We start from the raw sequence: 72,089 nt of genomic DNA on the forward strand, positions 1-72,089 counted from the left end.
ATGTATGATAAATTATGCATGGTGGCTTTGCCACAAATACGATGTCAACTACATGATCATGCAAGGCAATATGACAATGATGAAGCGTGTCATAAATGAAACAGTGGAAAGTTGCATGGCAATATATCTCGGAATGGCTATGGAAATGACATAAAAGGTAGGTATGGTGGCTGTTTTGAGGAAGATATAAGGGGGTTTATGTGTGACAGATCGTATCATATCACGGGGTTTGGATGCACCGGCGAAGTTTGCACCAACTCTCAAGGTGAGAAAGGGCAATGCACGGTACCGAAGAGGCTAGCAATGATGGAAAGGTGAGAGTGCGTATAATCCATGGACTCAACATTAGTCATAAAGAACTCACATACTTATTGCAAAAATCTACAAGTCATCAAAAACCAAGCATTACGCGCATGCTCCTCGGGGGGTAGATTGGTAGGAAAAGACCATCGCTCATCCCCGACCGCCAGTCATAAGTAAGACAATCAAAGAACACCTCATGTTTCAAATTTGTTACACAATGGTTACCATACGTGCATGCTACGGGACTTGCAATCTTCAACACAAGTATTTCTCAAATTCACAATTACTCAACTAGAACCACTATAATATCACCATCTTTATATCTCAAAACAATTATCAAGTATCAAACTTCTCATAGTATTCAATGCACTTTTTATGAAAGTTTTTATTATACCAATCTTGGATGCCTATCATATTAGGACCAATTTTATAGCCAAAGAAAATTACCATGCTATTCTAAAGGACTCTCAAAATAATATAAGTGAAGCATGAGAGATCAATAATTTCTATAAAATAAAACCACCATCGTCCTCTAAAAGATATAAGTGAAGCACAAGAGCAAAATTATCTAGCTTGAAAGATATAAGTGAAGCACATAGAGTATTCTAATAAATTCCGGTTCATGTGTGTCTCTCCCAAAAGGTGGTATACAGAAAGGATGATTGTGTTAAACTAAAAATCAAAGACTCAAATCATACAACATGCTCCAAGAAAAACACATATCATGTGGTGAATAAAATATAGCCTCGAGTAAAGTTACCGATGGACGAAGACGAAAGAGGGGATGCCTTCCGGGGCATCCCCAAGATCACGATTTTGGTTGTCCTTGAATTTTACCTTGGGGTGCCTTGGGAATCCCCAATATTAGGCTATTGCCACTCCTTATTCCATAATCCAACAAATCTTCACCCAAAACTTGAAAACTTCACAACACAAAACTCAACAGAAAATCTCATGAGCTCCGTTAGTATAAGAAAACAAACCACCACTTAAGGTACTGTAATGAACTCATTATTTATTTATGTTGGTGCTAAACCTACTTTATTCCAACTTCTCTATGGTTCATACCCTCCGATACTAGCCATAGATTCATCAAAATAAGCAAACAACACACGAAAAACAGAATCCGTGAAAAACAGAATAGTCTGTAGTAATTTGTAGGTTTCAAATACTTACGTAACCCCAAAAATTCTGAAATAAACTGTTGGACGTGAGGAATTTGTGTATTAATCATCTGCAAAAATAACCAACCTAATCGCACTCTCCAGTAAAAAATTTCAGCAAATCTCGTGAGCGCTAAAGTTTCTACTTTTTACAGCAAGATCGCACCCCCCCCCAAGTCTTTCCAAAGGTTCTACTTGGCATAAACACTTATTAAAAGCATAAAACCACATCTAAACAGAGGCTACATGAATTATTTATTACTAAACAGAACCAAAAAGGAAGAAACAAAAATAAAATTGGGTAGCCTCCCAACAAGCGCTATCGTTTAACGCCCCTAGCTAGGCATAAAAACAAGAATAGATCTAGGTATTGTCATCTTTGGTATGCAATCCATAAGTGGCTCTCATAAGATTCATAAGGTAATTTAATTTTCTTTCCATTAAAGTGTTCCATGCCTTTCCTTAATGGAAATTGGAATCTAATATTCCCTTCTTTCATATCAATAATTGCACCAATCGTTCTAAGGAAAGGTCTACCAAGAATAATGGGACATGTAGGATTGCAATCAATGTCAAGAACAATGAAATCTACGGACACATAATTCCTATTTGCAACAATAAGAACATCGTTAATCCTTCCCATAGGTTTCTTAATAGTGGAATCCGAGAGGTGCAAATTTAAAGAACAATCATCAAATTCACGGAAACCTAACACATCACACAAAGTCTTTGGAATCGTGGAAACGCTAGCACCCAAATCACATAAAGCATAGCATTCATGATCTTTAATTTTAATTTTAATAGTAGGTTCCCACTCATCATGAAGTTTTCTAGGGATAGAAACTTCCAATTCAAGCTTCTCTTCATAAGATTGCATTAAAGCATCAACGATATGTTTGGTAAAAGCTTTATTTTGACTATAAGCATGCGGAGAATTTAGCACGGATTGCAACAAGGAAATACAATCTATCAAAGAGCAATTATCATAATTAAATTCCTTGAAATCCAAAATAATGGGTTCATTGCTATGTAAAGTTTTGACCTTTCCAATCCCACTTTTACCAATTTTTGCATCAAGATGTAAAAACTCCGAATCATTGGGATGCCTTTTAACTAAAGTTGACCCATCTCCAGCCCCATCATTATCAAGATTCATATTGCAAAACAAAGATTTAATAGGAGACACATCAATCACTTTTAGATCTTCATCCTTATTATCATCAAGTTCCTCCGGTTTGGCGGCCATCTTATTAACTAAGGTGGCCTGCTTATTCGAAATTTGGGCTATTAAGTTTTCAAGATGAGCGAACTGAGATTTCAACCATAAAATTCTTTAAACATATCATCGAGCTCTTTATTCATGTAGACCATAAAACTGTTTTGTTCTTTAAGCTCCTTTCTGAAGAAATTATTATGCTCAAACTGCAAGGACATAAAACTTCTAATGTTGTTTTCAATTTCTTCCAACCTTCTAAGGTGAGGATCAACACTTTTTGGTAAAGCCATCGCGACAAACAATCCAAGACACAAGAACACAAGAAGCGAGCGAAAAAGAGGCGAACGGAAAAAGAGGGCGAATAAAACGGCAAGGGTGAAGTGGGGGAGAGGAAAACAAGAGGCAAATGGCAAATAATGTAATGCGAGGGATAAGTGTTTGTGATGGGTACTTGGTATGTCTTGACTTGTGCGTAGATATCCCCGGCAACGGTGCCAGAAATCCTTCTTGCTACCTCTTAAGCACTGCGTTGGTTTTCCCTTGAAGAGGAAAGGGTGATGCAGCAAAGTACCGTAAGTATTTCTCTCAGTTTTTGAGAACCAAGGTATCAATCCAGTAGGAGACTACACACAAGTCACCTCGAACCTACACAAACAAATAAGAACCTCGCAACCAACGCGATAAAGGGGTTGTCAATCCCTTCATGGTCACTTACGAGAGTGAGATCTGATAGAGATAATAAGATAAATACTTTTGGTATTTTTATGATATAGATTGAAAGTAAAGATTGCAAAGTAAAATAGATTGGAAACTTATATGATGGAAGATAGACCCGGGGGCCATAAGTTTCACTAGTGGCTTCTCTCAAGATGGCATAAGTATTACGGTGGGTAAACAAATTACTGTCGAGCAATTGATAGAAAAGTGCATAATTATGAGAATATCTAGGCATGATCATGTATATAGGCATCACGTCCGCGACAAGTAGACCGAAACGATTCTGCGTCTACTACTATTACTCCACACATCGATCGCTATCCAGCATGCATGTAGAGTATTAAGTTCATAAGAACAGAGTAACGCATTAGGCAAGATGACATGATGTACAGGGATAAACTCAAACAATATGATATAAACCCCATCTTTTTATCCTCGATGGCAACAATACAATACGTGTCTTGCTGCCCCTGCTATCACTGGGAAAGGACACCACAAGATTGAACTCAAAGCTAAGCACTTCTCCCATTGCAAGAAAGATCAATCTAGTAGGCCAAACCAAACTGATAATTCGAAGAGACTTGCAAAGATAACAAATCATACATAAAAGATTTCAGAGAAGAATAAAATATTATTCATAGATAAACTTGATCATAAACCCACAATTCATCAGATCTCGACAAACACACCGCAAAAAGAAAAACATCGAATAGATCTCCAAGAAGATCGAGGAGAACTTTGTATTGAGATCCAAAGAGAGAGAAGAAGCCATCTAGGTAATAAGTATGGACCCGAAGGTCTGTGGTAAGCTACTCACACATCATCGGAGAGGCTATGGTGTTGATGTAGAAGCCCTCCATGATCGATTCCCCCTCTGGCGGAGCTCTGGAAAAGGCCTCAAGATGGGATCTCTTGGGTACAGAAGGTTGCAGCGGTGGAAATAGGGTTTCGTGGTGCTCCTAGATGTTTTCGGGGTATTGGATATATATATATAGGAGGAAGAAGTAAGTCGGTGGAGCTGCGAGGGGCCCACGAAGGTGGGGGCGCGCCCAGGGGGCGCAGGCGCGCCTCCCTGCCTCATGGCCTCCTCGCTCCTTTCTTGACATCTACTCCAAGTACCCGGGATCACGTTTGTTCCAAAAATAACTCTCCCGAAGGTTTTATTCCATTTGGATTCCATTTGATATTCCTTTTCTGCGAAACACTGAAATAGGCAAAAAACAACAATTTGCACTAGGCCTTGGGTTAGTAGGTTAGTCCCAAAAATATTATAAAAGTGTATAATAAAGCCCATTAAACATCCAAACCAGATAATATAATAGTATGGAACAATCAAAAAATATAGATAGTTGGAGACGTATCAATCGTGAAACTTCAGATCAAGTTACTACCGAACCTCGTAGGTCAACCAGAGTACGTTTCACACCAGAGTGGTTAGGTAATCCTGTTCTGGAAGTCATGTTACTAGCCCATGACGAACCTACGAACTATGAGTGAGCGATGATGAGCCCAGATTTCGCGAAATGGCTTGAGGCCATGAAATCTGAGATGGGATTGATACATCCATTTTGCATCGTGCTTTTATATCGATATTTATTGCATTATGGTCTGTTATTACACATTATGGCACAATACTTATGCCTTTTCCCTCTTATTTTACAAGGTTTACATGAAGAGGGAGAATGCTGGCAGCTGGAATTCTGGGCTAGAAAAGGAGCAAATATTAGAGACCTATTCTGCATAACTCCAAAAGTCCTAAAACTCCACAAAAGTCAGTTTTGAAATATATAAAAAAATATTGGGCAAAGAAAGCACCAGAGGGGGGCCACCCACCGTCCATGAAGTTGGGGGGCGCGCCCTACCCCCAGGGCACGCCGCCCTGCCTCGTGGGCCCCCTGGCAGGCCTCCGATGCCCATATTTTGCTATATGAAGTCTTTCGCCCTAGAAAAAATAAGAACGAAGCTTTTGGGATGAAGCGCTGCCGTCTCGAGGCGGAACCTTGGCAGAACCAATCTAGGGCTCCGACGGAGCTGCTCTGCCAGGGAAACATCCCTCCGGGAGGGGGAAATCGTCACCATCATCATCACCATCAATCCTCTCATCGGGAGGGGGTCAATCTCCATCAACATCTTCACCAGCACCATCTCCTCTCAAATCCCAGTTCATCTCTTGTATCCGATCTTTGTCTGAAAACCTCAGATTGGTACCTGTGGGTTGCTAGTAGTGTTGATTACTCCTTGTAGTTGATGCTAGTTGGTTTATTCGATGGAAGATCATATGTTCAGATCCTTCATGCATATTAATACCCCTCTAATTATGAACATGAATATGAATTTTGAGTAGTTACGTTTGTTCCTGAGGACATGTGAGAAGTCTTGCTATAAGTAGTCATGTGAATTTGGTATTCGTTCGATATTTTGATGAGATATATGTTGTCTTTCCTCTAGTGGTGTCATGTGAACGTCGACTACATGACACTTCACCATTGTGTGGGCCTGGGGGAAGGCATTGGGAAGTAATAAGTAGATGATGGGTTGCTAGAGTGACAGAAGCTTAAACCCTAGTTTATGCGTTGCATCGTAAGGGGCTGATTTGGATCCACATGTTTCATGCTATGGTTAGGTTTACCTTAATACTTCTTTTGTAGTTGCGGATGCTTGCAAGAGGGGTTAATCATAAGTGGGATGCTAGTCCAAGGAAGGGCAGTACCCAAGCACCGGTCCACCCACATATCAAATTATCAAAGTAACGAACGCGCATCATATGAGCATGATGAAAACTAGCTCGACGATAATTCCCATGTGTCCTCAGGAGCGCTTTCCTTTATATAAGAGTTTTTCTAGGCTTGTCCTTTGCTACAAAAAAAATTGGGCCACCTTGCTGCACCTTGTTTACTTTTATTACTTGTTACCCATTACGAATTACCTTATCACAAAACTATCTGTTACCGGTAATTTCAGTGCTTGCAGAGAATACCTTACTAAAAACCGCTTGTCATTTCCTTTTGCTCCTCGTTGGGTTCGACACTCTTACTTATCGAAAGGACTACGATAGATCTCCTATACTTGTGGGTCATCAGGGATCCATGTATGAGAACAAAGTATGGACTTTGGTTGACTTGCCCGATGATCGGCAAGCCATAGAAAATAAATGGATCTTCAAGAAGAAGAATGGCGCTGATGGTAATGTTACTATCTACAAAGCTCGAGTTGTCGCCAAAGGTTTTCGACAAGTTCAAGGAGTTGACTACAATGAGACCTTCACACATGTAGCGATGCTTAAGTCTATCCGAATCATGTTAGCAATTGCTGCATTTTATGATTATGAAATTTGGCAAATCGATGTCAAAATTGCATTCCTTAATGGATTTCTTAAAGAAGAGTTGTATATGATGCAACCCGAAGGTCTCGTCGATCCTAAAGGTGCTAACAAAGTGTGCAAGCTCTAGCAATCCATTTATGGACTGGTGCATGCCACTCGGAGTTGGAATATACGCTTTAATAGTGTGATCAAAGCATATGGTTTTATATAGACTTTTGGAGAAGCCTGTATTTACAACAAAGTGAGTGGGAGCTCTGTAGCATTTCTTATATTATATGTGGATGACATATTGTTGATTGGAAATGATATAGAATTTCTAGATAGCATAAAAGGATACTTGAATAATAATTTTTCAATGAAAGACTTCGGTGAAGCTGCTTATATATTGGGCATCAAGATCTATAGAGATAGATCAAGACGCTTAATTGGACTTTCACAAAGCACATACCTTGATAAAGTGTAACATCCCAAAATTCTAAATTTTGGAATGTTATAATAAATAGATAGTTTTGATTGCTCTATGATTGATTGACTGAAAGTGAGTGAATTCGAAACTTTTGAAAGTTAAATGAGAGGGAATAAAAGGACTTTCCCAAACTTTCATTCTACATTTTGATCTCCGTGAATTCAAATTCTCTTCACCACAAAAACCCTGGAGAGAAGATGACATGACTTCTTCCATTTATTTAAATGAAAAGGGGTGTTGAAAATATTTGAATTTCATTCGAAAATATTTCCAATTCTGAAACTTTATGCAACTCAATGATTTTCATGAGAGAAGATAAAATGACTTCTTCAAATTATATGAAATATGAGTTGGGAGTTTAAAAGGATCAAATTCAAGGTCCTTTTGGAAATTATTTTCAATTTGGAGTTATTTGGGTTTTATTCAAATTATTTTTCTCCAAAATAAAATATATAGAAAATAGGGTAACATGATTCCCTGCAATAGAAAATTGGAGAGAAATAAATTTGAAATCATTTTGGTATTTTTAAAATGATTTTTATTGGATTTTAATAGAGCAGTAGCACTCTTTGAATTATTTGATTTTTTCTGGATTTTATTTGACCTTATAAAAATATTCACGTTGTAGATATTCTTTTTCTGAAAATTTTGATATATTATATGCCTATATAATATTTTCGTTTATTTTGTTTTTTTATTTTTGTTTGTCTAGTCAAATGTTTAAAAAACAAATCTTCACCGACTCGGCCGGCCCAGCACCCAGCCAGGCCGCGGCCCAGCCAGCGCACCCCCGCTTGTCCCTGAGCTCCGCTCGGTCTGCCGAGCCAACACGGGAGCGCCGCCGCCGCCATGGACGCTGTGCGCCGCCCGACCTCCTCCTGCCCCCTTCTCCACGCAAGCCCTCACCCCCCTCTATATAAGCTAGCGCCGCCGCCGCCCACTCTCTCCTCACGCCGCCGCCGCACTTCTCATTCGCCGCGCCATGGCTTCATCTCGCCGGAGCCGCCGCCTCGCTTGCTCTCGCCGCTGCTCTGCCCGCACCGCTGCCCTGCGCCACCTCGCCTGCTCCCGCCGTTGTCGCCTTGCCCCACCGTCAGCAGCGCCGCCCGCGCCGCGCAGCCCCATCACCGGACTCACCGCCGCCGCCGCCGCCGCCGCCCGCTGTTCGCCATCCCGCCTGCGGTTTTCTCTGCCTAAACCGTCGAGCCGGCCGAACCGGTAAAACCACCAAAACCCTAGATCCGCTTTATTTTCTCTTTAGGTTTTCTTCGGTTTTTCTTTTAGCTGGTTTTATTATTTTAGTTAGGATATTTAGAGAACGTTCGCTAGGTTAGGTCTTACCAGCGAAAAGTTTCGTTCGTTAGGTTATGTTAGCGAGCGTTCGCTCGATAGGATTTTTTCTTTTTCTTTTTAGTTTTCGGTCAGGGACTTATCTGTGATGAATTTTCTTACATATTAGTCCATCTGCTTCAAATGATCACTACTTTTTACCCGTTTATCCAAATCCAATGAAACCAAGGCTCACGTCTTCGTAATGATCTCCTCTATCTAGTAAAACAACTTAAACATGTTTTTGAAAGTTTTAAATTTTTAATTACATCAGATTTGAATTCAAACTTCATTTGATCATAACTTGAGTTTCCTAGCTCCGTTTGAGTTGATTCTTTTTGCAAATCAAAGCTCTTGACCTAAACTTTCTGATAAGGCCAAATTCATATGATTTTGGTACTGTTAGAAATTGTTTTATGTTGCAAGAGTTATTTGCTTGGTTTTGGTGTTTTCCGAATCGTCTTCTTCGTTCTTTCTGATTTGTTGAGTGATTGCTTATGTGTGGTTCTATTGCTTGCGTACGATAGATTGACCGGAGTGTGACGAGTAGAACTATCAAGAGTTATGAGTGCGAATCATCTTCATCAACATTGCAGGCAAGTTCACACTTTGATCATATCCCTTTCATACCTAGTTTTTATGCATTAGTTTCACCCTCAAACATTGCATGGTTAGGACTTGTTAACATGTGGGTTGGGAAGTAGTTGATGAGGTAGAACCTATTGCCCTGTTACATTCAAACCCTTGGGAGTTACTTCGACGCGTTGCTTATATTGCTATGCTATGCTCGTAGATGTGGTTTGGGTGAGTGAAATCCATGATAGATGTGAGATTGTTAATTAATGGTTCAACTTAAGGTGGCAACTTAAATACACATCTGGGTGGATTGAGGCACCTGGAGTACCCAGTGTTGCCTGTATTTTTGGAAATCTCGGAGTACCCATGTGATCTTCCTATGGACCACCACCCAGGCTCAAAGGGATCATAAGATTATTCATGCTAGAAACTTCCGTGTGCAGCCACAAGCTATTATGGGCTCTAGCATAGTTGAGTAAGTTACGTGAAGCTCTCGAAGATGTAGATCATCAGGTAGTGGGTTGTAGGTTTGGTATGGTTTGCCCGGAGTAGAGAGTTAATGTTTCTGAAAGACTGTGTCTCGGTCATCCGTTTCTCAAACACCATGTAGTGCGAGAAATTCAACAAAGGCGATCGAGTCTTGTGGGGAAAAGTGCGCAAACCTCTGCAGAGTGTACAAACTAATCATGGTTAGCCGTGTCCCCGGTTATGGACATCTTGAGTATATGGTTCTTGGATTATCATATTGATCTCATCACGTTACTTAAATAATTTGTTGGGTTAATGATTATTATTTTGGGATTGAGTTGGAGGAACCTTCTCAATATTTTCAACCAACTTTGTAGTTAAATAAAATATATTCCTTTGCTGTAGGGAAAAATCGGCTTTTTGCAAAAACATTATAACCATAGAGCCTTTCCACTAGCCAAATATGCATGTAGTGATAGCCTTTATTCATCATTATCCTATGGTGTGAATTTGCCAGTACATTCAATGTACTGACCCTTTGTGGCTGCAATGTCTCATGTTGCAGGAATCTTACTAAGAGTAAGTGATACGTTGGGGTTACGATTTCTACACTCAACTTTGCCATTGGTGTTGATGGGAATCCACAACCTTTGTTACTTCCGCTATATGGATTGAGGTAATAGTATTTACGATACTTTATACATGTGATTTACCTATGTTATAAATCCTTGAGTACTGTGTGTGTCAGCATACCGATCCAGGGATGACACGTAAGCACGGAAACTTGACCGTCTGAGGTCGGGTCGCTACAAGATGGTATCAGAGCACATGTTGACTGTAGGATGTGACCCCTAGAAACTGACAAACCCATAGGGAAGATTTTCTCTACAGCTTCATTTTCAAAAGATCTTTTACCTCTCTTCTCTTCTGAGCTTATTCAAATATTCCCCTTTTAGTGGGACTATACCCCTTTTCCCTTTTGACCACATGAAGATTCGACTGATGAGACCACTCCAAGAAGTACAAGATATTGGACAACTGAGACCATTCGGAATGAAGAGGATTTTACCATACATTATAATAATGGAAACTGCAACGGTTGAAGACTCCGAAGACTAGGAGCATTTGAAGGCCCTGTAGAATTTCTAGATTTGTATGACCTAGGAAGGCACCCCTTATGGAACTTGGCAGACTATGGAAGTTGTCAATACCTGAGATCAAGGTGTATCGGAGAAAGACTGAAACAAGGAGCATGAGAATTCAAAGTTTTGAAAACCCTAAGGCAGGAGATATCAATTATGGAAGATAGCTCATGTCAATGACAAGGGCAGAAACACAGTTATCCATGGTGTTATCGCTCGTTTATGCTATTGTCACCGTGCTGAGTTAAGCATGCATATGCATGGAAGGATTGGATGGTAGAAGGCTGATGGAGCACCTATCAACAAGACAAAGTTTTAACCTTAGCTGATGTATCGTCAGGATCTGGAGTGTTACATCAAGAAGTTAAGATGGATTTGCAGAAAGTTGTATTTGGCAAGGAAGCATTTTCGTGAAGAACTTAGGACCAAGAAGCTAAAGTAGCCAAGCTAGAGGAGCAAAACCTCGTGATACAGGAGATTCATCAGTAACTGAAAGACAGTAGTACCATCGTTCATGCCAAGGATGTTGAAACCCAGAAGTTAGGAATGCAGCTCCAGAATACTAAAGGACGTCCCGAGAGACTTCGTGTCAACAGGAATGACCTGGCAAAAAGGATTTGAGAAATACAAGCACGATCGGAAGTAGCCATCAGAGACATGAACAAGACTTGAATAGTTTGACGACTTTGAAGATTCATTGACCTTTAGAAGACCAAGCCCCTGTTATATACCGACGTTAGATGCGACGTTTGTGAGCTGTCATTTGTTTGATGTTTTTCCGACAGCCACAAGATAAAATCCATCTTTTCAAAACTATTGTTTGCATTGTGTGTATCCCTCTCTATCTCTATTATCCCACCCAAACCCATGGACCCAATAGAGGATGAATGGATATGAACCCATATTTTTCTGGAACAATAAGTCAATTGGAGACAGACCGATGGATCCAGAACATGGAGGATCACATGGAGAATAACCCTATAGTTGGAAATGATATGACCCAACATGCTCTTCAGTGCTTTGAAGGAGGTGCTGTTACTTGGTAGAGGATGTACCAAACCATCAATGGATGGCAAGGAGTAATCAGTTGGAAGGAATTTAAGTTGACTTTGCTAAAGTCTCGGTTTGTTTCCCAGAAATTGAAGCCTTCTGGAAAGGATATGAAGAAACCCTGTGCATGCAAGCTTTGTGGGGAAATAGGACACAACCATAAAGAAAACAAGGACGAATACCCTCATAGGTGGGGAATTACCAAAGGAGTTAACCAAGGATCTCAGGGAACTTCGCTTGGAGATTGTTCCCAAATGTTTTGTTGTAGCAATGGAAGTTCAGTCTACATTGTTGGGAAAGATCCGTGAAGACTCAGAAGGATGACAAATTGCTGAAATAAAAGAGAGGACGAGCAAAGGAAAGGCCAAAGGTTTTCATAAGGATGAGCACAACACCTTAAGGTTCGAGGGCCGTGTATATGTGCCCAATAATGCAAAGATTGGGAATAAAATACTTCAGGAGGCTCATGACTCACCATACTTGATTCACCCTGGAAACACCAAGATGTATTTGGATTTGAAGGAGCGTTTCTGGTGGACTGGTATGAAGAAGGATATTGCGGAGTATGTAGTCGTAGGTGATGTATGCTAGAGAGAGTAAAAGCAGAGCATCAGAAACCAGCAGGATTACTACAGCCTATGTCGATACCCGAATGGAAGTGGGATAAGCTTGGCATGGATTTCATCACCGGATTTCCCAGAACCCGATCAGGATATGATTCTATCTGGGTAGTAGTTGATTCGCTTGACCAAAGTGGCTCACTTTATCCCAGTGAAAACCACCTATACAAGTGCGAAGTTGGCCAAGATATATTTGACCAGGATCGTATGTCTGCATAGAGTTCCGAGGACCATCATATCAGATAAAGGAACACAGTTTACCTCAAAGTTTTGGAATCAGCTGCACCAGACTTTGGGTACTAGGCTAGAGTTCAGTATAGCCTTTCATCCGCAGACAAATGGATAGACCGAGAGAGTCAATCAGATTCTGGAGGACATGTTGAGAGCGTGTGCGCTAGATTATGGATCTAGTATGGATGATAATCTACCTTACGCGGAGTTCTCATACAACAACAGCTACCAAGCCAGTTTGAAGATGGCCCCTTTTGAAGTTTTGTATGGGAGAAGGAGCCAGACACATTGATGTGGGATGAAGTTGGAGACCGTCAGCTGTTGGGACCATATGTGATCAAGGAGTCAGAGGAGAATGTTAAGTTGATTCGAGATAGACTAGAGGTAGCTTAGTCCAGGAAGAAGAGTTATGCAGACTCAAAAATGCAAGAAGGTAGTCTATGAAATTGGAGACAGAGCATGTCTTCGTGTGTCCCCTCTTCGAGGAGTTAAACGATTTGGAGTTAAGCAAAAGTTAGCCCCGAGATTTGTAGGACCATACCGAGTTTTGGAGTGTATGGGAAAGTGGCCAACAAGTTGGAGTCACCCGAAGGACTGTCAGGAGTTCATGATGTGTTTCACGTTTCCCAGTTGAGAAAGTGCCATGCAAAGATGGCTAATATTCCCCTGTAAGGACGCTTGACCCTGGAAAGGATAATGATGTTCCACGAAGTGGAGTATGGACTTCATAAGTATACGTTTTTTATCTCGGTATGTGGGATATTCCACGAGGATGAAGAGATAAATTACTATTGGATATAAAGGAGGTATGATGTCGGAAATATGGATCAATGGAAACTCCATGATGAGTCTGAGTAATCATGTCCTAGTTTGGTGCCAATAGAAGGAAGGAAGACAGTACAATTGGATGGATTTAAGAATACTAGGAAGTTGGAAGTTGGAATAATGATCAGTTGCCCAATGATAAGTTCAAGGACTACAAGTGATGAGATGGGCCATAACCCACAGGCCCCAGGACCTGCTAAGAAGCAAGAACATTCTTGCTGAAGGAAAAACCCTGGAAGAGATTACGACCTTACCCACCGACGATTTTATAGGAGTAACGCAAAACCTGAGAGATGTGAAGGAACGATAGATGTTTGTTTGGCTTATAGAATCGATGGATTTATCCGAACCTTGGTTTGTCGACAAGAGAAATTCCGCAATGCTTGTGAGGATGACCGAGTGTTAGAATGCGAGATTCACTAAACCGTATATAGGGCAATGATTTGGGTGCGGGATGGATTGATCACCATACCGACTTACTCTTATTGTTCACCTTGCTATATGGGATGGTAAATCTGAGTGACTTACCTATAGAAGAGAGACGACGATCAAACCTCGTTTAAACCCTAGAATGGTATAAGAATTTTTCCCTTGTACACAGCAGCTTTTGCCAACCGTAGGTTATTCGGTGAGGATCAACCCAGACCCATTTCCTGCAGGAGAAACCATAAATGGTTGACCACCATGAGATATCGATAGTTGATTAGTATTGGCGCCAGACCCGTCAGCTAAGAAGACCCAGTCTCGGAATAACCTTACCAAGATAAAAGGATAGAAGAATTGCGGTAAAGGTTATGCCACTACCGAAAGAGCCCATATAAGGAATTATCCTGAAGATTTGAGAAGACCGACATTGTTAACAATATGGATGAAGTATATGAGTTTTGATGGAACCGTAACCATGCTTCTAAGGGTGGTAGCACCCCAGACCCCTCGTGTGATGATTGATGGATTTTGAGGAGACCCCCAAACCCAAACCTTTTTCTTGCTAGCCTCTCCGAATCTCGAAGATGAGATTCATTTTAAGGGTGGTAGGTTTGTAACATCCCAAAATTCTAAATTTTGGAATGTTATAATAAATAGATAGTTTTGATTGCTCTGTGATTGATTCACTGAAAGTGAGTGAATTCGAAACTTCTAAAAGTTAAATGAGAGGGAATAAAAGGACTTTCCCAAACTTTCATTCTACATTTTGATCTCCGTGAATTCAAATTCTTTTCACCACAAAAACCCTGGAGAGAAGATGACATGACTTCTTCCATTTATTTAAATGAAAAGGGGTGTTGAAAATATTTGAATTTCATTTGAAAATATTTCCAATTCTGAAACTTTATGCAACTCAATGATTTTCACGAGAGAAGATAAAATGACTTCTTCAAATTATATGAAATATGAGTTGGGAGTTTAAAAGGATCAAATTCAAGGTCCTTTTGGAAATTATTTTCAATTTGGAGTTATTTGGGTTTTATTCAAATTATTTTTCTCCAAAAGTAAAATATATGGAAAATAGGGTAACATGATTCCCTACGATAGAAAATTGGAGAGAAATAAATTTGAAATCATTTTGGTATTTTTAAAATGCTTTTTATTGGATTTTAATAGAGCAGTAGCACTCTTTGAATTATTTGAATTTTTCTGGATTTTATTTGACCTTACAAAAATGTTCACGTTGTGGATATTCTTTTTCTGAAAATTTGGATATATTATATGCCTATATAGTATTTTCGTTTATTTTGTTTTTTTAATTTTAGTTTGTCTGGTCAAATGTTAAAAAAAACAAATCTTCGCCGACTGGGCCGGCCCAGCACCCAGCCAGGCTGCGGCCCAGCCAGCCCACCCCCGCTCGTCCCCGAGCGCCGCTCGGTCTCCAGAGCCAGCACAGGAGCGCCGCCGCCGCCATGGACGCCGTGCGCCGCCCGGGCTCCTCATGCCCCCTTCTCCACGCAACCCCTCGCCCCCCCTCTATATAAGCTAGTGCCGCCGCCCGCTCTCTCCTCACGCCGCCGCCGCACTTCTCATTCGCCGCGCCGCGACTGCATCTCGCCGGAGCCACCGCCTCGCCTGCTCCCGCCGCTGCTCCGCCAGAACCGCTGCCCCGTGCCGCCTCGCCTGCTCCCGCCGCTGTCGCCTTGCCCCGCCGTCTGCAGCGCCGCCCGTGCCGCGCAGCCCCATCACCGAACTCGTTGGAGCCGCCGCCGCCGTCCGCTGTTCGCCGTCCTGCCGGCGGTTTTCTCCGCCTAAACCGCCAAGCCGGCCGAACCGGTAAAACCACCAAAACCCTAGATCCGGATTATTTTCTCTTTAGTTTTTCTTCGGTTTTTCTTTTAGCTGGTTTTATTATTTTAGTTAGGATATTTAGAGAACGTTCGCTAGGTTAGGTCTTAGCAGCGAACGGTTTCGTTCGTTAGGTTATGTTAGCGAGCGTTCGCTCGATATGATTTTTTCTTTTTTCTTTTTAGTTTTCGGTCAGGGAGCTATTCATGATGAATTTTCTTACAGATTAGTCCCTCTGCTTCAAACAATCACTACTTTTTACAAATCCAACGAAACCAACGCTCACGTCTTCGTTATGATCTCCTCTATCCAGTAAAACAACTTAAACATGTTTTTGAAAGTTTTAAATTTTTAATTAGACCAGATTTGAATTCAATCTTCGTTTGATCATAACTTGAGTTTCGTAGCTCCATTTGAGTTGATTCTTTTTGCAAATCGAAGCTCTTGACCTAAACTTTCTGATAAGGCCAAATTCATATAATTTTGGTACTGTTAGAAATTGTTTTATGTTCCAAGAGTTATTTGCTTGGTTTTGGTGTTTTCCAAATCGTCTTCTTCGTTCTTTCTGATCCGTTGAGTGATTGCTTATGTGTGGTTCTATTGCTTGGGTACGATAGATTGACCGGAGTGTGATGAGTAGAACTATCAAGAGTTATGAGTGTGAATCATCTTCATCAACATTGCAGGCAAGTTCACACTTTGATCATATCCCTTTCATACCCAGTTTTTATGCATTAGTTTCACCCTCAAACATTGCATGGTTAGGACTTGTTAACATGTGGGTTGGGAAGTAGTTGATGAGGTAGAACATATTGCCCTGTTACATTCAAACCCTTGGGAGTTACTTCTACGCGTTGCTTATATTTCTATGCTATGCTCGTAGACATAGTTTGGGTGAGTGAAATCCGTGACAGATGTGAGATTGTTAATTAATGGTTCAACTTAAGGTGGCAACTTAAATACACATCTGGGTGGATTAAGGCACCTGGAGTACCCAGTGTTGCCTATATTTTTGGAAATTCCGGAGTACCCGTGTGATCTTCCTATGGACCACCACCCACGCTCAAAGGGATCATAAGATTATTCATGCTAGAAACTTCCGTGTGCAGCCACAAGCTATTATGGGCTCTAGCATAGTTCAGTAAGTTACGTGAAGCTCTCGAAGAGGTAGATCAGCAGGTAGTGGGTTGTAGGTTTGCTATGGTCTGCCCGGAGTAGAGAGTTAATGTTTCTGAAAGACTGTGTCTCGGTCATCCGTTTCTCAAACACCATGTAATGCGAGAAATTCAACGGAGGCGATCGAGTCTTGTGGGGAAAAGTGTGCAAACCTCTAAAGAGTGTACAAACTAATCATGGTTAGCCGTGTCCCCGGTTATGGACATCTTGAGTATCTGGTGCTTGGATTATCATATTGATCTCGTCACGTTACTTAAATAATTTGTTGGGTTAATGATTATTATTTTGGGATTGAGTTGGAGGAACATTCTCAATATTTTCAACCAACTTTGTAGTTAAATAAAATATATACCTTTGCTGTAGGGAAAAATTGGCTTTTTGCAAAAACATTATAACCATAGAGCCTTTCCACCAGCCAAATATGCATGTAGTGATAGCCTTTATTCATCATTATCCTATGGTGTGAATTTGCCAGTACATTCAATGTACCGACCCTTTGTGGCTGCAATGTCTCATGTTGTAGGAATCTTATGACAAGTAAGTGATACGTTAGGGTTACGATTTCTACACTCAACTTTGCCGTTGGTGTTGATGGGAATCCACAACCTTTGTTACTTCCGCTATATGGATTGAGGTAATAGTATTTACGATACTTTATACATGTGATTTACCTCTGTTATAAATCCTCGAGTACTGTTTGTGTTAGCATACCGATCCAGGGATGACACGTAAGCACGGAGACTTGACCGTCTGAGGTCGGGTCGCTACATAAAGTTTTGAAGAATTTCAAAATGGATCAATCAAATAAAGGGTTCTTGCCTGTGTTGCAAGGTGTGAAGTTGAGTCAGACTCAATGCTCGACCACTTCAGAAGATAGAGAGAAAATGAAAGTCATTCCCTATGCCTTAGCCATAGGTTCTATCATGTATGCAATGTTGTGTACCAGACCTGATGTGTGCCTTGCTATAAGTTTAGCAGGGAGGTATCAAAGTAATCCAGGAGTGGATCATTGGACAGCGGTCAAGAACATCCTGAAATACCTGAAAAGGACTAAGTATATGCTTCTCGTTTATGGAGGTGACAAAGAGCTTGTCGTAAATGGTTACGTCGATGCTAGCTTTGACACTGATCCGGATGACTATAAGTCACAAACCGGATACGTATTTATATTGAATGGTGGAGCTGTCAGTTGGTGCAGTTCCAAGCAAAGCGTCGTGGTGGGATCTACATGTGAAGCAGAGTACATAGCTGCTTCGGAAGCAGCAAATGAAGGGGTCTGGATGAAGGAGTTCATATCCGATCTAGGTGCAATACCTAGTGCATCGGGTCCAATGAAAATCTTTTGTGACAATACTGGAGCAATTGCCTTAGCGAAGGAATCCAGATTTCACAAGAGAACCAAACACATCAAGAGATGCTTCAACTCCATCTGCGATCAAGTGAAGGAGGGCGACATAGAGATTTGCAAAATACATACGGATCTAAATGTTGCAGACCGTTGCTTAAGCCTCTTCCATGAGAAATACATGATCAACACCAAGACTCCATGGGTGTTAGAATCATTACAATGTAATCTAGATTATTGACTCTAGTGCAAGTGGGAGGCTGAAGGAAATATGCCCTAGAGGCAATAATAAAGTGGTTATTTATATTTCCTTATATCATGATAAATGTTTATTATTCATGCTAGAATTGTATTGACCAGAAACTTGATACATGTGTGAATACATAGACGAAACAAAGTGTCCCTAGTATGCCTCTACTTGACTAGCTCGTTAATTAAAGATGGTTAAGTTTCCTAACCATAGACATGTGTTGTCATTTGATGAACGAGATCACATCATTAGGAGAATGATGTGATGGACAAGACCCATCCGTTAGCTTAGCATAATGATCGTTAAGTTTTATTGCTATTGCTTTCTTCATGACTTATACATATTCCTTTGACTATGAGATTATGCAACTCCGAATACCGGAGGAACACCTTGTGTGCTATCAAACGTCACAACATAACTGGGTGATTATAAAGATGCTCTATAGGTGTCTTAGAAGGTGTTTGTTGGGTTGTCATAGATCGAGATTAGGATTTGTCACTCCGAGTATCGGAGAGGTATCTCTGGGCCCTCTCCGTAATGCACATCATGATAATCCTTGCAAGCAATGTGACTAATTAGTTAGTTACGGGATGATGCATTATAGAACGAGTAAAGAGACTTGCCGGTAACGAGATTGAACTAGCTATGAGGATACCGACAATCGAATCTCGGGCAAGTAACATACCGATGACAAAGGGAATAACGTATGTTGTCATTGCGGTTTGACCGACAAAGATCTTCGTAGAATATGTAGGAACCAATATAGCATCCAATTTCTGATGTTGGTTATTGATTGGAGATGTGTCTCGGTCATGTCTACATAGTTCTCAAACCCGTAGGGTCCGCCGCTTAACATTCGATGACAATTTTTATTATGAGTTCTGTGGTTTGGTGACCGAAGATTGTTCGGAGTCCCAGATGAGATCACGGACATGACGAGGAGTCTCGAAATGGTCGAGAGGTAAAGATTGATATATTGGATGATGGTATTCGGACACCGAAATGGTTTCAGAGTGGTTTGGATATTTATCGGAGTACCGAGGGGTTACCGGAACCCCTCGGGGAAAGTAATGGGCCAACATGGGCCATAGGGGAGAGAGAGGGCAGCCCACAAGGGGTGGTGCACCCCCATGGGCAGTTCGAATTGGACAAGGGGAGGGGCGCGCCCCCTTTCCTACTCCCTCTCCCTCTCCTTCCCCTTTCCCCCTCCGAAAGAAAGGAAGGGGGCGACTAGGACTAGGAGTCCTAGTGGGTTTCCCCCCACTTGGCGCGCCCCCTAGGGCCGGCCTCCTCCCTCTCCTCCTTTATATACGTTGGCAGGGGGCACCCCAAAGCACATCAATTGTTCTCTTAGCCGTGTGCGGTGCCCCCCTCCACAGTTTACTCCTCCGGTCATATTGTCGTAGTGCTTAGGCGAAGCCCTGCGTGAATCACATCACCATCACTGCCACCACTCCGTCATGCTGATGAAACTCTCCCTCTACACTTTGCTGGATCAAGAGTTCGAAGGACATCATCGAGCTAAACGTGTGCTGAACTCGGAGGTGTCGTACGTTCGGTGCTTGATCGGTTGGATCGCGAAGACGTTCGACTACATCAACCGCATTAAGCTAACGCTTCCTCTTTCGGTCTACGAGGGTACGTGGACACACTCTCCCCCTCTCGTTGCTATGCATCTCCTAGATAGATCTTGTGTGATCATAGGTAATTTTTTGAAATTGCATGCTACGTTCCCCAACAACAACGTGTTGTCATCAATTACCAGAAATAGGGAGATTGAAAGTGCAATTATGCCATTAATCATATTTTGGTATTAGTGACATATACTTGCAAGGGACCAACATGCTTTCTAAGTAAACACTGGTATGCGTCGGTGCTATACAAATGGTTTTTAACCCCTTTCTGCGATGACATTTGGAACCGTCGCCAAGTGAGTGTGCGCGATAGGGGGGTCCTTCCCACACGACCCAGAAACCATCGGGGATAGGCCATCCTGGGACACAAGCTGGGGCAAAATGAGCTCGTGTGCAATCAGGCAAGGCATCGAAACCCAATCATTTCCGTTCATATGTACATCGCACACGGTGAATCCCAGAAAAACATTTCCGTTCGTATGTATATCACACACAGTCAATCCAAGGAATACGTTTCCGTTCGTATGTATATCACACACAGTCAATCCAGGGAAAACGTTTTTGTTCGTCTGCACATCCCACATAGGTTTATTTATAGGCTTGTGTGATAGGTGTAACTATCACACACGCTCTGCCTTGGTTAACACTTTGCTTTTATCAACTACATCACACACGACTTGATAAAGAAAACTATGTGGCATTGGGCTATCCATCACAAGCGCTTTTACTGCTAGAACCGTTTGCAAAGTTCCATGACACATTTAGCAGGTTTATTAGTTTACAATTAATAATTCCAGTATTACGCAAATTCACATTTCATATTGAATAGTTGTTTGCCAATTTCATATCAGGCACATAAATATATTTTAACATCATAGTACGATAGCTACCTGAAAACATCACAGTACAACATATAGCTAGTTCAACTTCATAAGAACAATATATTCATTTCCCTAATCGAGATCATCCAGGCTCGTCTTATATATCTAGCTCTGCTTTCAGTTCAGTAAGAACCTGTTTTGCACTGGCCAACTGGGAAAGTGCCTCCTCATTTGCCAACACCATCTTAGCAAAGTCTAATTTAAAAAATCTGAGCTCATTCTCCACCTTCCTCTTTTTATCCCGCATCTTCAAATATTCTTCAGCGTTGAAAATACTTTCTCTAAGCCTACCTATGTTCTCTTACTCATACATGCTCCAAAGCTTTGCTAGGCACATCTTCAAAGACTGTGGCCACTCTTGATCAACCCACTCCAAGTAAGAACACTTCTGTTCATCCTATACTATTTAAAACTAGATCAGTAACAATTGTAGGGGAAATGGGTTTATAGCAACATAGAAAATCACCAATGCTTATTTTGAAAAACTGAAGAAACATGTTAATTATGACATATCTTCTCAAAAAGATCAATGTGCAAATAAATTAATTGCTACTGAGACAACAACCAAATTCAGAAACATCAGAAGCTATAATTAACTACAACAATGCTACAAGTTCGTACTCATGTACAATAAATAACAAATTGAACATTTTATGAGGAAGGTAAATATAACTACAACAGCATAGCGACAGTGTTTGGATGACTGAAAATGATACTAACAGGTGTGTACATGCACAAATTTATTAACATAAAACTAATAGCACTAAGGCCGTCCACTATGTATGCCAAAACTGGTGTAAAGACAACTGTTGCTACATCTCGCACGAGTGCCCTGCACTGGCGAGCTGATGCAGCGGAAAAAAATCAGGGACCCGGACTCCGAAGCACCTAGTTGCTCCAATGCCCAGTTCCTTCGTACCATACAGATTTAGTATTTTACTGCTTGGGTGGTCGGATGTGTGGACCAAAGTTGGCTGCACAAACTGCTTAAGTGGTGCCAAATATTTTTCTAATGGCACCACTAATGAGATAGCAACAATTTTAGATACTAGGTACAAATTGTGACATTGTCTTAGGATGCGTTTGGTTGAAGGTGTGGTATGAATGGGTTGGGACCGTGACAGTGTCTGAATCACATCTAACAAATGATTTGTAACAACAAAAGAGGGTCTAACCTTCTCTACACTTGCCAGAAACTTCCTCCCACTATCCACAGATTCAAACACAACTAGCTTCACGCATGGAGATTGATGGTGACAACGAGCAGATAGATCTTTAGCTACCCCGCTCCATTCGTTGCCACTGATGGTCCTAGGGAGCTACAAGAGGAAGAAATGACTCAAATTGACCGTCGGGTAAAAATCCTTCATTCCAAGTCATAGCCTGTGAGAGAGAAGAGAGGCATACCCGGGTGGTGAAGGAGTCGTTGGAGGAGGAGGAACCACTGGAGAGGTCTTTGAAGAAGGCCATGGCGACCCCGGCGGTAGGATGCGAGATGGCGAGAGCGAGGAAGCAAGCGAGGAAGCGACTATAGCTTAGGGAGGAAGGAAGGAAGGGGGAAACAGGGGAAATGTGACTTGTGGTCAGGGAGAAAAGGGGGTGGGGAAGGGGAGGGGGTATATATTTTGGTGATAGGCCAAAATTTTGGAAATGTGGAGGGAAACTTTGCGTGCGGTGCCGCTGGACCATTCACTTTGAACGATTGTGTGCATCGCAAATGATTCTTCTGCTTTACGTGCATGGGGTGAGTTTGATAATTCAAATTTTGGTGGAAATTTCCCCGGGTGCATCATTGCATAATTTAACATTGCTTGCTAATTTGGGCACACAAAAGAGCGTACAGCAGACATACCACACTTACTGAATCGAGCAAGTTTAGTAATTAAACAGAGCTAGTTGACCTAAACATTGCTCTAACAAAAGGCCAGCATTAAAAACAAAGCCTAACTACGCATAATTTTAACAAATCCGACGCATCGCCGGCCTATGCATCGCCGGTGTGAGATGAGACGTCGATGACTTGTCCCGGTGACATGTCGTCATTGGTGGACTCCGCGTCCCCCCTACTGATGTCGACCGCGTCCTCGTGCTCGTCCTCGTCCTCGGCGCTGCCCTCAAGGTTGTAGTACTCATAGTAGTGGCTGCGCCAGAGCTCGTGTTGGTACTCCACCACCGATTCCTCGATGGACAGACTCTTCTCTACCTCAACCTCGGCCACGCGCAACTCCTCCCGGTGCTCCTCAATCTCCGCCGCCTCCTGCATCTCCAGCTCCCGCTCGGCGACCTTATGAGGAAGCAGGTGCTCCCTGGCCACCGCCGCCTTTTCGGACGTGGGTTCCATGCTGGATTCCGAGGTGGCCTGGAATATCTTGGTGTGTGCATCCTCGATCTTGGCGTGGATGGCCTCGACCCGGACCAGGGCGACATCGGTGGCACGGACGGCAGCTCGAGCGCTCTCGGCGTTTGCAGCCGCCGTCGCAGCAGCTGCTGCAGCCGTCTCGGCTACTGCAGCTTCCCTGTCGGCTGCCGCAGCCGCCCTCTCAGCGAAGTGGCTGCGCTTAATGCGGATGCAGCATCACTCTTGGCGTAGGCGGTGGCGCTCTCGGTGCAGGCGGCAGCGCTCGAGGGGGACGCGACCATCGTACGGGCCTTCATGTGACGCCCCGAGACTGATGCGCCAGGTGTCTTCCGGTTATTCGTTGTTGTTGCCTTGTCATTTGCTTGCGTGTCGCATCTTGTCATGTCGTCATGTGCATTGCATCATCATGTTTTCAAAACTTGCATCCGTCCCAGTCTCCTCATTCTGTCCGTTGTCCATTCTGAGCCCAGACACACTTGCACACGCCCGCGGCACGTCCGAAATATTATTTTATAAGTGACTGGAAAATGTTCTCGGAATGCGTTGAAAGTTGGCGTGTGGAGTAGTTTTGTTGTCAGTAGACCGCCTACCAAGCTTCATCGCATTCGGAGTCCGTTTAATGCCTCAACGGATAACTATAGCGGCATTATAGCCGGTCTAACGTCGGACGTTTTTGGTCTCCGGAAACTGCTGTCGGGCCTCTCTCTCTCCTCTCTTCTCAGCCATTTGCCTTCTGCACAGCCCACCGGCAGCCCACCTACCCCTTCTCCCGTCCGGAGCCGCCCGATGGTGATCGCACGGTCCGAAAACCCCACTTGACCCCTCAAACCCTAGCCCTAGCTATAAAAGGAAGCATCCCCTTCCATTTTTGGTAGCAGACAACTCCTTCCTCGAAATCCGCATGCCGCCAGCCTCTTCCCACCTTTCTCCTCATTTTCCCCGCCGGCCTAAGCCCTCTCCACCACTTGTCGCCGCCAGCACCACCCAGCGTCGCCACCACGTCAGCAGCATCGCCACGCTCAGCCAACCACACCCCGCCACTTGTCCTCTTCACACCCCACTTCACCGCGGCCCTCAGGGCCCATCTGAGGCCCGCCCAAGCCCATCTGGGTCCGAGCCTCCGCCGCCGCTCGAGTGTTCCCGTTCCCGATCTGGATCGAGGGAGGAGCCCTCGATCCCGAGCTCCTCCGCATCGCACCTTCAACCGCCGGCCACCGCGGCATCGCCGGACCTCACCGCCTCGACGCCGGTGTCCTGCAGGTCGGGCGCTTCCCCGTCCTCCCTTACTACTTCTTCTCCTTTCTCTCTTCCTCCCTCACCCGAATCTCTCACCTCTCTCTGCCCGTGGACAGGCACCACCGCCGGAGTGCCGCACCTCGCCGTCCCGTCGCCGGCCAACCTCGTCGTTGCTGGAAACGGGTCGGCCGCCCACGGATCCGGTTGCCCCTTCGCCCCGCCACCGTCTCTGACCTTCCCCATCGTCCTGCGACATCACCAGACCACCACGGCAACGCCGCACGCCGGCGTTGATCGCTGCCTTGCTCGTGGCCCAGATCCACTACAGGCCAGCACGTCCAAGCTGCCCCATCACCCTAGTGGGCCTCGTGTTGACCTCGCTCAGCGCCAAGGCCCAGTCGCTCGTGCCCTGCTGCAGCCTTAGCCCACCAGATCCGCTGGCCCAAGGCCCACGAGGTGAGCACAAGCCAGCCCATACATGTTTGCTTATGTGACGCCTGGGTACTGAATCAACATCGGATGGCTCCCTGACTTAGGAGCCCCTGGTAATCATTTGATAATCAGAGCCTTCCCCGACTTAGGAGCCCCCTGCTTGATCGAATCACCGACGTTGTTAAGTCTAGAAAAATGTTTTGAGTCTTATAGGATTATATATATCGGAGAGTAGGATTCTTTTTACTCCTCAGTCCCTTCGTCGCTCTGGTGAGGCCTCCTGACGTAGAGTTTTGACTCCTCTCTTCTCAAATTTCACAATTTTTTTAGGATCACGCGGGTATCTTGGAATCGTTCCGATGGTTTTGTGATGAGAAAATTGTTCTTGGTGCCTCCTGACATTTAGGGGTTGTGGCAGTGTCCCGGGGAGTTGAGCTCCGAGGTGTTGTCGTCACAGTTTTATCGTTGTAGTTCTGGAATACCTGAGTTCGCCGACATCGAAAATCTCTTTTATGCAGTTGTTGGTGAAATAACCTCGACGCCACCCAGTACTGGGGTGGGAGTTCGGGAGTATTTCCATAACTCGTATAACAGATACTTTTCAAAGGTTGAGGTAAATGATTTCCGAAGGTTTCTTGGTTATGTGTTGAAGGATGGATACAGCTGGACGTAGTATTTGCTAGTTTTAGGTGAGATATTATGCTTCCCCTGTATCCCCAACACCTGATTGCATAACCAGAAATTTTCGGGAGTTTATAAGTGGGAATTCAAGTAGCTCCTAGGATATCTTTCCAACAGATGTATGATATGAAATTGGGTTCGACGTCTAGTGGTCCGCCTATCCACGACTGGTTTTAAAGTGATCTCGTTGTGTTTTAAAGAGTCCTTGGCTATGCTGACTCGGGGACGCTTTGTATGTCATGTGCACTGCCGTGTACATGATGGTGCTGTACGATCGAGCCCGTGTGGGCCCCACCACGAAAACTTCGGACAAAATCTCTATCATCTGTTTCTTCCAGCTTATTCTGCAAGCCAATCCTTTGTTTTTGTTTTGATTTTGGTATTCGAGTTGCTTCGAAGTCAAATGTTGATTCCATACCTTTCCTAAGCGGTGTTCTCATATTTCTATGTGAATACTAATCTTTCATGATAATCGAGATTGTCATGTCAATCCTTTTCAACCGGCATGTTTCTCTTCAAGTGGATCCGATCATTTCAACATCCACAAGATCAACTCAAAGTCTTCTCAACGTTATTTGTTTCACCCGTCCCAAGTCGCCTTTGTTTTCCCGCCCTCCCACCCTTTTTCCTCAAGGACGCAGATTTCTTAATCAAGTATCCTTTTATTGATTGGAAGTCTCTCCATTCTTTTCCGTGAATATTCTTACGGTGGTTCTCATGAAGATGCTCTACAAGTTCATCATTCTTCACTCTTTTCTTATCCGGTGGATCCAACTCAAGCTATCAGTGTTGATTGTATTCCTTTCCTCCTTTCAAGGTTTTCTCATGCCGACGCACCTCTTAATCATCCACCTCTTGCTATTTTTGTATCCGGAGTGCAGAAGATATCTTAGAAGATTTGTGTCTCCATTATCAATCCGTTCAAGATATCTCGAGGTTGTTATCTCATTCAAGTCATTTAATTCAATCGGTGCAATCTCTCTTTTCAAGTAATCTTTTCAACGGAGTTTCTCTTGAGTGGGCCCTAACCCACAGGTCTTTTCCCAGGATCTTACCTGACTCTTCTAATTTTCCCGGAGTTATTTTCAAATTCATTTCAAAGTTCGACGTAAGAATGAATTATCATTAGTCAAATGTCTTTCTCCAAGATCTTTCAAATTTTTTTCATCGTTGGCTCAACCTTTTCGCTTTTGATTCTCCCAGAGTGTCTAAACAATTCACGGTGGTGTATATCATCATCATTCTCAACATTTGAAGACCGAAGAAGAGTTTCTCTCAAATCTTGGTCCATTCTCTCAGAGATACGTGGTTCTAGATTGATGCCATCCTCTCATAATTGTTTTCGATTGTGAGAATTCTTTTCACCTGTCCGGAGCAATTCAAGATTCTTTTCAGTTTGATTCTCCAGAGCCCATCATCTCAGCATTATTCGTTCCAGCTTTCATCTCTCGTTCTCCAAATCTTACCGGAGCATCATTCAAGTATTATCTAATAAGTTCGCGATCTCTTCGTTCTCTTGTATCAAGTTCCCTCAAGTATCTTCATTCGTTCTCAAACTCTTCCCGGTGTTTCCTTATTTTTTTCTTTGTTCATGGTTAATGCTTACGGCGGTTCATTCAAGATTCCTTTTCCTTTGTTAACATATCAATTCATTCGTTATTTCCAAATCCCACCGGCGGATCCATCAAGACCTTACCAAGTTTTTCTATATCTCTTCAATGTTTTCAGGAAGAATAAGTAGTATGACAATTCCGTTGCTTGTCATCAATTTAATTGATGAAGGATTTCCTAATGTAATTCTTTTTCTTGCTTCACCCAAGTGATTAATTCCTTATTTCGGAGATTCATCAAATTATCGGTTTCAATTGGTTCATCTTTTCTTTTCCTGGAGTTACAAGCTCTCATCATCACAAAGATCCATCTAATCATTGCAAGGCTTCAACCTTATACTTTTCATCCTTCATTTCGTTTGATCATTCTTTTATTACCAGAGTTCTTCATGGAGGCTCAACATGGTGGTTCGTCAAGGATTCTTTTCATTCTTCTATTGTTCTTCAAGATTTCTATCAGAGTTATGATACGCCAAGCTATACTCTAAAATAAACATGGTGTTCAAAACATGTCTTGTTTTGAAGAGTTCAAGCATTCTTCATCTTGCATTCCGAAGTGCATTTCTTTCTACCTTATCTTTTGAGGTGGTGTTATGTCATTCTTGACAATTTCCCTTCATGTTTCATGATTCAAAAGTTGTCAGGAATGAGATAGCTAAACACATCAATTTCTTCGAGCATGAACTCTTCTCAATCCATCAATCTCTTCATTGGAGTTATCTTGAGTTATATTTCACCTAAAGCCTATCCTAAGGATGGTTGCGATTTAGGTGCTTATCAATGATCCAATCTTCTCCTTCCCATCTTGGTGAAGAAGTTCATCATCTCTTCATTGTCCTCTATCAATCACTTTTTTCGGTGGCAGAATTTTAGCTCAGTTTTGAGATGTTTTCCATAAGCTCACAACAAGCTTACTCTTTCTGTTGTTAGTTTTCGAACAACTCCATTCGACCCTTCTCCTGAAAGGTGTTTTCCAAGCTCATTTGTGGCAGAAGTTGTCATTTTCTTCTCATTTATTTCCTTGCCAACGTTTCAACTTCTATTCTTTCGTTCCAGAGGCATGGTGATGTTGCTCTCTTCGTCCTATCATCTCGTTTTTCCAAGTTCATATTCTATTCCTTCCATGTCGAACCGGAGTGTTGTCATAATTGATCCCTATCATTCCTTGGACATCTCGTTTCTACCAGAGTGCTTGAATGTGCTTTTTGTCCATTGCAGCCCTTTTTCTTATGTCTTTAAACCTACAAGGTTCTAGTAATGTTCCTTGTTCCTCTTTTCTAACGGAGTGTTTTCAACTTTGTTCATCTTTGTTGTTTTCTTCTTTAAATTGGTTCAACCTCTCAAGGTTCATGGTTTCACTTGTTTGTCAAAGAAGCAACTTAGTTTTAACTCCTCTCTTTCCTCTATCGTTTCTCTCCGGTGCCATCCTAGATCTCGGGACGAGATCCTCTCGTAGTAGTGGAGTGTTGTGACGCCCCCAGACCGACGCGCCAGGTGTCTTCCAGTTATTTGTTGTTGTTGCCTTGTCCTTTGCTTGTGTGTCGCATCTTGTCATGTCGTCATGTGCATTGCATCATCATGTTTTCAAAACTTGCATCCGTCCCAGTCTCCTCGTTCTCTCCGTTGTCCATTGTGAGCCCAGACACACTTGCACGCGCTCGCGGCACGTCCGAAATATTATTTTATAAGTGGCCGAAAAATGTTCTCGGAATGGGTTGAAAGATGGTGTGCGGTGTTGTTTTGTTGTCAGTAGACCGCCTGCCAAGTTTCATTGCATTCGGAGTCCGTTTGGCGCCTGAACGGATAACTATAGCGGCATTATAGCCGGTCTGACGTCGGACGTTTTCGGTCTCCGAAACTGCTGTCGGGCCTCTCTCTCTCTCCTCTCTTCTCAGCCATTTGCCTTGTGCACAGCCCACCGACAGCCCACCTACCCCTTCTCGCATTCGGAGCTGTCCGATGGTGATCGCACGGTCCGAAAACCCCACTTGACCTCTCAAACCCTACCCTAGCTATAAAAGGAAGCCTCCCCTTCCATTTTTGGCAGCAGACAATGCCTTCCTCGAAATCCGCGTGTCGCCAGCCTGTTCCCACCTTTCTCCTCGTTTTCCCCGCTGGCCGAAGCCTCTCCGCCACTTGTTGCCGCCAGCACCACCCAGCGCCACCGCCACGTCAGCAGCGTCGCCGCGCGCAGCCAACCACACCCCGCCACTTGTCCTCTTCACGCCCCACTTTGCCGTGGCCCTTAGGGCCCATCTGAGGCCCGCCCGAGCCCATCTGGGTCCAAGCCTCCGCCGCCGCTCAAGTGTTCCCGTTCCCGATCTGGATCGAGGGAGGAGCCCCTCGATCCCGAGCTCCTCCGCGTCGCACCTTCAACCGCCGTCCGCCGCGGCATCGCCGGACCTCACCGCCTCGACGCCGGCATCCTGCAGGTCGGGCGCTGCCCCGTCCTTCTTTACCGCTTCTTCTCCTTTCTCCCTTCCTCCTTCACCCGAATCTCTCAACTCTCTCCGCCCGTGGACAGGCAACGCCGCCGGAGTATCGCACCTTGCCATCCCATCGCCGGCCAGCCTCGTTGTTGCTGGAAATGGGCCGGCCGCCCCCGGAACCGGTTGCTCCTTCGCCCCGCCACCGTCTCTGACCTTCCCTGCCGTCCTGCGACATCACCGGACCACCACGGGAATGCCGCACGCCGGCGTTGACCGCTTCCATGCTCGTGGTTCAGATCCACTGCAGTCCAGCACGTAAAGGCCGCCCCATCGCCCTGGTGGGCCTCGCATTGACCTCACTCAGCGCCAAGACCCAGTCGCCTGTGCCCTACTGCAGCCTTAGACCACCAGATCCGCTGGCCCAAGGCCCGCGAGGTGAGCACAAGCTAGCCCATCCATGTTTGCTTATGTGACGCCCTGGGCGCTGAATATTATCTTGTGCTCACCCAGTTTCCGCCCGTGTATGTTTTTTACAGCGCCTGGGAATTTGCTAATTAGTCTAGTAAAACAGATTTGCAGAAAAGTCCCTCTAGATCATGCATTTAACAACTCACAAACGATGCATCATATTAAAACAAATTATATATGAAATATTCTTAGAATTTTGTCTAGTTTCATAATATCCAACTTTCATCTATGTTTAAAATGTTTAAAATGTTGTTTGGTTAAATTTGCTCCTATGCCGTGTTAAAATAATTTATTTCATAACTAATTCACCGTAGCTCCGAATTTAATAAACTTTATATGTAAATGGGGTAGAAAAATGCCTAGTTTAACATGGTGGCTTTACTTTGCATGTTTAACAACTCTAAAATATGGTTTCGGGCAGAACAGTACCAAACCTAAAATATGCATATGGGGATTTACCGGAATTGTTGTTCGTTGTTTCCGGCCTCATTTAAACTTGCCTAGATAGGTAGTTCTGTTGTGCTTCACCCCTTGTATTGTTAATCAACATTTAGTATTGTTGGGTACATAAACGAGATCGAACTAAATAACTTGAATGTGGTGTTCCGTCAATATGCAACTCGTTGCATATTGAGCTCCACTTAACTTGTAGTGTTATTTGTGCACTTTGCCATGCCATGCTTCATTAAACCGGACATGCATCATACTTGGTTGTGCATCATGCCATGTTTATGTGATGGTTGTTTACTATGTTGTTTGCTTCTTTCCGGGCTGCTTCTCGCGTTAGCTTCGGTTTTGTTTCGGGGTTGTGAGGATCCGTCCGACTACGTCTGTTTGCCTTCTTCATGGACTCGTTCTTCTTCCTCGCGGGATCTCAGGCAAGATGACCATACCCTCGAAATCACTTCTATCTTTGCTGGCTAGTTGTTTGCTCTATTGCTATGCCGCGATACCTACCACTTGCTTTATCATGCCTCCCATATTGCCATGTCAAGCCTCTAACCCACCTTTCCTAGCAAACCATTGTTTGGCTATGTTACCGCTTTGCTCAGCCCCTCTTATAGCGTTGTTAGTTGCAGGTGAAACTGAAGTTTTGTTCCATGTTGGAACATGGATATGTTGGGATATCACAATATCTCTTATTTAATTAATGCATCTATATACTTGGTAAAGGGTGGAAGGCTCGACCTTATGCCTGGTGTTTTGTTACACTCTTGCCGCCCTAGTTTCCCTCATACCGGTGTTATGTTCCTTGATTTTGTGTTCCTTAAACGGTTGGGTGTTATGGGGACCCCCTGACAGTTTGCTTTGAATAAAACTCCTCCAGCAAGGCCCAACCTTGGTTTTACCATTTGCCTCACCACCACCTACCCTTCACTCGGGTCGGCCAACCCGAGGGTCATCTTTATTTTAAGCCCCCCGGGCCAGTGCTTGTCTAAGTGTTGGTCCGAATCGAGTAGACTGCGGGGCCACCTCAGGGAAACTTGAGGTTTGGTTTTACTCGTAGGATGTCTCATCCGGTGTTGCCCTGAGAACGAGATATGTGCAGCTCCTATCAGGATGTCGGCGCATCGGGCGGTCTTGCTGGTCTTGTTTTACTATTGTTGAAATGTCTTGTAACCAGGATTCCAGTCTGATCGGGTCTTCCTGGGAGAAGGAATATCCTTCGTTGACCGTGAGAGCTTGTGATGGGCTAAGTTGGGACACCCTTGCAGGGTTTTGAACTTTCGAAAGCCATGCCCGCGGTTATGGGAAGATGGGAATTTGTTAATATCCGGTTGTAGAGAACTTGCCACTTAACTTAATTAAAATGAATCAACCGCGTGTGTAGCCGTGATGGTCTCCTTTCGGCGGAGTCTGGGAAGTGAATACGGTTCTCGTGTTATGGTTGAACGTAAGTAGTTTCAGGATCACTTCTTGATCACTTATAGTTCACGACCGTGCTTTGCTTCTCTTCTCGCTCTCATTTGCGTAAGTTAGCCACCATATATGCTAGTGCTTGCTGCAGCTCCACCTCACTACCTTTTCCAACACATTAAGCTTAAATAGTCTTGATCGCGAGGGTGTGAGATTGCTGAGTCCCCGTGACTCACAGATTACTTCCAAAACCAGATGCAGGTGCCAATGATGCCAGTGCAGGGGACGCGACCGAACTCAAGTGGGAGTTTGACGAGGATTCTGGACGTTACTATGTTTCCTTTCCAGACGATCAGTAGTGGAGCCCAGTTGGGACGATAGGGGATCTATTGTATTAGGGGTTGTCTTCTTTTATTTTGGTTCCATAGTCGGACCTTGATTGTATCTGGATGATGTAATGCTATATTTATGTATTGTGTGAAGTGGCGATTGTAAGCCAACTCTTTATCCCTTTCTTATTCAGTACATGGGATGTGTGAAGATTACCCCTCTTGCGACATGCCTACTATGCGGTTATGCCTCTAAGTCGTGCTCCGACACATGGGAGATATAGCCGCATAGTGGGTGTTACAAGTTGGTAATCAGAGCCTTCCCCGACTCAGGAGCCCCATGCTTGATCGAATCGCTGACATTGTTGAGTCTAGAAAAATGTTTTGAGTCTTATAGGATTATATATATCGGAGAGTAGGATTCGTTTTACTCCTTAGTCCCTTCGTCGCTCTGGTGAGGCCTCCTGGCGTAGAGTTTTGACTCATCTCTTCTCAAATTTCACAAATTTTTTAGGATCACGCGGGTATCTTGGAATCGTTCCGATGGTTTTGTGATGAGAAAATTGTTCTTGGTGCCTCCTGACATTTAGGGGTTATGGCAGTGTCCCGGGGAGTTGAGCTCCGAGGTGTTGTCGTCACAATTTTATCATTGCAGTTCTGGAATTCCTGAGTTCACCGACATCGAAAATCTTTATTATGTAGTTGTTGGTGAGATAACCTCGATGCCACCCAGTACTGGGGCGGGAGTTCGGGAGTATTGCCATAACTCGTATAACGGATGCTTTTCGAAGGTTGAGGTAAATGATTTCCGAAGGTTTCTTGGTTATGTGTTGAAGGATGGATATAGCTGGATGTTGGATTTGCTAGTTTTGGGTGAGATATTATGCTTCCCCTGTATCCCCAACACCTGATTGCATAACCAGAAAGTTTCGGGAGTTTATAAGTGGGAATTCAAGTAGCTCCTAGGATATCTTTCCGACAGATGTATGATATGAAATTGGGGTTCGACGTCTAGTCGTCCGCCTATCCACGGTTGGTTTTACAGTGGTCTCGTTGTGTTTTAAAGAGTCCTTGGTTATGCTGACTCGGGGACGCTTTGTATGTCATGTGCACTACCGTGTACATGATGGTGTTGTACGATCGAGCCCGTGTGGGCCCCACCACGAAAACTTCAGACAAAATCTCTATCATCTGTTTGTTCCGGCTTATTCTGCAAGCCAATCCTTTGTTTTTGTTTTGATTGTGGTATTTGAGTTGCTTCGAAGTCAAATGTTGATTCCATACCTTTCCTAAGCGGTGTTCTCATATTTCTATGTGAATACTAATCCTTCATGATAATCGAGATTGTCACGTCAATCCTTTTCAACCGGCGTGTTTCTCTTCAAGTGGATCCGATCATTTCAACATCGGCAAGATCAACACAAAGTCTTCTCAATGTTATTTATTTCACCCGTCCCAAGTCGCCTTTGTTTTCCCGCCCTCCCACCCTTTTTCTTCAAGGACTCATATTTCTTAATCAAGTATCCTTTTATTGATTGGAAGTCTCTCCATTCTTTTCTGTCAATATTCTTACGGTGGTTCTCATGAAGATGCTCTACAAGTTCATCATTCTTCACTCTTTTCTTATCCGGTGGATCCAACTCAAGCTATCAGTGTTGATCGTATTCCTTTCGTCGTTTCAAGGTTTTCTCATGCCAACGCACCTCTTAATCATCCACCTCTTTCTATTTTCGTATCCGAAGTGTTGAAGATATCTCAGAAGATTTGTGTCTCCATTATTAATACGTTCAAGATATCTCAAGCTCATTATCTCATTCAAGTCATTTAATTCAACCGGTGCAATCTCTCTTTTCAAGTAATCTTTTCAACGGAGTTTCTCTTGAGTGGGCCCTAACCCACAAGTCTTTTCCCGGGATCTTACCTGACTCTTCTAATTTTCCGGAAGTTATTTTCAAATTCATTTCAAAGTTCGACGTAAGAATGAATTATCATCAGTCAAATGTCTTTCTCCAAGATCTTTCAAATTCTTTTCATCGTTGGCTCAACCTTTTCGCTTTTGATTCTTCCGGAGTGTCTAAACAATTCACGGTTGTGTATATCATCATCATTCTCAACATTTGAAGACTGAAGAAGAGTTTATCTGAAATCTTGGCCCGTTCTCTCAGAGATATGTGGTTCTAGCTTGATGCCATCCTCTCATAATTGTTTTCGATTGTGAGAATTCTTTTCACCTATCCGGAGCAATTCAAGATTCTTTTCAGTTTGATTCTCCGGAGCCCATCATCTCAGAATTATTCGTTCCAGCTTTCAGCGCTCGTTCTCCAAATCTTACCGATGCATCATTCAAGTATTCTCTAATAAGTTCGCGATCTCTTCGTTCTATTGTATCAAATTCCCTCAAGTATCTTCATTCATTCTCAAACTCTTCCCGGTGTTTCCTTATTTTTTTCTTTGTTCATGGTCAACACTTACGGCGGTTCATTCAAGATTCCTTTTCCATTGTTAACATATCAATTCATTCTTTATTTCCAAATCCCACCGGTGGATCCATCAAGACCTTACAAGTTTTTCTATATCTCTTCAATGTTCTCAAGAATAATAAGTAGTATGACACTTCCATTGCTTGTCATCAATTTAATTGATGAAGGATTTGCATAATGTAATTCTTATTGTTGCTTCACCCAAGTTATTAATTCCTTATTCCGGAGGTTCATCAAATTCTGGGTTTCAATTGGTTCATCTTTTCTTTTCCTGGAGTTACAAGCTCTCATCATCACGAAGATCCATCTAATCATTGCAAGGCTTCAACCTTATTATTTTCATCCTTCATTTCGTTTGATCATTCTTTTATTACCGGAGTTCTTCATGGAGGCTCAACATGGTGGTTTGTCAAGGATTCTTTTCATTCTTCAATTGTTATTGAAGATTTCTATCGGACTTATGATACACCAAGCTATACTCTAAAATAAACATGGTGTTCAACACATGTCTTGTTTTGAAGAGTTCAAGCATTCTTCATCTTGCATTCTGAAGTGCAATTCTGTCTACCTTATCTTTTGAGGTGGTGTTATGTCATTCTTGAAAATTTCCCTTCATGTTTCATGATTCAAAAGTTGTCAGGAATGAGATAGCTAAACACATCAATTTCTTCGAGCATGAACTCTTCTCAATCCATCAATCTCTTCGTTGGATTTATCTTGAGTTATATTTCACCTCAAGCCTATCCTAAGGATGGTTGCGATTTAGGTGCTTATGAATGATCCAACCTTCTCCTTCCCATCTTGGTGAAGAAGTTCATCATATCTTCATTGTCCTCTATCAATCATTGTTTTCGGTGGCAGAATTTCACCTCAGTTTTGAGTTGTTTCCCATAAGCCCACAAATAGCTTACTCTTTCCGTTGTTGGTTTTCCAAAAACTCCGTTCGACCCTTCTCCTGAAAGGTGTTTTCCAAGATCATTTGTGGTAGAAGTTGTCATTTTATTCTCATTTCTTTCCTTGCCAATGTTTCAACTTCTATTCTTTCGTTCCAGAGGCATGGTGATGTTTCTCTCTTCATCCTATCATCTCGTTTTGCCAAGTTCATATTCTATTCCTTCCATGTCCAACTGGAGTGTTGTCGTAATTGATCCCTATCATTCTTTGGACATCTCGTTTCTACCAAAGTGCTTGAATGTACTTTTTGTCCATTGCAACCCTTTTTCTTATGTCTTTCAACCTACAAGGTTCTAGTAATGTTCCTTGTTCCTCTTTTCTAACGGAGTGTTTTCAACTTTGTTCATCTTCGTTGTTTTCTTCTTTAAATTGGTTCAACCTCTCAAGGTTCATGGTTTCACTCGTTTGTCAAAGAAGCAACTTAGTTTTACCTCTTCTCTTTCCTCTTCCGTTTATCTCCGGTGCCATCCTAGATCTCGGGATGAGATCCTCTCATAGTGGTGGAGTGTTGTGAAGCCCCGAGACCGACGCGCCAGGTGTCTTCCAGTTATTTGTTGTTGCTGCCTTGTTATTTGCTTGCGTGTCGCATCTTGTCATGTCGTCATGTGCATTGCATCATCATGTTTTCAAAACTTGCATCCGTCCCAGTCTCCTCATTCTCTCCGTTGTCGGTTCTGAGCCCAAACACACTTGCACGCACCCGCGGCACGTCCGAAATATTATTTTTTAAGTGGCGGAAAATGTTCTCAGAATGGGTTGAAAGTTGGCGTGCGGTGTTGTTTTGTTGTCAGTAGACCGCCTGCCAAGTTTCATCGCATTCGGAGTTCGTTTGACGCCTCAACGGATAACTATAGCGACATTATAGCCGGTCTAACGTCGGACATTTTCGGTCTCCGGAAACTGCTATCGGGCCTCCCTCTCTCCTCTCTTCTCAGCCATTTGCCTTCTACATAGCCCACCGGCAGACCACCTACCCCTTCTCGCGTCCGGAGCCGTATGATGGTGATCGCACGGTCCGAAAACCCCACTTGACCCCTCAAACCCTAGCCCTAGCTATAAAAGGAAGCCTCCCCTTCCATTTTTGGCAGCAGACAACTCCTTCCTCGAAATCCGCGCACCGCCAGCCCCATTCCCACATTTCTCCTCATTTTCCCCGCCGGCCGAAGCCCTCTCCACCACTTGTCGCCGCCAGCACCACCCAGCGCCGCTGCCACGTCAGCAGCGTCGCCGCGCGCAGCCAACCACACCCCGCCACTTGTCCTCTTTGCACCCCACTTTGCCGCGGCCCTCAAGGCCCATCTGAGGCCCGCCCGAGCCCATCTGGGTCCGAGCCTCCGCTGCCGCTCCGGTCGAGGGAGGAGCCCCTCGATCCCGAGCTCCTCCGCATCGCACCTTCAACCGCCGGCCACCGCGGCATCGCCGGACCTCACCGCCTCGACGCCGGCGTCCTGCTGGTCGGGCGCTGCCCCGTTCTCCCTTACTACTTCTTCTCCTTTCTCTCTTCCTCCCTCACCCGAATCTCTCACCTCTCTCTGCCCGTGGACAGGCACCACCGCCGGAGTGTCGCACCTCGCCGTCCCATCGCCGGCCAGCCTCGTCGTTGCTGGAAACGGGCCGGCCGCCCCCGGATTCGGTTTCCTCTTCGCCCCGCCATCGTCTCTGACCTTCCCCGCTGTCATGCGACATCACTGGACCACCACGGCAATGCCGCACGCCGGCGTTGACCGCTGCCTTGCTCGTGGCCCAGATGTTTGGTTAAATTTGCTCCTATGCCATGTTAAAATGATTTATTTCATAACTAATTAACAGTAGCTCCAAATTTAATAAACTATATATGTAAATGGGGTAGAAAAATGCCTAGTTTAACATGGTGGCTTTACTTTGCATGTTTAACAACTATAAAATATGGTTTCGGGCAGAACAGTACCAAACCTAAAATATGCATATGGGGATTTACCGGAATTGTTGTTCGTTGTTTCCGGCCTCATGTAAACTTGCCTAGATAGGTAGTTTTGTTGTGCTTCACCCCTTGTCTTGTTAATCAACATTTAATATTGTTGGGTACATAAACGAGATCGAACTAAATAACTTGAATGTGGTGTTCCATCAATATGCAACTCGTTGCATATTGAGCTCCACTTAACTTGTAGTGTTGTTTGTGCACTTTGCCATGCCATGCTTCATTAAACCGGACATGCATCATACTTGGTTTTGCATCATGCCATGTTTATGTGATGGTTATTTACTATGTTGTTTGCTTCTTTCCGGGTTGCTTCTTGTGTTAGCTTTGGTTTCGTTCCGGGGTTTTCTTCCATGTTGGAACATGGATATGTTGGCATATCACAATATCTCTTATTTAATTAATGCATCTATATACTTGGTAAAGGGTGGAAGGCTTGGCCTTATGCCTGGTGTTTTGTTCCACTCTTGCCGCCCTAGTTTCCGTCATACCGGTGTTATGTTCCTTGATTTTGCGTTCCTTAAACAGTTGGGTGTTATGGGGACCCCTTGACAGTTCGCTTTGAATAAAACTCCTCCAGCAAGGCCCAACCTTGGTTTTACCATTTGCCTCACCACCACCTACCCTTCCCTCGGGTCGGCCAACCCGAGGGTCATCTTTATTTTAAGCCCCCCAGGCTAGTGCTTGTCTAAGTGTTGGTCCAAACCGAGTAGACTGTGGGGCCACCTCAGGGAAACTTGAGGTTTGGTTTTACTCGTAGGATGTCTCATCCGGTGTTGCCCTGAGAACGAGATATGTGCAGCTCCTATCGGGATGTCGGCACATCGGGCGGTCTTGCTGGTCTTGTTTTACCATTGTTGAAATGTCTTGTAACCGAGATTCCGAGTCTGATCGGGTCTTCCTGGGAGAAGGAATATCCTTCGTTGACCGCGAGAGCTTGTGATGGGCTAAGTTGGGACACCCCTGTAGGGTTTTGAACTTTCAAAAGTCGTGCCCGCGGTTATGGGCAGATGAGAATTTGTTAATATCCGATTGTAGAGAACTTGACACTTAACTTAATTAAAATGAATCAACCGCGTGTGTAGCCGTGAAGGTCTCTTTTCGGTGGAGTCCGGGAAGTGAACACGGTTCTCGTGTTATGCTTGAACGTAAGTAGTTTCAGGATCACTTCTTGATCACTTCTAGTTCACGACCGTGCTTTGCTTCTCTTCTCGCTCTCATTTGCGTAAGTTAGCCACCATATATGCTAGTGCTTACTGCAGCTCCACCTCACTACCTTTTCCTACCCATTAAGCTTAAATAGTCTTGATCGCGAGGGTGTGAGATTGCTGAGTCCCCGTGACTCACAGATTACCTCCAAAACTAGATGCAGGTGCCGATGATGCTAGTGCAGGGGACGCGACCGAACTCAAGTGGTAGTTCGACGAGGATTCTGGATGTTACTATGTTTCCTTTCCAGACGATCAGTAGTGGAGCCTAGTTGGGGCGATCGGGGATCTATTGCATTAGGGGTTATCTTCTTTTATTTTGGTTCCGTAGTCGGACCTTGATTGTATCTAGATGATGTAATGCTATATTTATGTATTGTGTGAAGTGGCGAATGTAAGCCAACTCTTTATCCCTTTCTTATTCAGTACATGGGATGTATAAAGATTACCCCTCTTGCGACATGCCTACTATGCGGTTATGCCTCTAAGTCGTGCTCCGACACGTGGGAGATATAGCCACATCGTGGGTGTTACACTTCATGAAGCATTTCCATGGTGTCATCTTTGCAAGAAGGGGGTGCTGGAATGGGGATCGGGATTCGTGGATTTGGGGGTTGCCGGCACTGGAGCAGATGAGCCGGTGAAGCTTAAGGAGGAAGACTTAAATAGACCCCGAAATTTTCATCGCAAACAGTTCGTACAAAACAACTGTGTGTGATATTAGATATTTTTTATTAGCTGTGAAAGACGAATTTGGAGTAAAGTGGCAACGGTGGTGTTCTAAATGTATGAGAAAATTTGTAGTACTAATACATTTAAGTGATTTTCTAGCCATTTGATGACTGTAATTTAAATTAGAACTAGATGTACATGCAATGGCAACCATAACAGTTTGAAAAAAAAATCATATTTGTGTACTTGTGTGCGATTTAATTCCATGTGCAGTAAATTTGAAGGAATTTTCAAACATATTGGTCCAATGGCTATGACACAATTAAGCATGGAATGCCACGACATTTAAGTTACAAAATATAAAAAAAAATCAGAAAAACATGAAACCTTGGTTGATGTAATGTCATGCCACCAAGATGATGTGGTAAAAATTTGGCATGTTTGACAAAAGTTTGGACACATACCCCTCACAAACAGGAGCAACTCACTAGAAGGCTCGTGGTTCCGAGAGGGAACAATGCATGTTTGATGACAAACGGAAGATAGCTTCATCTTACGGCCTTCAAATTTTTTCGACGTGTAACGTGCACTAATACAATTGTCATGTGAAAATTTGGAAAATTTCAGGGGTCATTTGACCTTTTGAAGACATTTAAGTGATTTTCTAGCCATTTAATGACCGTAATTCAAATTTGAACTACATCTACATGCAAGGGCTAACCATAACGGTTTGAAAAATCATATTTGCGTACTTGTGTGTGAGTTAATTCAATGTGTACTAAATTAGAATGAATTTTCAAACATATTGGTCTCACGACATGGACACATGCATATGTATGCATGGAGTGCCATGGCATTTTAATTCCAAAAAATTAAAAAATGATCAGAAAAATATGAAACCTTGCTTGATGTAATGTCATGCCAAGAAGATGATGTGGTAAAAAAATTGGCATGTTTGACGAAAGTTTGGACACACACCCCTCACAAATCGGAGCAACTCACTAGAAGGCTAGTGGTTCCAAAAGGGAATAATGCATGTTTGATGATGAACGGGAGATAGCTTCCCCTTACGGCCTTCAATTTTTTTCTATGTTTACCATGCACTAATACAACTGTCATGTGAAAATTTGGAAAATTTCAGGGGTCATTTTACCTTTCAAAGACATTTAAGTGATTTTCTAGCCATTTAATTATCGTAATTCAAATTTGAACTATATGTACATACAATGGCTAACCATAACGGTTTGAAAAAACATATTTCTGTACTTGTGTGTGAGTTAATTCCATGTGCAATAAATTAGAAGGAATTTTCAAACATATTGGTCTCACGGCATGGACACATGCATGGAGTGCCATGGCATTTTAATTCCAAAAAATTAAAAAATGATCAGAAAAACATGAAACCTTGCTTGATGTAATGTCATGCCACCAAGATGATGTGGTAAAATTTCTGGCCTATTTGACGAAAGTTTGGACACACACCCCTCACAAACCGGAGCAACTCACTAGAAGGCTCGTGGTTCCGAGAGGGAACAATGCATGTTTGATGACGAACAGGAGATAGCTTCCTGTTACGGCCTTCAAATTTTTTCTACATTTAACGTGCACTACTACAACTGTTATGTGAAATTGGAAAATTCTAGGGGTCATTTGACCTTTTATGGACATTTAAGTGATTTTCTAGTCATTTAATAACCGTAATTAAAATTTGAACTACATCTACATGCAATGGCTAACCATAACGGTTTGAAAAATCATATTTTTGTGTACTTGTATGCAAGTTAAAAAATCATTAGACGATGTAAATATCTGGTGTTCAAAAAACAAAATGTAAAGATCTGGCAAGACAACCGACCCCCACACGATTGGCACTCTATTTCGCGGCTCGAGGTTTGGTAGCTGAGTGGCGGGGGTCATTAATCAGACATGGTTCTGTATTGGAAACCGTCAGCTATTATGCATGGATTTTGCTGCGGGAATCGTGTGTAATTCAAACTACAGTACTCGTAAATTCTGGCGACCGGCGTGTGTATTGTTCCCGTCGATCTAGATTCTGGCCGCCAATAAATACTACCATGTTCATGTCGTTCCGCCTGCATTCTCATCTACATCCTCCCCTTGCTCGCCCTCTCTCTCAAACCTCTTCCATGGCGCCGCCAGTCTGCCCATGCGCCAACGAGGACTCACCGCCCCCCAAGGACGCTCACTCGAATAGCAGCGACGAGGACCCCTACGCGCCGCCGGATGAGGTCGCGCCGGATCCCTAACTTTGGATTGGTTTTGGGGCCAATACAATCTTTGTCTATGGAAGTCGCTGCCGCCAGCTGAGAAAGCCAGTCAAGTGGCATTCACGAAGGAGATGGCGGAGGAGGAAGCTAAGTACCAGGCAGTCTGTGAAGCCCATGATGCCGCATGGAAAAAGGAGGCGGCAGAGCCTTGGGGACGGGCGCATCATCGTGCGGATGAGGTGTACGAAGACGGGTACTTCGTGAGGAAGGTCAAAGGCATTGGGCGCCTCATTGCTACGTGGAGGTGGGTCGATAAGCTCCAGTGTGCCACTGACGAGGAGCTCCGGTGGGCGCCCAACAAAATGGCAACATCGTTCGCGATCATCCACCAGCAAGGGGCAGATCGGTACGTCAAGCGCCACGAGGCGTAGGAGGCGGAGTACTGCCTCCGCACTGGGAAGAAGCCACGCACCAGGGAGCTGTTGGCGAGGGGCTACCGGAATACTGACCCTAGGAGGGATTATTAGTTTTAGTATTGTTCGTTTTCAATTTTATGCATTGTACCTAGTAGTTAAGTATCATCATGTATATGTGATGATATTATATATATATATATTCTATGATGAACTAATGAATAATATATATATATATTATGAATTCCATTTTCTATCTGTTTTTGTATGCTAATTTAAATTTAGTTGTTATCATCCACATATACAGAATGGAAAGCGTATATACACACATTGAAATAGAACATATAAGAACTGAAAATAGAGTACACACATTGAAACAGAGCAATAAATAGAGCAATACTATGATTGCTGTGAATACATAGCTATCCATGTCGAAATGACTCAACAAAATAAAATGCGTCCATGAGACCATGACCAGCAGCCCTTGCCTATGGTAGCCCTTGGCTCTGCCTGAACTCGTGAAGGCGTTCGTCCAAGCGGTCGACACGCTCGCGGTACATCTGGAGCGCGATCTCGAGCTCCAAGTTGGCTATTTCATCGGAGATCACCAGCTCGAGGATGCGACGGCCATGTTCCTCTACTGCGCCCAGGTGGACACCTGGGCCAAGGAGGCGGCCGGGCCTACCGACCAGCGCGTTGGCATTGAGCGGGACGCGGACAAGGCGAATAGCGCGGCATGCATCCGGTGCAAGTACGTTGTTGGGCCTCCAAATGTAGAGTTTTGTAGGACAGTAGCAAATTTCCCTCAAGTGGATGACCTAAGGTTTATCAATCTGTGGGAGGCATAGGATGAAGATGGTCTCTCTCAAACAACCTTGCAACCAAATAACAAAGAGTCTCTTGTATCCCCAACACACCCAATACAATGGTAAATTGTATAGGTGCACTAGTTCGGCGAAGAGATGGTGATACAAGTGCAATATGGATAGTAGATATAGGTTTTTGTAATCTGAAAATATATAAACAGCAAGGTAACAAGTGGTAAAAGTGAGCGAAAACGGTATTGCAATGCTTAGAAACAAGGCCTAAGGTTCATACGTTCACCAGTGCAAGTTCTCTCAACAATGATAACATAATTAGATCATATAACAGTGCCTCAACATGCAACAAAGAGTCACTCCAAATTCACTAATAGTGGAGAACAAATGAAGAGATTATTGTAGGGTACGAAACCACCTCAAAGTTATTCTTTCTGATCGATCTATTGGGCTATTCCTGTAAGTGTCACAAACAGCCCTAGAGTTCGTACTAAAATAACACCTTAAGATACACATCAACCAAAACCCTAATGTCACCTAGATACTCCAATGTCACCACAAGTATTTGTAAGTGCATCTAATGCCACCCCTAGTTGGTTTTGGATTATTGATGACAAACCTGGTTGAGGGACTAACGTGTTTGTGAGAATTGCAGGATAACACAGGTAGTAGTCCCTCATTGATTCGGTTTACCTACCGGAGATGACCCCTAAAAATGTATGAAGACATTGAAGACAATGGTGGTCTGTGAAGAGTTTCACATTGAAGACTATGACATAAGAAGACATCATATGAAGACTATGGATTGCGAAGACATAGTTGTTTTGTAGTTTCCTTTTCTTCTTTGTTGAGTCATAGGAACCACCGTACTGTTAAGTGGGGTCCAAGTGAACATAGTCAGAATGACTAAACTGATGCTCAACCAAATCCTAAGTCTTCGAGCAAAGAAAATGAGAGCAAATCTTATCCAGAGCTGGATAAGTCAGCTTTACTTGTAGCCCAAGTCAAGTTGTCGCATGTGTTTGAAAACTGACCGTTGGAACACGTATCAGTTCCTTAGTGACCCAGGGTCATTTCGGACATATCAGGTCGGGTTGCCTAGTGGCTTTAAATAGCCCACCCCTACACCACAAATTGGTGGCTTCTCAGAGTTAGTGCATGGCTTTTGTCGTTTGAGAGCAACCCACCTCCGAAGCCTTTGAGAGAGAAATCCTTGCGAGGACAAAGCCCTAAAGACCCAGAGCCAAAGAGTGTTAGGCATCACTGAAGTCTTCCTCTCTGTGTGATCTGAAGACTTGTTACACTTGAGGACTGTGAATCCTCCAGCCGGTTAGGCGCCGCGTTCTGAGCATCCAAGAGTCATTGTGGATCGCCGGTGAATGAAGTCTGGGAAGGTTTGGAAGTCTACCTTGAAGACTTACCTGAGTGATTGAGCGAGGACTGTGTGTCCTTAGCTTAAGGGGAATAAGGTGAAGACATGGTCTTTTGAGTTAAATCTCAGCCTCCCTAACCAGACGTACAGTTGTCACAGCAACTGGAACTGGTCCAACAAATCCCTTGTCTTCACCAAGCAACCGGTTCTATCCTTTCCTTCTCTTTATTTACAGTTGGTCCTTGTGAACTCATTGCCTGCTTGCATTATCTGTTTGTCTTCACTGTGTGACTGTTTGTTCTGATTGGCTTCATACTATCTTCCATCCTGATCCATACTGCCTAGCTGCTATTAGTCTTCGTGCTTTCACTTCATTGTATACTTGACTATGGCTTGCCTAGTGTAGTCTACCTTCTGCTGCATGTTAATAGGTTCATTTCTATCGTCTATCTTCCAAACTTCCATGTTTTGAAGACTTTCATAAAAATCGCCTATTCACCCCCCTCTAGTCGATAACTAGCACTTTCAATTGGTATGAGAGCAAGGTACTCCCTTGTTCTGTGTGATTCAGTTTAACCACCTAAAGTTTTAGCTATGTCCACTGCAAGGATAATCAAAGTCTCCGATGCATGCCCCATATTCGATGGAACTGAATATCCCTACTGGAAGAATAAGATGCGCATGCATCTTGAAGCCATTGATGTCGACCTCTGGTATGTTGTCAAGAATGGCGTTCCCAAGACTGGTGAAGGTGTCACCCTGCTAAAGTCAAGAAGTTCATTCAACTGGATTCTACTGCCAAGAACATCATCTGTGGTCATCTGACCAAAGGACAGTATGGCTGTGTGAGTGCTTTGGAAACATCGAAGCTAGTCTTGGACTGGCTCTCTAAGGTCAACGAAGGCGTCTTAACCCAGAGAGATCAAAGGATCAGTGTCCTTCGCAACCTCTTCAACCGCTTCAAGAGAAACGACAATGAGAATGTTCAGCTCAAATTTGATCGCCTCACTGACATCACAAATGAGCTTCAAGCTCTCGGCGCTACTGAGATCACCAAGCATGAAATCATCAAGACGCTCCTGAGATCACTTGACAGCTCGTTTGACACCCTAGCCCTGATGATTCAAGAATGCCATGACTTCAAGACACTCGATCCGTCTGACATACTTGAAAGGCTCAACACACATGAGTTTCGTCTTTCTGAGAAAAGAGATATCTACGGTCCCAACTATGGCCGAACTCGCACTTTGAAGGAAAAAGTTGTTTCCTCATCTGAAGAAGAATCTGACTGTAGTTCTGATGATCTTGAAGATATAGGAAAGGAGCTTGCTATGCTTGTGAAGAAGTTCCAGAAGTTCAGTAGGAAGAAAGGCTTCAGAAAGTCTTCACGATCCATCTCAAGGAATGATGAAGCTTCTACTCATGACTACAAGAAGAGAACATGTCACAAGTGCAAGAAACCTGGTCACTACATCTCTGAATGTCCGCAGTGGGACAACGAGAACAAGAAGAAGAAGAAGAAGAGTGAGGAATATGATTATGATGACAAGAAGAAGAAGAAATAATCAAAGTCTTCTTCCAAGTCTTCCTCAAAGTCTTCATCACACAAGAAGAGCTCATCTGGCAAGGCTCGTGCATTTGTTGGCAAGGCAATGGATTCAGAGGAGGAGTCTGCTTCTGAGGAGGCGGAGGTGGAGTCTGAGGAGCAGTCCGACTTTGGCATCGCAAGTCTGGCTACAGCCTATGTTTCCAAGTCCATCTTCAACACTGAAGACAATGGCTTCATCACCTACGCTGATGAAAAGGACGACTCCACTCCCACCTATTGCTTCATGGCATGTGGTGCCAAGGTAAACTCACGCAATGCTCACTATCAAACATCCAGTGAAGATGACTCTGATTGTAATTCCAAACCCAGCTACAAAACACTTGCTAAAATTGCAACTGAATAACAGAAAGCTATGGAACATATTGAAAAACTGTTAGACAAAAGCGATGACCTGTTGGACGCGGAAATGACTCGATCTCAGTCCTTAATTGAAGACATAAAAATCTTCATGTTAAGTATGAGGAACTTGAAAGTCGTCGTGAAACACTCTCAACAACTCATGGAAAGCTTTCCTACGATTATCTTCAAAGAAAGCAAGAACTTGAGAAATCGAGAGCAATTCATGAAGATCTTCAAAAGGAAAACGAGTCACTTCGCGCTCAACGGATCAGTCCCGCTCGGGAAGGATTTGAACCACCATGTCTGAAATGCCTTGAGCGTGATAACGCTACTTCTGTTGCTGAATGTTCTACTGCTGCTACTGTTGCAATATCTTCAACTGTTGATGTGGTAACTAACCCCTCTGCTGAGGATGCCACTGCTATTGCTGATGAAAATGCTAGGTTGAAGATATTGCTTGAAACAGGGATGTACAAAAGTCTCGAAGGGCATCAGACACTATGTGATGTCCTCAAAAGGCAGATTCTGAACCAAAACCCTAGGAAAGAGGGTGTTGGGTTCGAAAGGAAAATGAATGCTGATGGCTCTTACTGGAAGCCTGAGCAGTACCCCAAAACCACATGGGTTGCTGCAAAGGAACCTTCAGTGGATCCATCCACCTTATCTGGCTTCACTTGTGCTAACCCTATTATCATTGATGAATCCTTTGATGCAAACTATAAACTGTTTAAGAATCAGAATGTTGAAGTGTTTGCTAGGTATATTGGTACTAACTGCAGGAATGGGCCACCTATGAAGAAAGTCTGGGTGCCCAAAAGGTGTTTGGAGAATCTTCCTGTGAATGTCGTCATGACACCACAAGGGAATAAGACAAATCCCAGACAACAAGCTTCATATGGTCCAAAGGCTTCATACAGACGGAGGACTCACCAGAGTTGCACTAACACAAATGTTTTGCAGGGAAACCATACTCAGGCCTATGAATATGAGCGTGTTCCATCAAACTGCTATGTTCATAAGACCGAGAACTACTCTACTTATTCTTATGAGTATTATTCACCTCCTGCAAGACTATTTGCTATGGCTCCAAAGCCAAACTTCTCAGATGTTGCACTTAGACCCATTTCTTCGAAGCCACCCCTGAAGATGTGGGTGGCTAAGAAAACTTAACTCTCTTTGCAGGGAAAGGTCTCCAGCCAGAAATCAAAGGCATCTAAAGCTATTGCTAGGGACCTAAAACAATTCGTGGAGCGCAAGATAAAATGCCCAAATGGTCTTCTTATGTATTTCGTTCTTGAGTCGCTTGCTATTCATCCTATCAGTCCTAACCTCGATCTAAGCTTTCATAATCCACTTGATTGTCAAATGTTTATGCTTCACAATGCTCTTCGTGAAGCCTATCCCCCTAACTGCACTGTAGGGTACGACACCAGCTGCTTCAGAATGGATTATTGATAGTGGATGCACTAACCACATGATTGGCGAACGAAGTCTTCTCATGGACTCAACCTTACATCCATCTGACAAGAGTCACATCACATTTGCTGATACTGGTAAAAGCAAGGTATTGGGTCTAGGTAGAGTTGCAATCTCAAAGGATCAACACATGGATAAAGTGATGCTTGTTGAATCCCTTGGTTTCAACTTAATGTCTGTCTCAGTGCTTTGTGACTTGAACATGATTGTGATATTTGGAAAATATCGTTTCCTTGTTCTAATGGAATATGACAAGTCTCTAGTCTTTGAAGGGTCTCACAAAGATGATTTGTACATGGTAGATTTCTCAGCAGGACCACAGCTTGTCGTATGTCTTCTTGCAAAAGCTTCAGAGTGCTGGCTCTGGCATCGGAGGCTAGGGCATGCTAGCATGAGGAACCTGCATACTCTCGCAAAGAAGAAGCATGTCATAGGCATCGAGGGTGTCAAGTTCAAGAAGGATCACTTATGTGGTGCCTGCGAAGCTGGAAAGATGACAAGGGCCAAGCATCCCCCGAAGACAATCATGACAACAACTCAACCCTTCGAACTGCTACACCTGGACCTTTTCTGCCCTACTCAGTACTCTACTCTAACTACTACTTCTTGTCCCTATGGCTTCGTCATTGTTGATGATTATTCAAGATATACATGGGTACACATAATCCTCTACAAGACCGAAGTGCAGGATGTCTTCAGACACTTCGCCAATCGAGCCATGAACAACTTTGGCATGAAGATCAAGCACATCAGAAGTGACAATGGCACGGAATTCAAGAAAACCAGCCTCGACACTTATCTTGACACCTTGGGTATCACTCATGAGTTCTCAGCTCCATACACGCGGCAGCAGAATGGCATCGTGGAACGCAAGAACAGAACACTCATTGAGATGGCAAGGATGATGCTTGATGAATACAAGACTCCAAGAAAGTTCTGGCCCGAAGCCATTGATACTGCATGCCATGTCATCAACCGTGTTTATCTTCACAAGCTTTTGAAGAAGAAATCCTATGAACTCCTTACTGGTAAGAAGCCAAATGTCAGTTACTTCAGAGTATTTGGTGCTAGGTGCTGGATCAAGGATCCACATCACACTTCAAAATTTGCACCAAAAGCACATGAAGGTTTTATGCTTGGTTACGGAAAGGATTCGCACTCCTACAGAGTCTTCAACCTCTTTCACTATAAAGTGGTTGAAACTGTGGATGTGCGGTTTGATGAGACTAACGGCTCGCAAAGAGAGCACCTGCCAAATGTGCTAGATGAAATTCCACCTAGTGAATCCATCAAGCTTATGGGAACTGGAGAAATCATACGGTCTAAAGCTCAGGCTGAAGAGGAACTTATCATTTCTGCACCTAATCAACCTGAAGACAATGCTCAACCTGAAGACAATCCTCCTAATGATGACAATGATCAGCAAGGGCAAAATCTTCATCCAGTTCATCCTCGTGTTGCAAATGAAGTACAGATTGAGAAGATAATTGATAGCATCAATGCACCTGGTCCACTCACTCGTTCAAGGGCAACAGAGCTGCAAAATTTTTGTGGGCACTTTGCATTTGTCTCAATATCTGAACCCAAGAAAGTTGTTGAAGCCTTCATGGAACCCGAATGGATTCAAGCTATGCAAGAAGAGCTTCAACAGTTCGAGCTGAACAATGTGTGGGAACTAGTCAAGCGTCCTGATCCTCGTAAACACAATATCATAGGCACTAAATGGATATATCGCAACAAGCAAGATGAGCATGGTCAAGTTGTTAGAAATAAGGCTCGTCTCGTTGCTCAAGGATACACTCAAGTTGAAGGAATTGACTTCGACAAAACATTTGCTCCCGTGGCTAGGCTTGAAGCCATTCGCATACTGCTAGCCTACACAAATCATCATAACATCCTCCTGCATAAAATGGATGTGAAGAGTGCTTTTCTCAATGGCAAGATTGAAGAAGAAGTGTATGTTGCACAACCGCCTGGATTTGAAGATCCAAAACACCCTGATATGGTATACAAGCTCAATAAGGCACTGTATGGCCTCAAACAAGCCCCTCGTTCTTGGTATGACACACTCAAAGACTTCTTGAAGAGCAAAGGCTTCAAACCTGGTTCCCTAGATCCCACACTCTTCACGAAGACATATGATGGTGAACTGTTTGTGTGTCAAGTATATGTGGATGATATTATCTTCGGGTGCACTAATCAAAAATACAGTGATGAGTTTGGACACATGATGCAAGAGCAATATTAGATGTCCATGATGGGTGAGCTAAAGTTCTTCCTTGGTCTTCAAATATGGCAGCAAAGCAACGATATCTTCATATCTCAAGAGAAATATCTCAAAGACTTCCTAAAGAAGTTTGGAATGCAAGACTGCAAAGGTTACACGACGCCAATGCCAACCAAAAGTCATCTGGGTCCTCACGCCAATGGTAAAGAGTTCGATCAAAAGGTATACCGTTCCATGATTGGTTCTTTACTTTATTTATGTGCATCTAGGCCAGATATCATGCTTAGTGTTTGCATGTGTGCCCGATTCCAAGAAGCACCAAAGGAATCGCATCACTTAGTTGTGAAGCGAATTCTTCGGTATTTGGCTTACACCCCAACACTAGGATTATGGTATCCAATGGGCTCAGAGTTTGATCTAGTTGGATTCTCGGATGCTGATTATGCTAGTGACAAGGTGGATCGCAAGTCTACATCAGGCACACGTCACTTTCTGGGATGATCACTTGTTTGTTGGTCTTCAAAGAAGCAGAACTATGTATCTCTCTCCACTGCTGAATCTGAATACATTGCTCATGGATCTTGCTGCGCTCAGCTTCTATGGATGAAGCAAACACTCAAAGACTATGGCATGCATCTGAAGCAAGTACCACTCTACTGCGACAATGAAAGCACCATCAAGATTGCCAACAACCAAGTTCAACACTCAAAGACAAAGCACATTCAGATCCGTCATCACTTTCTCAGAGATCATGTCATGAAGGAAGATATTGATATCATTCACGTCAACACTTAAGAGCAATTGGTAGATATCTTCACAAAGCCCTTGGATGAGAAAAGGTTTTGAAAGTTGTGGTGTGAGCTAAATATCTTGGAATCCTCAAATGTCCTGTGATCAGGCACACATTCTAACACTTATGCATGTTCATGACTTAGATGTGCAACACATGAAGTAACGTATATCTTCAATTAATGAAGACTTACACTCTAAGTGTGAATACATTAACGCGGAATTTGACTTCGGAGCGCCACGATAATTGTGCGTCGTGTTTGGGTCTAATACTTCCTACACTGTGGGTAATGCCACCACCGAACTTTTTGCTTGATGTGTTTTCTGTTGGCGTTACATTTGCAAAATCTTCGCGTTTGGTTTGTCTTCAATATTAACATGACTTCATGTTTATCTTCACTATATTGATTTGGTCTTATTTGGATATATATACATATATTAGCGTTCTGTCCTCTACAGCATTCACTTATAGCTATATCTTCTCGTTTGAATCTTTTGAACTAAGTGAATGTGATCAGACCCTAACCTCTCTATCTCCCGTCTCAAATCTATCTATCCAAATCATATGCATTCTATTGAAATTGTCGAATGTCTTCTCTGCGTCCATGTCAGCAGAAGACACAGAGACAAACATTAAATCTGATTTAAATGCTCAACCCTTTTGCCTGAAACCCGGAGAAGCAGGAACGACCACTCGACAATCCAGGCATGCGTGGGAACATGGAACAACCTCCAATGTGTTGCATGTTCTCCATGTGTTCTTCAGATGTGAACCGCCAGGGGCACCTGCGTAATAACGCTGTGTCGCCCCTGTCCTTATAAATACACGCCACACCCCAGTCATTATCTCTTCTTCCACTTCTCCTTCTCGCAAAAACCCTAGTGCCACCACTAGCTCTCGATGACGCCGGCGACGAAGCGCTTAGCTGCCGCGACCTCACCGACGCCGTCCTCACGTCAGCCGCGGACATTGTCTTTTCTGCCTCGCCGTAGGTGTCCTCCGCCTCCAAGTTAGGGCACGGAAGATTGAACTGCTCGGCCTCATCTTCTACTCCGTCTAGCAGTTCTTTGTGTGGTAAATGAAACCTCTTTTTATAGTCCTTTTGATTTGATAGATTCACCCTTTTCAACCACAAGTAGTTTTTGTCCCTACAAATTTGGATCTATCATGTTCTGCATCTCATAACATGCCTAGTATATTCACTTATGCTTCACAAAGTAGTTAGATTCCTCACTTGTACTTATTTTTGGATTCGTACAAATCTGGAACCAACTATCATTGTATGAGTGAATGTCTTTGCACTATGAGGTCAATGGCTTCTAAACTTATTTATCTTCAAAATCTTCTGAGAATGCATATGACCTCTTCCCCTTCCCTCGCATCTCTAAATGCTGTCACAGGTACATGTCCGTTGGAGAATCCCTTGGTTCTCATAGTTTGCATTCATTTGCAGAGTTCTTACAGTGTCACATCAGTTCTCCCGAAGCCAGTTCATGTCTGACCAGCAGACGGAAGCCTTTGCAAGTTTTGAAGCCATTCAGTCTGAACTTCATGGCAACAGAGAAATCAATCAGGAAGGGCGGCAGACAGCGCCGTGGGAACACAGCTAAGGACCTGCCACCAGATCTCTATGAGCAATATAAGTCAAATCTAGAAGAGACTTATGGAGAACGCAAGAACCGAATCCAGTGGATTCGAAGATATTGGGCAGAGAAATGGTTCAAGTACAAATTTGTCACTGATGAATATGCTGAAAAGAATGCCATCAAGGGGCCCTGGGGAGATATTATATACAAAGGTCTTCATCCCAAGTCGAAGCCCGAAGCCATTGCTCAAGGCTTCTATCCCTGCATGGTTCGTGGACTTCAGCCTGCTGATGCCAACCCATCCTCTCTGTTATGGTGTCATGAAGACAATCTCTTCAAGCGCAACTACCAGTTTGCCAAGAACTCGGCCAAAGAGAACAAGAAGTCGCGGGGATTAGACTTCAACTCCGGTCCCTCTGATCCTCATGCCAACGGCACACGCGATGCTGAAACTAATATTGTTGGGCCCTTCTACAACCTTGAAGGTCTCATCACTCACATTATGGTTCAAGGGGCAGCCGTGGATCACTCTGCAGATGACGCTGATTCTGACGAAGCGCCTGCACCACCGAAGCCTGTGAAGCAGAAGAAACCCAAGGCTTCGAAGCCATCCACTGCACCAAGTGTTTCGTGAGTGAAGCCTCTGGCCACTGCTCCTCCTGCACCAAGTGTGCATTCTGAAGATCTCTCTCGCATCTCCAAGTCTTAGAAGAGGAAGAAGCCCATGCAAAATACTGGTCAAGCATTGACCCCAGCTGCCGTTCTGAGGAATGAGAACGAAGCCATTGATCTGTAAAGTGACGATGATCTTGGCGATGATGCTCTTGAGTTGCTAATAAAGAGCAAGCAAGAGGCAGAAATCTTCAATGATCTTCTCCTCTTTGATGTGAACATCCTGAACAAGTTCATTAACGAGTGGTTTGATAGCTCAAACCTCAGTTTTGATGATCTTCAACTCCCTATTGGCCTCAGCGTCTCCTTCCATGGAGCCATTTCTCCTGAGCTGGCTCTAGCTCAGAGAATTGTTGAACTGAAGCACAAGATTGACTGTGAAAAGGCTCAGTTCAAGAAGCACATGGCCCAGCTCAGTGTGACAAACGTCCAAAACTTCAAGCAAATGATGCATGAGCTCAAGGAGGCGTTTCACAAGAAATGCGACGAAGCTAAAGGTTCTCGAGAGCGCATGAAACACCTGGCTGCCAAATGTGTTCAAGCCTACAATGAAGCTGAGAAGCGCAAGGCACTTGGGCGTCCTGGCATCGACCCCAAGATGGCTGCCAAGAAGAAGAAGCCTACTGTGGCCCCAGCTGAAGCATCCAGGCGGGAAGAACCTCGCATTGTCTTCCCCGCCAGTATGACAGGCGTGAAGCCTAAGGTCCCCACAGTGGCCTCGGAGCTCAAGAAAACAAGGGCACCCGAAGCTGAAGCCAGAAAGCGCAAAACCAAGAACACCACTATGAGGCTCCACCAACCAGGAAGAAAGATCGGGCTGCTCCCACAGAGCCCCTTGTCATTGAGCCAATCTCAGTGGCTCGCCCTACGTCTAAACACCATGAGCGCCAGTTGATAGTTCATGAGCCTGCTACCACAGAGGCTCCTGAAGTTGAAGAAGATCCAGTTGTTGACCCCACGGCAGCTGAAGACATTGGTCCCCAAGACAATGTTGAAGATGATGAAGTCCTTCCTCAGATCGAGCACAACATGGTATCATCGCCTGTTCTGACGAACAACGAACTCATCAGCATTGGTCGTCCTTTGACACCAATTGCTTAGGATGATTCATGAGCTGATCACCCTCAAGACTCCCCCCGTCAAGAATCACCAAGTACTCCCCCACCTCAAGCCACCACTCCGGTGCTTGAAGATGATGACTTTGTGGCCCAACCGGCTCCCTCTCCAAAGTCGTCGCTAGCGTTTCGCAGGCTTCGGAAAGGACCAAGGCCACAAGTCACTCTTTCGAGTGTTCTAGAAGGAGAAGAGCACAACCACTCAGTATTGCGCCAAGTGTTTCCTGAAGCCACTCCAACTGCGAACATCTCAGAGTCTGAAGCCAAAGCTGTTGAAGACATTCCGGCTGCATCAGTCGATGAACAAGAAGAACCAAGTCAAGAAAAAGAACGTGTTGCTACACCCCCGTCCAACCAAGAAGTTGTTCTCGAGGAGAACGTGTCCGACCCTCCAGCTACTCAATTGGAGGTTGAAAATACTGAGGCGGCCACAAACACCAATACTGAAGCCAATGACGTTGTCATGGCCGAAGCAAATGTGGCGCCTGAAGCTAATGTGGCGCCAGAAGTGCATGTGAACCCCGAAGCCATTGTGCGGCTCGAAGCCTACGTCAATGCCAATGCTCATGTGCCTCCTCCAAGGCCTCTTACCATTGAGCTGGCTTTTGACCGCGGCCAATCTGTCATGGTTACTTGGCCCATTCTGGTTCCTCCACCTGCTGTCGGTCCGCAATTTGACTATCATGTAGAGCACAGGCCTCAGGTCCAGAAGCCGAAGCCTAGGCTGCCAAGGTTTCCAGGTACTGCAACTTCACTAGGATCATTTGATGTGAATGGCTTCATCGCACACAACACCTTCTTTGATAGTGCCAAGAACCCATATTCCAAGCCAAGAATATCATCTGATAGGTTCTGGAGTTATCAGCAGCACACTTACTATTCCTGCATCTTATACAATCAGGGGCGCATTTTCCTTGATATGCGTCTAGACTGCGAAGCCATGGCTGGCCTGCCCTGCCTAGAAGAAGCCCTTGACTGTTTTAGAGATGCTGGCCTTCTACAGTTTGTGATTGCCAAAGAACATTGGAATGAAGAGCTTCTGCTACAATTTTATGCTACCCTCCACATTCGCGGCTACAACAGGGATTCGAAGACTTGGATCCTTGAGTGGATGACAGGCAATGTACACCATGAAGCTAAAGCCCAAGACATCATTGAACTTACTGCCCTGCCCACTCCTGGCGAACATTATGAACCAAGTTGTCAGCTACACCAGAATGCTTTAGAGGGCATCTTCCAGAAGCCAGAGCCTAACATGAGCCAAATGCTAAGCATGATGAAGCCACTGCCCCATGACACTGACTATCCCAAGGAGTTCTTTGTTGAAGACCTAGAGTATCTGCCCCACACTATTTACCATATCATTAGGCGAACTCTGTGGCCTGTCAAAGGACATTCTCATGCAGCGAAGCTTGAAGGAGAAATGAAGACATTGGTTTTCTATATCTTCAATGGCATCAACTTCAATGCTCAAGACTTCTTCATCAGACAATTGGCTACATCTGGCTCTGATATCTTTGGTCTGAAGTTCTATGCTCCATGGGTAATGCGCCTCATCAAGCTTCACTCTGCAATCAACTATCGGCCTTCTACATGCAATCATGTCATATTCTTGCCAGAGGTTGATCTGTCTATCGAAGCCATCTACCCAGAGCCTGCCAAAGAGACTGTTTATCTTCACAATGTCGATCACCATAGCTTCACACAGCCCATTGTAGGAGTTCAGGCCGTCACTCGTGTTTATCCTTTGGCTGGCAATACACGTGCCCCTCGTACCCAAACTGAAGCCACTGAGAGCACAATTTTCCAAAGGCCTCAAAAGCGATCTTGTGTTCTCAATGACCGAGAGCTTCTAGTCGCCCTGCATCAGAAACATGATAAGCATCATGACAGTTCATGAAACCTGTCGCCGATCATGGAAGAGTCTGACTCTGCTGAGCTTTGAAGATGATCTTCAACAGGATGGCTTCACGGAGAGATTCAAGTTTGATTCCACTCCTCCCCGGAACACTCACTTGCGTCGGACTCCCTCACTCGAAGACTCTGAATATTCTTCCTCAGCTGCAACAGTTAATGCTAGAGTCATTGATGACCAAGATGATGCTACTTCACCACCTCCAACTTCGGTGCGTATCGACACTGCACCAAGTTCTTCTGCACCACCAAACCTCAACGATGACCCTGCTGCTTTGCCTACTCCTCATGGGAATGAGTAGCAAGCTATATGTCTTCAAACCTTTTTGGTCATTACTGACAAAAGGGGGAGAAGCATATGAGTTGATAGTCTTCAAGCGGGTCCATATGGGTGGTTGCTATACTTTTGCTACATTTTCCAAGTGCTTACAACTCTCGCTTTTGATACATTTGGTTCTTTTGAGTTGTAACACTTAAACTTGATGGTCGTCTGCTACCTTTTCGTCAACTATCTGATGCGATGATAAATTCCGCATGTGCGACGATAAATTCCGCACGAAGTCATCTTGCAGACGTCCATTTTTCATTATGCATGTCATTATCTTCGCTATATTCTTTCATGCATGATGAATTCTTCATAAGTAGAAGAGGATCTCCGCAAGTACAACCTGCCATGTGCATTTGCATTCAAAAGCAAAATACTTATATGCACATCTTCAGGGGGAGCCTTTTTTCTACTTACGAAGACAATACCTCAAGCCTTTATAATTTCACATGCTTTTATCCCCGTTGAAAACTTCAACCAGTTTGTCATCAATCACCAAAAAGGGTGAGATTGTAAGTGCATCTAGTGCCACCCCTAGTTGGTTTTGGAGTATTGACGACAAACCTGGTTGAGGGACTAACATGTTTGTGAGAATTGCAGGATAACACAGGCAGTAGTCCCTCATTGATTCGGTTTACCTACCGGAGATGACCCCTAAAAATGTGCAAAGACATTGAAGAGAATGGTGGTCTGTGAAGAGTTTCACATTGAATACTATGACATAAGAAGACGTCGTATGAAGACTATGGATTGCGAAGACGTAGTTGTTTCGTAGTTTCCTTTTCTTCTTTGTTGAGTCATAGGAACCACCGTACTGTTAAGTGGGGTCCAAGTGAACATAGTCAGAATGACTAAAGTGATGCTCAACCAAATCCTAAGTCTTCGAGCGAAGACAATGAAAGAAAATCTTATCCAGAGCTGGATAAGTCAGCTTTACTTGTAGCCTAAGTCAAGCTGCCGCGTGTGTTTGAAAACTGACCATTGGAACACGTGTCAGTTCCTTAGAGACCCAGGGTCATTTCGAACAAATCAGGTCGGGTTGCCTAGTGGCTATAAATAGCCCACCCCTACACCATAAATTGGTGGCTGTTTAGAGTTAGTGCACGGCTTTTGTCATTTGAGGGCAACCCACCTCCGAAGCCTTTGAGAGACAAATCCTTGCGAGGACAAAGACCTAAACACCCAGAGCCAAAGAGTGTTAGGAATCACTGAAGTCTTCCTCTCTGTGTGATTTGAAGACTTGTTACACTTGAGGACTGTGAATCCTCCAACCGGTTAGGCATCGCATTCTGAGCATCCAAGAGTCATTGTGGATCGCCGGTGAACGAAGCTGTGAAGGTTTGGAAGTCTACCTTGAAGACTTACCTGAGTGATTGGGCGAGGACTGTATGTACTTAGCTCAAGGGGAATAAGGTGAAGACACGGTCTTCTGAGTTAAATCTCAGCCTCCCTAACCAGACGTACAGTTGTCACAGCAACTGGAACTGGCCCAACAAATCCCTTGTCTTCACCAAGCAAATGGTTCTATCCTTTCCTTCTCTTTATTTACAGTTGGTCCTTGTGAAGTCATTGCCTGCTTGCATTATCTGTTTGTCTTCACTATGTGACTGTTTGTTCTGATTGGCTTCATACTATCTTCCATCATGATCCATACTACCTAGCTGCTATTAGTCTTCGTGCTTTCACTTCATTGTATACTTGATTATGTCTTGCGTAGTGTAGTCTACCTTCCGCTGCATGTTAATAGGTTCATTTCTATCGTTTGTTTTCGAAACTTCCATGTTTTGAAGACTTTCATAAAAATCGCCTATTCACCCCCCTCTAGTCGATAATTAGCACTTTCAATATCCGTGGGTTTGATTATATGATATGCATCACACAATCTAAGATTCATCTATTCAAACCAACACAAAGTACTTCAAAGAGTGCCCCAAAGTTTCTACCGGAGAGTCAAGACGAAAACGGATTCCAACCCCTATGCATAAGTTCACAAGGTCACATAACCTGCAAGTTGATCACCAAAACATACATCAAGTAGATCACGTGAATATCCCATTGTCACCACAAATAAGCACATGCAAGACATACATCAAGTGTTCTCAAATCCTTAAAGACTCAATTCGATAAGATAACTTCAAGGGAAAACTCAATCCATTGCAAGAAGGTAGAGGGGGAGAAACATCATAAGATCCAACTATAATAGCAAAGCTCGCGGTACATCAAGATCGTGCCAAATCAAGAACACGAGAGAGAGAGAGAGATCAAACACATAGCTACTGGTACATACCCTCAGCCCCGAGGGTGAACTACTCCCTCCTTGTCATGGGGAGCGTCGGGGTGATGAAGAAGGCCATCGGCGATGATTTCCCCCTCCGACAGGGTGCCAGAACAGGGCCCCGAGTGGTTTTTGGTGGCTATAGAGGCTTGCGGCGGTGGAACTCTCGATCTAGGTTCCGTTCTGGAAGTTTGGGGATATATAAGAGGTGTTGGCATCGAGAACAAGTCAGGGGAGTCCACGAGGGGCCCACAAGGTCGAAGGGCGCGCCCTCCACCCTTATGGAGGCCTCGTGGCTCTTCTGGTCCAACTCTTTTGCTTTGGGGGCTTCTTATGGTCCGAAAACAATCATCGTGAAGTTTCAGGTCAATTGGACTCCGTTTGATATTCCTTTTTTGCAAAACTCAAAAACAAGGAAAAAACAGAAACTGGAACTGGGATCTAGGTTAATAGGTTAGTCCCAAAAATCATATAAAATAGCATATAAATGCATATAAAACATCTAAGATAGATAATACAATAGCATGGAACAATCAAAAATTATAGATACATTGGAGACGTATCAGTACGGCGCGACCGCCCTCTGGTGCAAGTACGGCACAGAGGGCCTCTGCCCACTCCTGGCGAGGAATGGGGGTACTAACAGGACGTGTACCCAGCTGCGACACTGTGTCGACAGTAGGAAAGCGCCGATGGATCCGCTCTTGTTGTGCAGCGCGCCGCACCTCTCGCTCTGCTTGAAGTATTATTATTTCTATGTCAATATTAAACTCTTGTCTTGAATCTTCCGGATCTGAACATTCATGCCACAATAAAGAAAATTACATTGAGAATTATGCTAGGTAGCATTCCACATCAAAAATTATGTTTTTATCATTTACCTACTCGAGGACGAGCAGGAATTAAGCTTGGGGATGCTTGACACGTCTCCAATGTATGTATAATTTTTTATTGATCCATGCTATTATATTATCTGTTTTGGATGTTAATGGGCTTATTTATACACTTCTATTTTACTTTTGGGACAAACCTGCTAACCCAAGGCCCAGTGCAAGTTATTATTTTTTTCCTATTTTAGTGTTTCACAGAAAAGGAATATCAAATGGAATCCAAACGGAATGAAACCTTCGGGAGAGTTATTTTTGGAACAAATGTGATCCAGGGGACTTGGAGTAGATGTCAAGAAATCAGCGAGGAGGCCACGAGGTAGGGAGGCGCCCCTGCCCCCTGGGCGTGCCCCCCACCCTCGTGGGCCCCTCGTATATAAGTCCATATACCCCAAAAACATCCAGGAGCACCACGAAACCCTATTTCCACCGCCGCAACCTTCTGTACCCAAGATATCCCATCTTGGGGCCTTTTCCGGAGCTCCGTCGGAGGGGGAATCGATCACGGAGGGCTTCTACATCAACACCATAGCCTCTCCGATGATGTGTGAGTAGTTTACCATAGACCTTCGGGTCCATAGTTATTAGCTAGATGGCTTCTTCTCTCTCTTTGGATCTCAATGCAATGTTCTCCTCAATCTTCTTGGAGATCTATTCGATGCAACTCTTTTTGCGGTGTGTTTGTCGAGATCTGATGAATTGTGGGTTTATGATCAAGTTTATCTATGAACAATATTTGATTCTTCTTTGAAATCTTTTATGTATGATGGTTATCTATGCAAGTGTCTTCGAATTATCAGTTTGGTTTGGCCTACTAGATTGATCTTTCTTGCAATAGAGAAGTGCTTAGCTTTGGGTTCAATCTTGCGGTGTCCTTTCCCAGTGACAGCAGGGGCAGCAAGGCACATATTGTGTTGTTGCCATCGAGGATAAAAAGATGGGGTTTATACCATATTTCTTGAGTTTATTCCTCTAAATCATGTCATCTTGCCTAATGCGTTACTCTGTTCTTATGAACTTAATACTCTAGATGCATGCTGGATAGTGGTCGATGTGTGGAGTAATAGTAGTAGATGCAGAATTGTTTCGGTCTACTTGTCGCAGACGTGATGCCTATATATATGATCATGCCTAGATATTCTCATAATTATGCACTTTTCTATCAATGCTCGACAATAATTTGTTCACCCACCGTAATACTTATGCTATCTTGAGAGAAGCCACTAGTGAAACATATGGCCCCCGGGTCTATCTTTTATCATATAAGTTTCCACTCTATTTTATTGTGCAATCTTTACTTTCAATCTATATCATAAAAATACCAAAAATATTTATCTTATTGTCATTATCTCTATCAGATCTCACTCTGATGTTGGTTGCGAGGTTCTTATTTGTTTGTGTAGGAACAAGGGACTTACGTGTAGTCTCCTAATGGATTGATACCTTGGTTCTCAAAAACTTAGGGAAATACTTACGCTACTTTGCTGCATCACCCTTTCCTCTTCAATGGAAAACCAACGCAGTGCTTAAGAGGTAGCAAGAAGGATTTATGGCACCGTTGCCGGGGAGGTTGCACCAAGTCAAGTCAAGAGTTGATCTCCTAGCAACTAGCCATTTATGGCGCCGTTGCTGGGGAGATCTACGCACAAGTCAAGACATACCAAGTACCCATCACAAACTCTTATCCCTTGCATTACATTATTTTCCATTTGCCTCTCGTTTTCCTCTCCCCCACTTCACCCTTGCCGTTTTATTCGCCCTCTTTTTCCGTTCGCCTCTTTTTTGCTCGCTTCTTGTGTGCTTGTGTGTTGGATTGTTTGTCACGATGGCTCAAGATAATACTAAATTGTGTGATTTTTACAATACCAACAATAATGATTTTATTAGCACTCCAATTGCTCCTCTTACCGATGCTGAATCTTGTGAGATTAATACTGCTTTGCTGAATCTTGTCATGAAAGATCCGTTTACCGGCCTTCCTAGTAAAGATGTCGCTACCCATCTAAACAGCTTCATTGATTTATGTGATATGCAAAAGAAGAAAGATGTGGATAATGATATAGATAAGTTGAAGCTATTTCCGTTTTCGCTTAGAGATCATGCTAAAACTTGGTTTTCGTCTTTGCCTAAAAATAGTATTGATTCTTGGAACAAGTGCAAAGATGCTTTTATCTCTAAGTATTTTCCTCCCGCTAATATCATCTCTCTTAGAAACAATATTATGAACTTTAAGAAACTTGATCATGAGCATGTTGCACAAGCATGGGAGAGGATGAAATTAATGATACGTAATTGCCCTACACCTGGTTTGAATTTGTGGATGATCATACAATTTTTTTTATGCTAGATTGAATTTTGCTTCTAGAAATCTTTTAGATTCGGCCGCGGGAGGCACTTTTATGGAAATCACTTTAGGAGAAGCTACGAAACTCCTAGATAATATTATGGTTAATTATTCTCAATGGCACACCGACAGATCTACTAGTAAAAAGGTTCATGCTATAGAAGAAATTAATGTTTTGAGTGGAAAGATGGATGAACTTATGAAATTATTTGCTAATAAGAGTGTTTCTTCTGATCCTAATGATATGCCTTTGTCTACTTTGATTGAGAATAATAATGAATCTATGGATGCAAATTTTGTTGGTAGGAACAATTTTGGTAACAATGTGTATAGAGGAAATTTTAATCCTAGGCCGTATCCTAGTAATTCCTCTAATAATTATGGTAATTCCTACAACAATTCCTATGTAATTTATAATAAGATTCCCTCTGATTTTGAATCTAGTATTAAAGAATTTATTAGTTCGCAAAAGAGTTTCAATGCTTTGATTGAAGAAAAATTGTCTAAGATTGATGAGTTGGCTAGGAACTGGATAGAATTTCTCTTGATGTTGATTCTTTGAAACTTAGATCTATTCCACCTAAGCATGATATCAATGAGTCTCTCAAAGCCATGAGAATTTCCATTGATGAGTGCACAGAAAGAACCGCTAGGATGCGTGCTAAAAAGATTGCTTCATAAAAGCGCGTTCTTCTAGTTTTGATGATAATAAGGATGAAGATCTAAAAGTGATTGATGTGTCTCCTATTAAATCTTTGTTTTGCAATATGAATCTTGATAATGACTCAGAGTTTTTAGATCTTGATGCAAAAATTGGTAAAAGTGGGATTGGATTGGTCAAAACTTTACATAGCAATGAACCCACTATTTTGGATTTCAAGGAATTTAATTATGATAATTGCTCTTTGATAGATTGTATTTCCTTGTTGCAATCTGTGCTAAATTCTCTGCATGCTTATAATCAAAATAAAGCTTTTACCAAACATATCATTGATGCCTTAATGCTATCCTATGAAGAAAAGCTTGAATTATAAGTTTCTATTCCAAGAAAACTTTATGATGAGTGGGAACCTACTATTAAAATTAAGATTAAAGATTATGAATGCTTTGCTTTATGTGATTTGGGTGCTAGTGTTTCCACGTTTCGAAAAACTTTGTGTGATATGTTAGGTTTCCGTGAATTTGATGATTGTTCTTTAAATTTGCATCTTGCGGATTCCACTATTAAGAAACATATGGGAAGGATTATTGATGTTCTTATTGTTGCAAATAGGAATTATGTGCCCGTAGATTTCATTGTTCTTGATATAGATTGCAATCCTACATGTCCTATTATTCTTGGTAGACCTTTCCTTAGAACGATTGGTGCAATTATTGATATGAAAGAAGGGAATATTAGATTCCAATTTCAGTTAAGGAAGGGCATGGAACACTTTCCTAGAAAGAAAATTAAATTACCTTATGAATCTATTATGAGAGCCATTTATGGATTGTATACCAAAGATGATAATACTTAGATCTATTCTTGCTTTTATGCCTAGCTAGGGGCATTAAACGATAGCGCTTGTTGGGAGGCAACCCAATTTTATTTTTGTTTCTTGCTTTTTGGTTCTGTTTAGCAATAAATAATTCATCTAGCCTCTGTTTAGATGTGGTTTTATGCTTTTAATTAGTGTTTGTGCCAAGTAGAACCTTTGGGAAGACTTGGGAAAGTCTTTGCGATCTTGCTATAGTAGATGTAGAATCGTTTCGGTCTACTTGTCGCGGACGTAATGCCTAGATATTCTCATAATTATGCACTTTTCTATCAATTGCTCGACAGTAATTTGTTCACCCACCGTAATACTTATGCTATCTTGAGAGAAGCCACTAGTGAAACCTATGGCCCCAGGGTCTATCTTTTATCATATTTCCAATCTATTTTATTTTGCAATCTTTACTTTCAATCTATATCATAAAAATACTTAAAATATTTATCTTATTATTATTATCTCTATCAGATCTCACCCCCTTAAGTGACCGTGAAGGGATTGACAACCCCTTTATCGCGTTCGTTGCGATGTTCTTATTTGTTTGTGTAGGTACGAGGGACTTGCGTGTAGTCACCTACTGGATTGATACCTTGGTTCTGAAAAACTGAGGGAAATACTTACGCTACTTTGCTACATCACCCTTTCCTATTCAAGAGAAAACCAACGCAGTGCTCAAGAGGTAGCATGCTCCAACGGTCTCGCCGTGTGGTGAGCCGCAACCTCTCGTCGCGGACGCGCCTAGCTTGCTCTGCGGCGCGCAATTGATCTGTTGTGCGGCAATCTGCAGCCTGTCGGCGCTGACATGCATATCTTGATCCGTGGCGCTGAAGCGCCATGCGCCAAGGGTCTGCTCAACCCTGGTGATGACGCGCATCACAGCGTCATCCATCGTGTTGCCGGGGAGCGTCTCGGCCTCGACGGGCCGTTGTCAGTGTCAAAACCGGCAGATCTTGGGTAGGGGGTCCCGAACTGTCCGTCTAAGGATCGAAGGTAACAGGAGGCAGGGGACACGATGTTTACCCAGGTTCGGGCCCTCTTGATGGAGGTAAAACCCTACGTACTATTTGATTTACTTTGATGAGTATAGGGGTTACAAGAGTTGATCTACCTCGAGATCGTAATGGCTAAACCCTAGATGTCTAGCCTGTATGATTATGATTGTGATCGCCTCTACGGACTAAACCCTCCGGTTTATATGGACATCGGGGGGGGGGCTAGGGTTGTACAGAGTCGGTTTACAGAGAAAGGAATCTTCATATCCAAGCACCAAGCTTGCCTTCCACGCCAAGGAGAGTCCCATCCGGACACGGGGGAAGGTCCTCGATCTTGTATCTTCACGGCCCATCAGTCTGGCCCACATCACATAGCCCGAACGCCCAAGGACCCCCTAGTCCAGGACTCCCTCAGTAGCCCCCGAACCAGGCTTCAATGACGACGTGTCCGGCGCGCAGATTGTCTTCGGCATTGCAAGGCGGGTTCCTCCTCTGAATATCCCAAAGCAAAAAGAACTGTATTTGACTCCTCAATGATGATGCAGTATCCGGCTTTACTTTAAATGTTGTATCCTTCGACTTCTGTGCCACCGTCGCCTCGGCTTCCACATGTCAGATGAATACGAAGGGTCCAAGTACCTTTACAGATAACGCCCTTGACAGCATATGGAAGGCGTTTATTTAAGGAGATTGAATCTCAGATGCCATTCTCAACCAGGCGAAAAAATCCTTGGAGATAGCCACAGAGAACCACACAAACATGGATGGCGCTCCCAGTTCTTCCTCAGGCCCTCACGGCCCCCAAAAAGGCGATTGGGAGAGCTGCTCGGTCTCCCATGCCCAGCTGACCAAGCTCTAGGTGCAGGGATATCTTCCTCCCGTGGACCTGGTTCCCGTCTGGGCGGGATTAACTTCCGTAAATGGTGAAGCCCTGGCGGAAAATTTCCCCAATCCTTCAGAAGGTGAGCGAGTGTGCTTCGTTTCCTTCCTTTTAAGAGGCGTTGGATTTCCAATCCACCCTTTCCTCCGAGGTCTCCTGGAGTACTACGGCCTCCAGCTGCACAATCTCAGGCCGGGCTCCATTCTGCACATCACGGGCTTCATGGCTCTCTGTGAGCTGTTCTTAGGTTGCGAGGCCCATTTTGACTTATGGAGGAAACTTTTCTGCCTCGTCCCCCGCTTCCAAAAGGGATCTATATTCGAGGTGGGCGGCGCCGAAGTATGGCGTATATCCGGGACAAGATACCTGTCCGGCACTCCGAAGAAGGCATCCGAAGAGTGGCCCTCAGAGTGGTTTTATATTGAAGACGTAGTTCTCCCAGACCCAATCCAGTGGGGCCTACCCGAATTTTGCAATGCTCCGTTAAAGAAACTCCACAGCTGGCGTCCCTGGAGCCTCGAAGAGGAGGATAGTCCGGAGATTAAGAAGTTAATGAGCAAGATAAAGATACTCGCCCAATCCGGACTATCCATAATTGAGGTAATGGCGATTTCAATAATGTGAGGCGTTTAGCCACTCCAATCCAGAGGACACCCCATGTGGCACTACAATGGGGAGGATGACGCATCACGCTGTGGGCGCAAGGGTCCGGACAATTAGGCCGCCTTGGCCGCCATGTTGGCTGATCTTTATAAAGGGGAGAAAGAAGATTTTACTCGCCTGAAATGCCGAGAGGGCCTTTCCATGTACAACCCTCCTAGCTGGGTGAGCTTTTGCTTTGTAACCTTACAATCCTCTTCCTGAGTCGCACCTGGTTGAACTTAATCCCACTATGTTTAACAGGAATGGAGGAAGGTTGTCGCGGGGATCTATAGCCCTGCCCTGCAACCGAAGGACCATGTTCGAGACCTGGATCCCGGATTTGAAGATGTTTCGGATATATTCATAGAGCTCAAGGAGGGGGTCTTTTACCAGGCGAGCTATGACGGCACAGAAGTGGCCATCATAGCCGATTATCCCGGTCTTCTCCCCTCCTCCCACGTAAGTACCCAGGAGATGTCTCCTCCACAAGAGTTTTCTCATCGTGCCTCACCCACCGCACTGTCTCGCACTCAAAGGGGCGGCGCTCGTCTCGCCACGCCGCATCAGAAACGTCCCTTAAGAAGGTGACGCCTGCGCAGAGCGGATCTTCGAAAAGAAAGGTGGACGGCGATACTGCCGAGCCCTCACCTTTATCAAAAAGGTATGGTTTTTACTATGCCCTTGGCAGATATACCGAACTGTGACATTTCCTGATGTGCAACATTTTTCAGGAAGAGCATACGCCGGACTATGTCCGGAGGCCTCGCTGGTCGTGCATCACCCAATCCAAACCCGGACCCTGTCCAAAGGACTAGGGTTGATACCGGTGAAATGCTGGATTGTACTCTCCCTGAGTATTCAGATGATGTATCCGCTACCAATTCCAAAGTGGAGAGTGCGATGAACCATCGGGACTGGAGGGCGGCTATGCATGACCCAACTTTCACCGAAGAGGCATTCAATGCCTTCAGCTCAACGGATGCATATATTCGAGCTGCTCGGGATGGGCTCGCTGGAGCCACTCACTAGCTTTCAAAGGACATGCAGGTAAGATCATGTGTCAGTAGCCCCCGAGACTTAGAGAAGTTGATGCAACTGATTTAAGGATCATTTGCATAATCAGGTACTCACGGAGAAGAACAACATGTTGTCTCAGGAGCTGGAAAAATGGCGGACCCAACTAACTGTTGTCACCGCCGAACTGGCGAAGTCCAAGGAGGCACTGACTGGTGATGTTAGCTACTGTCCGGAGAATATAATCATGCACCAGCCATGTTTTTTGAAATAAACACCAATTTATTTACGACGGCAAAATCATCGGATCAGCTGGAAGAGAGACTGAAGGACGCGCAGGCAGATAAGCAACATGCCAAAAGGAAAGAGGCTATTGGTCAGCGTATACTAACGCGGACCAGGGATGAGAAGAACAAGTTGCAAGATGGCAACATCAAGCAGGCCGAGGAGCTGAAGGACAAATGAGCCCAACTGGTGGATGCCTTGAAAGAGAACAGAAAGCTGAAAGGCGGTATATTCAGTATGCTTTATAACCTTACTTCCATACAGTCCCCTAATGGGAAGTTTAACAAGTTTATTTCTGTAGGTGTGCTGGCCGGGCGGCCCGAAGGAGAGGTGTCCGAATTTCAAGGTGATCTGCTACAAGAGCTATCCAAAGTGCATGAGCGAGCCCGGAAGGCAATGAGGAACATTACTAAAGCTTTATGGCCGGCCGATTCTCCTCCAGGAAGTATGGAGGAACTCGTGAATTTATTCAAGGGAGCTCGTCACCGCTTTGGACTATGGAAGATATCAGCATGCTGATAAGGCGCACGAGAAGCCTGGGCCATGGTGAAAACACGGTACACCGGACTTGATCCGAATGATATGGCTCGGGTCGGGCCTCGGGGACCAGATGGACAGGAAATTCCTGTTAGCTTAGTATATGACCAAGTAAAGCTAGCCGCCAAGTTTTCGCAACAGGATTGTAAGCTAGACAACTTATTAGATCGTCTAGAGGAGGAGGAAGTTTTCGAGTCCAAGTAGTAATATACTTTTATCGACAAACGCATCTCCAGCCGAATTATAAAATGATTGTCATGGCAGACCTTCCGCTTTAACCTCCAAAATCCAAAGTTTGGAGTCTTTACGAATACTGTACTGGTGGTAAACACCAAAGTATGTTTGGAAACCAGGCAGTCCGGTCATAGTTTCTTAAACAGACTAGTTGTATTTGGGGAGTTATGTTATATTACATTTGATCATAAGAAACATCTTCCAGAGAGAATAGTTCCGTTAAGGGTTCCTTTCCCTGGGCCAGCATGCATTGTTGTGCATGCCTGAGCTGTGATGCTAAAAATCACAACACACGTTGTATTTTGGGGGCTTGTATCGCAACGAGGGTGGTTCATCTTTTGTCCGTCGACCTATTTTTCCCTTAAGAATGCTAGCTTCCGGCTTGAACCGTCTGAGGTGCGTGTCCGGATAACCCGGTTGTAACAATCGCAGAGGTGCTCCCTTTATGCCCTAGCCGAACAAGCGAGAACGTTGAGCATAAGCACAGGAGCCAGGAAACCCAGCTTGGCAAAAACTTAAGTCATAAAGGTGCATATAGTGGTGAAGAAAAGACATGAGAAGATGACACATATATACGGTGAGCCTGATGCTCGAAAAATAATAATAAGCTTCTGTGACTAGAAGCCCCCATGTGTTGGGGGGATGTACATTTAAGGATGTATACCCCTTAAATGTGCGGTTTATCTGAACACGGGCTAGAAAAGGTATAAAAACGAAAAGAAGAAAGAGAGAAAAGAGAAAAAGGTAACAGACAATGATTCCGGACTTAGGCGTAGAATCTTCAGAGTCTGGCAGCATTCCATGGGTTTGGCTCTAGGCGATTGTCCGATGCATTACGAAGGCGATAGGCTCCTCCAATGAGAACTTCATCTATAATGAAGGGACCCTCCCATTTGGGCTTGAGCTTGTCCTTTTTCTTCTCTGGTAGGCGTAGAACGAGTTCACCGACATTATAAGTCTTGGCCCGCACTTCTCTGCTTTGGTATCTTCAAGCTTGTTGTTGGTAGAATGCTGAACGAGCTTTTGCGACATCGCACTCCTCCTCTAGGCCATCTAAGTCATCTTGTCGATCGATCTCGGCCTCTCTCTCTTCGTACATGCATACTCGAGGTGAGTCATGAATAATATCGCAGGGCAAGACGGCCTCTGCGCCATACACCATAAAGAATGGTGTGTATCCGATCGTGCGATTGGGCGTGGTCCACAACCCCCAGAGTATGGAGTCGAGCTCCTCAACCCAATGTTTATCTAACACCTTTAAGGATCGCACTAGTCTGGGTTTAATGCCACTAATTATCAAGCCATTAGCCCGTTCGACTTGACCATTTGTTTGAGGGTGATAGACGGAGGCGTAATCGAGCTTGGTACCCAGATTAGCACACCAAGTTTTTACCTCATAGGCTGTGAAGTTAGAGACGTTATCGGTAATGATGTTGTGTGTGACACCATAATGGTGGACACCGGATATGAAATCTATCACAGGTCCGGCTTCAGCCGTTCTAACTGGTTTGGCCTCTATCCACTTAGTGAATTTATCCACCATGACCAGCATGTATTTTTTCTTATGGCTTCCCCCTTTAAGGGGTCCCACCATGTCAAGCCCCCATATCGCAAAAGGCCAAGTAATGGGGATTGTTTGTAGGGCGGTAGGCGGCATATGGCTTTGATTGACGAAAAGCTGGCATCTTACACAACGTTGGACGAGGTCTTGTGCATCTGCTTGGGCCGTAGGCCAGAAAAAACCGGTACAGAAGGCCTTACTTACAAGGGCCCGAGCTGCGACGTGATGACCGCCAAGACCAGCATGGATTTCGGCCAAAAGTTGCCGCCCCTCTTCTTCGTAGATACATCTTTGAAGGACTCCGGTAGTAATTTTCTTGTAGAGCTCACCTTCATGAACCTTGTATCTTTCGAGCGTCGAATGATACATCGAGACTCATTGTGGTCCTCAGGGAGCTCTCGCCTATTAAGGTAGGCAAGGAAGGGTTCGGTCCATGGGGCGATAACTTCCATGATTACGTGGGCCGATGGTGTTATTTGGGAACCCCCAATGATATCGGAATTGTGTTCGGAATCTGGTGGTGTGATTGGCTTCGGACTGGTGTTGTTGCTCTCATCCTGCCATACCACGGATGGATTGAAGAGCCTCTCCACAAAGGTATTGGGTGGGAGGGGATCATGCTTAGTGCCCATGCGAGCAAGGATGTCCGCTGCTTGATTACACTCTCGGGCCACATGATGAAACTCGAGCCCCTCAAACCGAGCTGATATTTTAAGTACGGCGTTGTGGTAAGCCGCCATCTTCGGATCTTTGGCATCAAATTCTCCGTTTATTTGGGATATTGCGAGGTTTGAATCCCTGCGCACCTCGAGGTGTTGTATGCCCATGGAGACAGCCATCCGAAGACCATGCAACAGGGCCTCATATTCGGCTGCGTGATTAGAGTCTATATACAGTATTTGGAGCACATAACGAACCGTGTCTCCTGTGGGGCATGTCAGGACGACACCAGCCCCAAGTTCGGCTAGCATTTTAGAGCCGTCGAAGTGCATCACCTAGTTGGAATATGTGCCGTACTCTTTAGGGAGTTCGGCCTCCGTCCATTCGGCGATGAAGTCAGCCAATACCTGAGATTTAATGGCCCGGCGTGGATTATATATTATTTCAAACGGTAAGAGCTCAATGGCCCATTTGGCAATCCGGCCGGTGGCATCCCGGCCGTTTATGATATCATTAAGTGGTACTTCAGAAGTCACAGTGCCTCAAGGGCCAAGGATGCGGTTTTGTTTTCGGCACGGAGTGCTATGTCTGGATCACTGGCGATAGTGATAACACCATTGGGCCTGGGCATTTTGAGCTTCATGTACCTATAATGAGGTATGGCTTGAAAGCATGTGAATGCGTCTCACCCTAGCAAGGCATGATATCTGCTGCTGAAAGGGGCCACCTAGAAGATTATCTCTTCAGACCTATAGTTCTCTGGCGTGCCGAATACCAAGTCGAGTTTAATTTTCCCTGAGAATCTTGCTTCCCGACTAGGGATAATTCCTCGAAAGGTTGTATTACTTTGCTCAATGCGACTCATGTCCATTTGCATTTTATTGAGCGTGTCTTCGTAGATGAGGTTCAGTCCACTCCCGCCGTCCATGAGCACTTCATTGAGGCGAAAGTCGTCTACAATTGGGTTTAGAACCAAAGCGGCTGGTGCTCGGACTGATCCGGCCCTTGGCTCGTCACTGACGTTAAAGGTTATCACCATATCCTTCCAAGGATTTATTGCGGCTACGTGATTGACTTTGGCAAGGTCGCGGAGCATCCTTTTACGCCGCCTGTTTCAAGAAAAGGTCTTGAAGACCGTAAACACATTGAGGTCGTTATCCTTAGGGGAATGCGTTGCTAGAGTAGTGTTGCTGAGAATAGTCTCCCCGCTTTTAGCCACCTGGCGGAGTATCCAACATGCTCGAAGGCTATGAGTTGGTTCGGAATTCGGCATCGCGTATATCTGACAGGGCTTGTCAAGCCATTCATCAAGGACAGTTCTGTGTCCGGTAAGGGCTTATTTTTTCTTCCCGGGAAGTAATGATTAGGCGCCCCGTAAGTGCGCATCCGTTTTGTCCGGCCGGTGGGTGCCTTAAAGGCCGGTAGTTCCCACCGAGCTGTTTGGGCTTCCCAGGTGCTCTCCATTGTGCAATACTTTTGTACTATGTGTGCCAAATCTGCAAAGTGCAGTGTGTGGCGTTGATTGAGGGCATTGAGGATGCCTTCATCCATACAGTTGCGGCGAAAGACTAACACCGCGTCATCGTCGCAACAATCTTTAATCTTGTTTTTAACAAGTAGGAATCTAGCCCAAAAGTGATGGACTGTTTCCTAAGGTTGCCGTCGTATATACATTAAATCGCATATGTCTCGAGGACCG

The sequence above is a fragment of the Triticum aestivum genome, chromosome 1A, assembly GCF_018294505.1.
Source record: "Triticum aestivum cultivar Chinese Spring chromosome 1A, IWGSC CS RefSeq v2.1, whole genome shotgun sequence".
NCBI classification, from domain to species: Eukaryota; Viridiplantae; Streptophyta; class Magnoliopsida; order Poales; family Poaceae; genus Triticum; species Triticum aestivum.